At 43.3% G+C, this 72,089-nt stretch overlaps 1 non-coding gene and 1 pseudogene across 1 annotated transcript; one reads left to right on the top strand and one right to left on the bottom strand.

Annotated features, from left to right (window-relative positions):
* Nucleotides 1-12,467: 12,467 nt before the first annotated feature.
* On the bottom strand, nt 12,468-13,136 carry LOC124967041 (40S ribosomal protein S8-like; annotated as a pseudogene).
* A 27,835-nt stretch (nt 13,137-40,971) lies between these two features.
* On the top strand, nt 40,972-41,045 carry Trnav-cac (transfer RNA valine (anticodon CAC)). Its single transcript has one exon. It is a non-coding gene; the product is annotated as a tRNA-Val (tRNA).
* The last annotated feature ends 31,044 nt before the right edge of the window (nt 41,046-72,089 follow it).

Here is a 72,089-nt window from a genome sequence, read left to right as displayed (position 1 = left end):
AACACACCTCTAGGAGATTAGCCCGTCATTAAATATTTGTAGGATAACAGGAGAAGCCTAATTTAGTTTTTGTTTCTTTCTCTCTGTGGTTTAATCACAGATGAAAGAGACTAATAGCACTGCAGAGCTTTCTGGTGATCAAAGGCCAATCAATCCTCTTTGTGGAGTAATTAACTATTTGCTAAACTTGCAGAATTGATTTCCATTTAGGGCTAAGAGAGAGGGTTTTAAATGAAGACCGATTCGCCAGGCGAGAGGAGGGAATCTCCGGGCTGATGCCAGGAGATACTGAGGGTGATGAATTGGAATCTGCTAATTAGAGACTGAAAAATACAGCCGGAACCTGACCCTATTCAGGAGTACTTTAGGGGAAGGATGGGCAGGAGCAAAGGTGGATGTGGACTCTGTCTTTCTCTGCCAGGCAGCTGTGCACTCTTGAAGCAGGGGGACGTAATGGCATCCTGTTTGGGACAGAAAAGTCTTGATTGCAAGCAGGTGCTGTCCTGGGGACACGGTTGGATACTTGTCCAGAAGCCAGGGTGGAAGTCTGCAGATGACAAAGCTCTGGAAAAGGATAGATACCCCATGAAATAAGGGCCCCTGGGGAGAATATTCCCCCAGCACAGAGCGGGCACCCTGGCCATTGGGCACTCCTGAGATTCTACTCAGGCACTTGAAATTTGCACTAGAAATTCAGTCAAGAATTTGGATCCTATTGGCATCTCTACAGATGCCCTGAAAATTTGAACAGATAAATATACTTTCAGCTTTAAATGAAAAGTTCATGCCAGCTTAAAACTATGAAGACTAGAGGCAGCCTAAATAATGCTTCTGTTTAGGGTTGCCAGATAAAATACGCAACACCCAGATCAGTTTGAATTTCAGATGAACCAGTAATTTTCTTAGTATAAGAATGTCCAAAATTATTTGTTGGTTTAGCACAAGTATGTCCCCGATGATTTGGAGTTTCTTTGAAATTTAAATTGAACTGGGTGTCCTATGCTTTTATTTGCTAAATATCCCAGACCTATTCTAGTTAGATTTTGGCCCTGGACTTCCTCAGTTACAACCTCTCTGAGCCTCAGTGTCCTTCTCTAAGGAGATTCTTAGCAATATCAATTGTTTAGTTATGAATATTAAAAGAAATAACTGAATGCCAAGGTCTTCATATAGCATAGTGCCTGGCATATTTTATGTTATTCTTAAATGCTATACGGCATGATCAGGGATCACTATTTGATAAAAATAATAATATTAAATACTCTTTTTGAGGTTTCATCCTATCCTTTATCTCCAACTTCTTTTCTTCCTTTCTTTGTTCTTCTTTCTCTCCTTTTTCTTTTCTTTTTCCCCCCTTGCCACTTGGGTCTATACTAGCAGCTTTAATGTTATTTTGTAAAGTGCAGCTTCTCTGTTCATTGTTCCCAACTGCAGTGGGACAGGAAGGGTAAGCAGCCACAAACTGGCTCAAGGTCCTAATTGTCTGATCTCAGCCATGACCTATGACCTCTCTGCTCTTCCATTTCCTCAGCTGAAATGTCAGTGATATTACATGTCAGATTAAATGAACTAATATAAGGAGAGCACTTCCAATAGTGTCCGGCACATTAGCCTCATTATTACTGACAATATTTAGGTGTTAGCTTGGGCACCCCTGAAATGCCCCAGTGCAAGCTCACTGCAGCGCCGCCCTTGGAGCCAACCTGGACACTGGTGTGAGCCAAGGAAGTGAGTAAACGGATGCCGGTTGGAGCTTCGGTCCCCACAGTTCCTCTCTGATCAGAGGAGTTCAGTACAAACCAGAATGCCTTTGGGAGGATGAGCCCATGGGCGGTGGTAGGGTTTGAAGCAAACGAGAATATTTTCTTGTCTCCTGCAGACTAGTTCTGAGCAGAGCTTCCTGGCAGGTCAGTTGTGATTGAACAGCATTTCCTGAGAACTTAGAGGATCAATTTCCCTGACGGCCACTGCCACCTCGACCTCCTTGCCACAGCTCTGCAGATTCCCCCTGGAGTGGGTCAGCAGGCAGGCGTGGCTCCTCAGTGCCCTGCTCCAAGACTGCCCGGCTCCTGGGAAAGCAGCATAGCTCAGGCAGAGACTCGGGTGGGGTCCGCTGGCCCTGAACCAAGCCAGCTGAGGGATGACACACTGCGCAGCACTTCCAGTCGATTAGGGGGCTCTGGATTTCATAGCACATGAAGTCCCAGAGGATGAAAAGATTCAGGAAGGCTGAGTCTATTGGATGCCCCTCGTCCTGTCCTGTAAGTGGCTGATCACGACTCTTATTAACACTTCATGTGTGCCAAGCATGGCTCCAGAACTCAGCTTATCCTTCTAACAACCTGATGCTGCAGGTGCCATATTTAACCCTATGTCACAGATGGACAAATACAGGCACAGAGAGGTTAAGCTATTGCCCCGGTTCACACAGCTATCTGTGGTCCTTTTGTCATTACAAAGCACTTTAGCCCAGCTCCACAAATAGATGCTGACTTATGCTTTCAACAACACAAGATACCAAGTACTAGGAACACAAGGATGCCCTGGACCCCAGTCCTGCCCCCCCATGGGCTACAGGGGTAAAGTAAAAGGTTGTGTATGAGGCCTTCTCAGTCTTGTTCTGCAGCCTGGGAGAAGTGTGTATTTCTCAAGGGATGAGGAAAGGATGGGTGGAAAGGAAAATGGTGGTCTTTGGGTTCCTGCATCCAGATATCATTAGGATATCCTAGAAACTGTATCAAGGTTATCACATCCTCATAACAGGCCTCCCAGCGCAGGGGACCCACTGGGGTGTACACTTCGTAGTGATCAGGTGGAAGGTCAAATGTCGTGCTCTATTTGGCCAGCTACGACCTTGACCAAATGACGTGAGTCTTTGAAGGGAACGTGCTCTGCTGAGAGGTCACCTCCCCAGACCTGCTTCCGTTGGCTATTCCCACAGATGTAACTGGAACCAGGCTGCCAAAAAGCCTTCAGAGAAAGGAAGAGGTTAAACCATGAAGCATTTTTGAAGGATTCCATTTGATTCTTTGTTGTAGATTGAATTCACCTATCAAACCGCCAGGACTTGGTATTCATCTGCACGTGACCCGGGGCCTTCGCAGCGCCTCGTAAGCAGGGGCAAGGTGCCACTGAGGACGGAGCGGCACCAAGTCCCCACTGTGCTTTAAATTATTTAGGAAGGAGAAAGGGAAGTGGCCAGGGGTGGGAGGAGGGGAGGGTTCCCAAGTGGTGTTTGGAGAAGGCACCTCAGCGTGGCCCTACCCTCTCCTGGGCTGACCAGAGGCATATAAATGCAAGGGCTGCCGTGAACTGACTCACTGCTGGATAATTACGTTAGGGACCAATACGGCCTGTTGAAAATCAATTCTGTTGGACCAGTGTGTTTGTTCGGAAAGCCACTCAGCCAATTCAGGAGTATATTAGGCAGCAGGCCCAGTGCGGTGACCTCTTCCGGATTGGGGTTGACACTTGAACGAAGGCGTTTGTCCAGTTAAAGGACAGTACTAGCAGCAGGCTCTTATCTCCCCTAAATTGGATTACTCAGATCTGCTTGTTCTCTTTAAAGATAGCTACTCTTGGGTTTTTCCCCCTCTCTTTCTATCTGTCTGAGATGGTTACCTGGTGATTACTGTTTAACTTGCCATCCTTATGCATTCCCGGACAGTTAACACTGAATGCCACCAGTGTCACTTCCCTTTCCTGCATGGGGAAGGTCATCTGAGGCTGACACCTCTATTTTTCAGGTCACTGGTTGGACCAGCAAATGGGTTTGGATCCTGATGCGCTGGGCTGTGTGTTCTCTTGAGAGATCCATGGTTGGCCAGTGTGAAGTGCTTTCCAGGAAGCACAGCCGAGGCCTCAGGAGAGCACAAACTTCCTCCACACGCACCGGTTGCCTCCGAAGGATTATTCTCCAGGGACTTTCCTTGGCTTGAAAACTCAAAACTGCTCATCAGCCAACCACCCTTGAAAGGGAGCACCGGTGTCCACCAAGCCGTAGACCAGGGCTGTCTCCAGCTCTCCAGAGCCCTGCAGCCCTCCGGTGATGGTTTGGGGCACGGGAGAAATGAAGACCAAAGGGGAGCCTCTCTGAGAAGCCTGAGAAATCCCACCCAGGTCCACCCCTCTTGGTTAAGCCTTGGCTCCCTGGATTTGGAACAGCTGCCTTCTTCACGCCCAGAGTTGTGCGGGGTGTCAACAAGGTGTCAGAAAGTCCCGTGTACTCTTCTTGAGAGAACCCAGGAAAGACTTAAGGCTGCAATTATGGTTCTTTTAATGACATAAAATCAACCATTTGCTTTGACAGTGAGGATTTCGCTGTGATAAAAGGTGGGCCACGCACACCGTCAGCGATTCACCTGTCCGTATTCCAAACCCTGTCAAACAATTAGACTGCAAGAACGAGCGGCACCATTTCCTAATGAAGCTATAATCAGGCTGCTCCCTCACCCAGAGAGAGCAGATATTCGTGTCCAGAATGGAGAAGGTAATCATCAGGGAAAAGGGTTTGCATAAATCAGAGGTGGCTTCAGTGCAGCATGCTAGAGGTCCATTATAATTGGAGTGGAGGCTGATGGAGACTCAGCCTCCCCCTCTAACCATCCCACTTGAAAGAAATGAGAATTCACTGTGTGGGGAAAGACGACTTGGCTTCTGAAGTAAACAGGAAGGCAGAAGCCATGGATACCAGACCTGATTCTCAAGGATCCAGTGAAATGTGAGGACAGGAGAAGAAAGAAGAGAGGAGAGGGAAAGAAGCAAGAGGAAAGGCAATGGAATAAGAGGGAAAGGAGGGTAAAAGGCAGAGAAGGAGAGAGAGGGAGAGAGGAAGAAATGGAGGGAGAGATGGAAAGGAGGAGGAAGATAAACTAGCTTTCCACCCACACTTCCTTGATAACATCTGTAGTCTTTATCTCTCACAATGACTGTGAAAATTAAACCAGATCCTGTGGGTGAAAGATAGAGCATAATCACCTTTATTAACACGCTGCTAACAACCCCAGCTACGGGAAAGCCCTAAACAGGATCTCACCAACCCTGTTTGATGGGGTGATTGTCTGTTTGGCTAGAGGTCGTTCCTCCCATCAGTTAGATTCCCAGGAGGTATCAGGATTCCAGTAAGAGGACCCTGGCGGTTGGGGAGGGAGGACTGCAGTTAGGGACATTGGAGGTGACAGGGAGCCCCTGTCCTGCACCCTTTCCAGATTTGAAAGTTTTCTGTGCCTTTGCTGGAGAAGAACAAAGTCGTCGAAGCACTGATCCCTTGGGGGCCCTCCAGATGGAAAGGTCTGAAAAATGAGTCCTTGGGAATCCACCATACTTTGACTTGTTATAGACATCTCGAAAGGGAAGAGGAGTCGTGTAAGATCTTGTGTGCCCCCAGACAGGATAACAGAACTATCCCTGTTCTTGCTGTAGATTCTGTTAAAAGTTTATTTTCACACAGTATTTTAATAAAAGCATTGATCTCCCATCAAATCAATGCACTGAATTGCCACAAGAAGGAACCAGGTCCCCTACATAAACTCCTAAGCTTTGTCCCCAGTGAATGAGAATCTGCTGGACCTCCAGTAACTAAATTTTTCTGGGTCTCTGGCTTTGCCTCTCCACCTTCCTTGGTGAGGGCTGGTCATCCACGAGGGAAATTTCCCATCTATAACGGGGTCCCACCAGAGTCTCCCAAATGAGCACCAAGGTTTCACTGCGAAGAGGGTATGAGCATGTTGCTTGTGCCAATTTGGCTTGTGTGGCTAATTGCTGTGTGCAGAAAGCGACACCTGTGAAGATCAGTCCATCCTCTGAACGCCAGACTCTCAAAGTCAACGACAAAGCTCTCCGGGTGAAACCCATCAGTAGAAATGCCTGTGGAAACTTCAAACACAGCTTCAAGTGGAAAGTGACTGAGAGTGAAACTTTAAAGATCAATGAGAAAGCTAAATTGAACGAATTCTTTCAGGGTCTGAAGAGGATGGAGGCTGGGGGCAGGGAGGGCCAAACGATGCACCCCGAGGGTGAAGGACCCTTGCTAGAGAGGCGATTAACAACCCATTGCAGAAAGACTAAGCTTCTCCCCGTCCCACAGAAGACGGGGACAATGAGGCTTTTCCTTAGGACCTTGTTTCTAACCAACTTTAAGAAAGCTTGGAGCAGCGGAGTGCTGGGGATGTAATTACATGGGGTGTGACTTGGTGACCAGAAGTGGCTTTGGGAGGCTGGGGGCTGTTTTCTTTCAAGAGGTCGGCCTGCCCAAGTTCAAGGAGATGAGTAAACAGAGATGGAGAAGGCTTGTTTATGGTGAGAACGAAGCAGGTCACACTGGTCCTGTGGAAGGGGTTTGTGAAGTTGCTTTCCACCCCCCTTATCCAGTCGACTTCCTAAGGAACAAGCTTGATATTCTGCCAGCTTTTTAGAAAATACTTAAATATCAAAAGTTTTCACTCTTTCTGTGTGTGCAGAACATCAGCTTAAGGCCCAATGGGAGTCAAAGTTCTTGCTTAGCATACAAAGGCTTATGAGTTTTATAGTGTTCGGGACTTTAATCTACAAAGTATAATTTAATCCTTTTTGGGCTATCTGCACCACAGAGTCCTGGTTGTAAATAGACCGTATGGTTACAGCGGAGGCAGCCACAGCTGCCTGCCTCCATCACTCACCCTTAGTAAATATTTCTGCAAAACAGATGAAATTAACTACTGTAACAGATAAATAGAGAGCGTGGTTCTCAGAGCCCATGCGTTACCATGGCAGTCATGCTTAAACACAACTGATAGCTCCAAGGTGAGGCTCAGCCACTTGCCAATACCAATGACTTTTTCTCCCTCTGAGACCTGCTGCACCTGGTAGCTGGTGAGAGGAGGGGGCGTGCACAGAAACACTCATGGACCAGTGAGGTCACAAATCCCCAGTTCAACCAAAGACAGCAGACCCTGATACACTGATGTGCCTGGAGTGGCCCTGCAGCAGAGCTGTGGGCGCCATTTTGGATTACAGGAATCCCTAGTTCTGGTCATCCAGGCCTGGGAGGGCAAGGGAACAAAGTCAAGACGACCTAGTGGTTCCCTCGGGGCTGCAGTTGTACCAAGAGAAAGGAATTATTTCAGTTGTGAGTTCTGTGTCAGGAAGTTGAATCAGGTGGGAAAACTTGTCTGGGATGATGTGGATCGGGCACTTACCTGGTAAATTTGGATTTGGTAGTCGTTTCAAAAAGTAAACATTCATCCGACTGTCTCCTCCCTGTGGTGTGGTATCACAGGGATCTAGATTTGAATCCAGGTTCTTGCAGCCAGCAGCTATGGGCACCTGGCCTGGTTTTTCAACCACTCTGAGTTTCAGAAGGATGATCGTGATGATCTGTTGGAATGTTCAGTGTCATTTTTAAGTAAAATAACAAAAACAATTATGGCAGTGGTGAGTAGTTAACTCCATGGTTTGGGAGAAGAGGCTGCTATTTCTGCCCTGGCATTGCAAGGTCACAGTCTCTTTGGCAGGGACTGTGCCACCCTGTCCTCAGTGTCAAAGGGCATGATAGCTGAGGGTGATCCATTCCATAGCTCTTTCATCCGATCAGAAGTTTCTCTTCACCTCAGCTGTCACAGTGCTGACTGAGTAGGCAAAAGTTTGTCTGTCTTCTCCAGAGCTTCCTGGGCAAAGGGGGCCTATGCATCCAGTCATGTCAGGGAGACAGATGGCAGAAGAATCCAGAGCGTTACAGGAGTGTGAGGTTTTCAAAGACCTGTTGTCGGTGGCCTGGGAGAGACAGACGTTTCCCTGAGGGCTGGGAAAGTTCCGAAAGGCTGGCAGAAGGTGCCTCCATTGGCACATCACACCGGCTCTGAGCCTCTGACTGCAGTGCCGAGGCAGGGTGGGTTCAGCCAAGGGTCTCACAGCCCACCCAGCCGGGAGGGGCACTGATGGTGGGGCGCAGGTCCCTGAGCCGTCAGGAAAAGAACCTAAGGATGAGAGCGGTGTCGGGGAGAGGAATAGCTGCCTTAGCCTGACCTGGGAGCCACTCCCAACAAACGATTCGGAGCTGAGAAGAGACTCCAAGGAGAAGTCAGAGCCAGGATGTTCCAGATCCCGGCCGTGGTTGAGGCTGTGGCCCACCATGCCCCGAAGCAGCAGGCATCAGCTGGAGTCACCCTGGGATATGGCAGAACAGCTTTCAGCACTTCTCCCTCACAGGTTCACGTCATATTTGAGGCTGGGTCTAAACGGATAATATTTTTTAAAAAAAGACGAACACAGCAACTTAAATCCGGGACCATTAAAAAATGCTGTTAACTGAGAACAGAATTTTTTCCATATGGATCATATTCACACCCTTTAAGCTATAAGTGGGACTGAGTAGGTCCACAAACAGGATAGGGTATTGGTAAAATCTGATCCAGCTTGGAAAACAAAGGCCCAAGGGACCCAGCTTATCTCCATAGCCCCCAGGTCTCTGCATAAGTGTTAAAATAGAGGCGATCACCATCTTGTTCTCAGAGAACTGTGAACAGCATTTTTCTTTGTTTTTTATTTTCAAACTTATGATAAAAGCAAACAGTATGAAGAACTCTGCTACCGTCTTCAACCAGCCTCCCTTCTGTCTATACTTGGTCCATTTGCTTTATACACCTCCCTTCTCTCCTACCTCCACTCTCAGTCTCTTCCTCCCTCCCTCCTGTCTTACCTTTCCCACTCTCCTCTCTTCCTCTTCCTCTTTCTCCCTTTTTATCTGTTTCTCCTTCCATACTATATATACACGTGTGTATATATACATACATATGTATATATGTGCATATATATGTGTATGTGTATACATGTGTATATTTGTATATGTAGAATTTGTATCAATCATGTGAAAATAGCTGACATTGTACCCCTTGATCCCTAAATATAAGAACAAGGATATTGTTTTACATAATCACTGTACAATTATCTAAATCAGAAAATTGAACATTTTTATCGTACCATCAATTAATCCACAATCCAGATTCAAATTTTCTCTCTTCTTCCAGTCATATACTTTATCCAGAGACACATGCTGCCTTCGGTTGTCACATCTCTGTGGTTTCTTTTAAAGTAGAACAATTCTTCATTCTTTATCTTTACCTGTTCTTTTTCTTTCTTTAACCTTGACATTTTTGAAAGGTACAGACCATTTATTTTGTAGAAGGTTACTCAATTTGGGTTTGTCTGATGTTTCCTTGTGATTAGATCCAGGTGATGAATTTGGGGCTGAAACACCCCAGAAGTGATGTTGTGTCTTCCTCCGTGCATCGAGTTCCAGGGAAATGATGTTGGGTCGGTGCCATTATTAGCGATGTTATCTTTGATTACTTGGCTAAGGTGGTGTGTGCCAGGTTTCTCTGCTCGAAGGTTGCTGTTTTTCCCTTTGTGATTAATATGAACTTGGGAGGAGATGTTGGAGACTATGTAAAAATATCCTGCTTTTCATCCAACTTTTTCCCTCCCCTGGACAGACAGTTCTCGCTTGGATCTGTTATTACTGTGATATTTGCCAAATGATTTTCTGATTCCATCATCCTATACTTATTAGTTCAGTTCTACTGCAGGGAAGAGCTTTTGCTTTTCCCCATTTAATGAGGCACTTACTTGTTCATTTATATCGGTATGAATTCATGGATTCTTCTGGAATATTCAATGGGTTACAATCTTTAGTGTCATTATTTTTGACACTCGAATTGTCTCAGAATTGGATGGTGGGAGACCTTTTAGTCCTTTTCATACATTCTCTTATTTTTTTAAGCACTTTCTTATTTCTGGCGCAGGATGTTCCTGCTCATGTTGTCCCTTACCTGCCCTGGAGTCAGCCACTTCTCTAAGGAGTCCTGGACCTTTTCAGTAAAGAGGGGGATTTTAAAGCCCACCCGGCATCGGAACTATGAGAGTGTCATTATTTCAAGGTCCTCTCAATCAATAGGGGTTGGAGATAGTAGGTGGATGTTTAGATAGATATTTAAACCACAAATATGGGTACATTTAAACCTTCCATGCTTTTAATTCCAACCCTATTATATTGTAGGCTTCTCCTTTTTTGTATATTTGGGGAGAAAAAAAAAACTAATTCTCCATTAGTAAGACATCTAGTTCTCATTTTTATCAATATATTCATTCACTCGCTCAATCCTAGAAAACAGAATGTTATTTTTGATTGCTCATGCATACCACCATGAGAAACTAATAGTCTTCTCTATATCCTTACACATCATGCTGTCTTTAAGGATATGTAGTCGAAACCCTGAATTTACAAGTCACTTGGGATTGTGCCTCCCCACCCAACCCCAGGTAGCATCCTAGTTGTTCATTCGAAATACATTCTGGTTCATTCGTTTCTGTTAAGGGCTTTCTCCCATCCTTATAGATTTGGTTTTAGTATGTAAATCATTAATATAATTAAACAATTCAAAATGATTCAGAGAAGCGTCATTTCCCCTCCCAACCCTCCCACCCCATCCCCATCCATCTCTGACAAGTAACCAATCCCTAAGCCAGGCACAGTGGCATACGCCTGTAATCTCAGCAGCTCAGGAGGCTGAGATAGGAAGATCATGAGTTCAAAGCCAGCCTCAGCAAAATCAAGGTGCTAAGCAACTCAGTGAGACCCTGTCTCTAAATAAAATACAAAATGGGGCTGGCGATGTGACTCAGTGGTGGAGTGCTCCTGAGTTCAATCCCAGGTAGAAAAAAAATACTACACACACAAAAACAAGTAACCAACTCATCATTTCTGCTTTTCTTCCCAATGTTTCTTTTTGCTAAAATGAGTAGATACATGTATAATTCAGTTCTTCTTCAGAATAGCACTCTAATTTTTGTCCCCTTAACAATACATCCTGGAAAATACTCCACGTCAGCTCAGAGAGCTGGTCCTTATTCTATTTTGGACAAACCGTTGTACTTGTGTGATTGTCCCAATTTATCCAACCATTCTTCTCTTTGTGGACACTTAAGTCGTTGGCCTTTATTCTGCCATCATGAACAGTGTTTCCATGCGTCACTTTGTGTATATGCATTTTCACATATACAGTTGAGCAAGGATTTTCAGGGGAAATAACCGGGGGACAAATTCCTAAAAGTGGTATTGTTGGGTCACTGGTGTGTAAATAGGTAGTTTTGCTGGACATTGTGAAATCCCTTAACTGCTGTACCGATTTTCATTCCTTCTGATGAGGTCTGAGAACACTGGCTCCCTTTTGCCACACCAGCAGAATATATTAAGTCTGAGAGGTGACAAATAACACTTCAAGGTAGTTTTTAAAAATTCTTTATTTAGATAGAGTTTACCCATTTGAAGTGTAAAATTAAGTGGATTTCAGTATATCCACAGGTACCTGCAAACTTCAGCACAAGTGAGTTTAGAAACTCAGTATCTTTTACCTGCACTTCCTAACTCCCCAGGACCCTAAGCCCTAAGCCAGCATTAATTGACTCTTCCTGTCTATAGATTTACCTGCTTGGAACATTTCATGAATATAGAATCATATGATATGTGACCTCTAGGAACTGGTTTCTTTTACTTAGCATTTTGTTTGCAAGGCTATTCCATGTTATAACATGTATCAGAACTTAATTCCTTTTTATGAACAAGTAATATTCCATTGTATGGACATACCTACCACATGTTGTTTATCCATTCATCTATGAATGGAAATCTGGGTTGTTTCTGCCATTTGCCTATTATGGATAGTGAGACAATAAACATCTGCAGGTAAGATTTTATAAGAAAAGATGTTTTTATTTCTCTTGCAAACATACTCAGCATTACTAGGTCATATGATAACACTATGTATAATCATTTGAGGAGCTAGCAAACTGTTTCAGTGGAGTTTTTATTTGTATGTCACTTACTGTGGCTGAAATGGAACATTTTCCCTGTATTTAAATGTCATTTGTTATATCTTTTTAGAATCATTTGTCCATGTCCTCCTTTCAATTTAAGAAGCCCTATAAAGAAAATGAGGGAGGGAGAAAGAGAGAGAGAGAGAGAAAGAAAGAGAAAGAAAAGCTCTGAATATCATAGACGTTAGTCTTTTATCAGTGATACTATTCCCATTATTTTTCTCTCATTCCTCATGTGTCTCTGGATTTCACTTACGGTGTTTTTTTTTCTATGCAAACTTCTTCTTAATGTTCACATAATCAAATTGATAATCTTCTGTTACTTCTGAATATTGATTCAAGTTAGAGATCATGTCTCTGCACTCAAGAATTCGCCTGTGCTTTCCTGGGGGGCTGGTGGGTTCGTGCTTTGGGCTGGCCCTCTGTCCACTTTGGAGTACATTCTGATGTGTGGTCAGAGGGATCGCCCTACTTGGCACGGCCTCCGCAGTTGTCCAGCTCCACTTATGAAGAAGATCATCTGCACCCGTCATTTCCCCGCCCTCCCTCGTACATCCTGAGTGTTCATGCGTACGTGGCTGTACCCCCAGACTCTGCGTTTTCTTCAGACACCAACACCATCACGCTGTTGGAACTCTTTTTTTTTTTTCCAGAGCATTAAACACCTTTATCACATGAGCTAAGACAGAAGGGAGGAGGACTTGTCGGCCTCTCCGGGCTTTGCTTTTCCTCAGACAGGACTCCTACTCCTTGCCTCCTAGCACATAGCCCTCTGCTGGGCCACACTGTCCTGGTCTCCATGCAGTGCAGGCAAGGAACCTGCCTTCTGGAACGCTCCTCCAGGAGAGTGCTCTTAGCATTCTTCTTCCTTTCATCCTGTTTCTTTTGAATTTCCTTTGATTGCTTTTGGTTTAAGATTCCTTCCTCCTCAGGAGTCAGCGTGGCCCGCTTCTTCTGGCCCAGGGCAGTGGGTAGTGGGACTCGTACCACTGTGGGTACGGCGAGCTGCCCGTGAGCGCCATGCAGCTCTCCACCAGGGTCTTGGTGTGGACCAGCTCATTATTGGACGCACCATAAACAACATCAGTGATCCTTGTTTTGCAAGGTCAACACTCAGAACCTCAGGAGAAGTTCCCCACATCCAGCCTCAAAACCCTCAGACGGGGGGCAGGGGCCCACCTTAGTGTTGGCAGCAGGGCTTCCCAACTTCACTTCCACTTCTTGTGGTAGGGCTCTCTCTTGTCCCCAGTCTTGCAGAACTTGTGCCAATTGCCTCAAGAGATGCCCATCACTCAGTGCCAGCTAGAAATACATGCTGTTGGAATTCTTATGAGCAAATTTGTTGACCACTTGGGCACCTGGTCTCTTCCCAAGACTCTACTCTCAGAAAGTCCTTCTTTGCAGCTAAGCTTCATCTCCCTGCCCTGCTGCAAGTTATGCTTCCTTCTTCTCGTGAACCCACAGTTCTTTGTTTGCCTACCTCTGGGTCAGGTGCTCTGAGCTTCCTTTATGCAAATGAGGCTCTGCTTTTCAGCCTAGAGGTGACTCTCTGAAAGCCCTGACTGCTGACTTTACAAGTAATTCACCTACTTTGTCAAGCAGTGCTGAGTCATATAAATGCCATTATCGTTTTTGTCATTGTCCCCATCAGCTGAAGTAGACGTGGCTTCCTTTTTCACCTATTGTTTCCAGCAAGTGAAGAAACTGCTGAGGCTCCAGAGAGACTTTAGCTTTGGAATGTCCCAAGTCACAAGCCCAAGAGGTCAAGTCGTGTCTGCAAGATGTCACACGGGCCAGTGTCACGCACTTCCTCTTCCTGGTTGCCAAGTTGATTTATCTCACGAGAGTTGGATAAGCAGCCTGCCCACCCCAGTGAATTTTTCTCTCAAGCTCTTGGTGTGATGGCAGAACATCTAGTTGAAAAATGTAGATTTTGCTTAAGAAATCGTTCTAAAGAAGAACAAGAAATGAGCTTTCTAAAACCTATGTCTCCCACTGTTAGATAGTAGGATATAGAGTCATAGGCTTGGGACAATTAAGCTCTAGACAAGATCCCACCCTCCAGTTCATTCACTCACAACTGGAGGACATAAGTGGGGGAAGAGAGAGACAGGCACGCACAACGTCCTCGGAAGGCAGACGAGAATGGAGAAAAAAAAGAAAAAGAAAAAGTTGCAACAAGCCATGGAAATGTAGAAGACAAACGATTCATTCTGGGGCTCCTTTGGAAGAGGTAGGACTTAACAATGGTGTCTGAAGAATAAGTTGGATGGCCCAGAAAGACAATCAAGCATTAAAATGGCTTAGGCAAAATTATAGAGGCAGAAACATGCATTGGGTTGAGCCACATGAAATTGCTGATTTGAGATCAAACAGTCACATATTGGCAAGTTTATATGCTTGAATCTAATTTGATTTGGAATACTATAGCCTTGTTGTAGGCCTCGTAGACTGATAGACTAATTTGAGGGTTTAAGAGACCTTATGCTAAAGAGAAAATGAGTACCTGAAATGTGGATGTGGGAGTTGACAGAAAAGATGGAAGGAAAAGTCACTTCAGAAATACAGTTGGCATCCGCCACAGTGACCATATCCAATCAAGGTCAAGGGAGCCAAGTCCTACAAAAATCTCTAACAGGCCCTCTCAGGAGAACTGGGAGGATCCCAATGATATTCAACCACTCATTTTTTCATCCCAGAAGTATTCCTTGAGCACCAACCGCAGGATGTATTGTTCTGGGACCTGGGAACACAGGGACACACGTCCAACAGAGAGACAGGAATGAGTAGAACAAACTAACATATGACCTAATGACAGAGAGAGGTGAGCACCAGGAAGACAAGTTATCCAATGTAAGAGAAATATGGAGGTGGGAATTCCTAGGGTAATCAGGGAAGGACTGAGAGAGAAGGCAATGTCGAGACAGAGATCTGAATAACATCAACGAGGGGACCTTGGAAGGCCTGGGGAAAGGAAGTTCCAGGAGAAAGCAGGAAGTCTAGAGGCCTAAGGCCAGTACTAGACTAGAGCATTTGTGGGTCATCTGTAAGGCCCTGGACAACTGGACTGAATCAGGAAGCAGGGAAACCAGTAGATGGAAGGGGAAGGATGGGGCCAAAGTTTGGTTTTATGTTGGCCATGCTGCATTTTGAGTTTGGAGAGATGAACTTTTAAAGTTCATCTAGCTCCTCTGTGGAAAAATAACTGTCATGGGATTAAAATGGAAGAGAACAGATTTGGTGGGGGTGGTAGGAGGCAATTAGATCAGCTTCTGGGTGAACTGTGACATTAGAGCCACCAGAAGCTGCTAAGGAATTAAAGACCTGGATAGAGAGGAATAATGCATGACTTCCTTTTCCCAGGAGGAGGAAGGAGAGTGGTTTGCAAAGAGAATCCAGGTTTCTGGTTTGGACATGGCAAGTTTGACATCTAAGCAGAGAGACTGAGCAGGCACTGAGGGACATGAGCCTGGAGCTGAAGGGAGAAACTGAGACCGAAGGTCTGACTTGGGGAATGATCAGCATGTAGACATATTTAAAGCTCTGAGCTTGAATGAGACCCAGAGAGTGGTAGGCAGAGAATAGGATAAGCTTGATGACTGGTCTCTGTGATGGTCATTGTTTACAGATAATGAAGAGAAGGGAGAACTAACAAAGGAGACTTAGGAGGAACTCATGAAAAAGCTAGAAGACAAGGAAGGTGGGTGTTATGGTTTGGATGTGAGATGTCCCCTAAAAGCTCACATGTGAGACAATGCAGGAAGTTTCAGAGGAGAAGTGATTGGGTTGTAAAAGTCTTAACCCAATCAGTGATTCAATCCCTTATGGAATTAACTGAACGGTAACTGGAGGCAGGTGGAGTGTGGTTGGAGGGAGTGGTTCATTGGGGTGGTGGCTTTGGGGTATATATTTTGTATCTGGAGGGTGGAGTCTCTCTTTTTCTCTGCTTCCTGGTGATATGAGCTGCTTTCCTCTGCCACACTTTTCCGCCATGATGTTCTGCCTCACCTCAAGCCCTGAGCAATGAAGCCGGCCATCCGTGGAGTAAGACCTCTAAAACCGTGAGCCCTCTAATAAACTTCTCCTCCTCTACAGTTGTGATGGTCTGGTCCTTCAGTCACAGTAGCAAAAAAGTTGACTAAAACAGTGGGGCGTCCCAGAAGCCATGTATAAGCAGTGTTGCAAAGGAGACGATGTGGCCAGCCCTGCTGGTATTACTGAGACTATTTCATAAAAAGAGGATAGAGAATTGACAAGAAAATTGGCAAGAAGACTGTTGGTGGCATGTTAGGATATAAAATCTAAAGAGAATAGGAGGCGAGGAATGGAAACAAGAGAGCACTCTTTTTAGGATACTTGCAATAAAGAGAAAGAGTAAAGAGAAGTGGTATTTGTAGGGGCACATGGAGTCTAAGAGGAGTTCTTATTAAGGAAGGGATAACTTATCATATATTTATATGCCAAAAATGATCTAATGGGAGGGTGACGTGGTGAGTGGTAAGTGGAGGAGAAGGGCTTGGATTGAAAGCGCAAGCAGGAACACTGAGCTGAAACAGAGGCTTGAGTCTTGCCCGTCTAATGTTGGACTTAGTGCAAAGGACAGTGTATTAGTCAGATTTTTGTTATCATAAAAAACATCTGAGACAGGCTACCTTGTAAAGTAAAAAGGTTTACTCGGGTCATAGTTTTGAAGGCTGAAGTTTCAGGCAACATGGAGTAGGATCCAGCAAGGGCTCCTGGGGTACTTTACCTCATGGCAGATAGAAATGGAGGGAGCACATGTGAAGGCAGGTGGTCACATCTCCAACCAGAAAGCAGAGGGAAGGAGCGGGACCAGGACCAAGTTTTATAGCACCCTCTCAAGAAAACTAGTGTCCCATGAGAAATCTTTTCTGAGGGCCCACCCCTACTGGGAGGTCCACCTCCTGAAGGCCACCCCACATCAACATTACCACCCAGGGCACCAAGCCTCTGACTCTTGAATTTATAGGGACATATCCAATATCCAAACCATCATAGATGGAGATGTAAAATTCATAGGTTTGGTGTTAAAAAAATAAAAATGAGGAAGTTTATTCTTATTGTTTCTATTTTCTTGGTGGAATAAGCAAGTTGAGAATTGGGATGGAGAAGGAGGTATTGAAGGTTCAGGAGAAAGATTAGGGTAGAAAGCCACCATCTTGGAGAGTGGGTAGGTGAACTGCCCAGCAAAGTTCAGCTGAGATTACTGTGCAGGGCAGGGGATCCACAGGATATTTGTGGTCTTCCATTTAAAGTGAAGTCAGTCAGCTCAGCTCCATTGTTTCTTCATGTTCTGCTACTGCCCAGTTGCTGCTAAAGACCAGGCAGAGGGGAGATTATTTGGTTTTAAGAAGAACTAGGGTTTTGATAAATAAGAACACTGGAAGGAAAGAGGGTCACAAAGAGGTTGGGAGTATGCAGGAGGGGGGTTTTAGTTGGGCACCTGGGAATTTAAACTGGACAAGAAGGGAAGTAAAACATGAGGCAGGGATGGGCATACAAAGGAGGTTAGGAGCCCCAAAGGAGATAAAGGAGTTGGAATACTAGAAAAAGTGACCTGGAAAACAAGGTTAAAAATAATGGAAGGCTTTGAATAGAGAATTTTAGAAGTGATGAGACTGGTAACGATGGAGTCCAAGGTAGGACACGGCAGCAGTGATGTAGAAGTGTAGGGAAAAGATCCTTAGAAGCGAGGGGGTCAAGCAGCGGAGGCTGGTGTGTTAGATGGGTCATCTATGTGGATGTTAAAGTCATCAAGAATAATGATGGGCAATGAGGGGGACAATGACAATGGCATAAAGAGGTTCAGTGAATCAGCAGATGTACTATGCATGGTGTTCAATGACAGCAATGAGGAGGGGCATTGGGTGGCACCATGTGATGACATGTGTCTCAAAGGAGGCTTGGGAGGAGATAAGAAAAGTAGCCTGGAAACCGTGATGAGGACCCTTATCACCATCCTGACTACGGTATATGGGAGGTGAAAGGAAAGGTCACCACTTAAGGGAACTGCAGAGAGTGTTGGTAAAGCAGAGATTCACAGGAGAGGTATAGGTGACAGGGGACTTGAGTGCTAACTGATCATGAGTTCCAGAGCACATGGTATAAGGATTTAGGGAGCATAGGGATGGATGGAGAATTGGGTCAGATTAGGAACTCAGCCATGGAGGACAAGCATCTGGGAAAATGTGGGTGGTTTGGAGCCTTGGACTTGCAGGTAAACTGAGACAAATAGAGATGTAAACTGTGATGGTATTGAGTCTGGTGGACTTTTAGGGAAAATTGTAAACCATGGATCATCTTGAGAAGGTTCCTTTGATGGACAGTGGAGATTGGGATTTTTTTGTTTGGTTTGTTTTTGAGTGAGAGGGGATGATGAGAAAGGAATTTGAAATTGTGGGTGTTATAAATTTGATAAAGACTGATGATCTCTAAGAGTAAAGGGGGTCAGTTGCCAGGATGGTGGAGAATAGATTCTTCATTAGTAACAGGGAAATATGGACTCAGAATTGTTAAGACAGTGTAATATGCTGATTTTAAGCCTCAGCTATATACCTAGGAGTGGGATAGCTGGGTCAAATGGTGGCTCCATTCCAAGTGTTCTGAGGAATCTCCACACTGCTTTCCAGAGTGGTTGCACCAATTTGCAGTCCCACAAACAATGTGTAAGTGTACCTTTTTACCCACATCCTTGCCAACATTTATTGTTACTTGTATTCCTGGTTGTTACCATTCTGACTAGAGTAAGATGAAATATCAGAGTAGTTTTAATTTGCATTTCTCTAATTGCTAGAGATGATGAACATTTTTTCATATATTTGTTGACCATTCATATTTCTTCTCCTGTGAAGTGTCTGTTCAGTTCCTTTGTCCATTTATTGACTGGGGTATTTGGGGTTGTTTGTTTTATTTTGTTTGGTGCTAAGTTTTTGAGTTCTTTATATATTCTGGAGATTAATGCTCTATCTGAGGTGCAGGTGGCAAAGATTTTCTCCTATTCTCTAGGCGCTCTCTTTATGCTTTTGTTTCCTTTGCTGTGAAGAAGCTTTTTAGTTTGATACCATCCCATTTATTGATTCTTGATTTTATTTCTTGAGCTTTAGGAGTCTTATTGAGGAAGTCAGTTCCTAAGCCGACATGATAGAGAGATGGGCCTGCATTTTCTTCTAATAGATGTAGGGTCTCTGGTCTAATGCCTAGGTCTTTCATCCACTTTTGAGTTGAGTTTTGTGTAGGGTGAGAGACAGGGGTTTAATTTCATTCTGCTACATATGGATTTCCAGTTTTCCCAGTACCATTTGTTGTGGAGGCTATCTTTTCTCCAATATATGTTTTTGGCACCTTCATGTAGTATGAGATAACTATATTTATGTGGGTGTGTCATTGTGTCTTCTATTCTGTTCCATTGGTCTTAATGCCTCTTTTGGTACCAGTACCATGCTGTATTTTGTTATTATAGCTCTGTAGTGTACTTTAAGGTCTGGTATTGTGATGCCTCCTGCTTCACTTTGGAGAGATTAGAATCAAGGAGCCGCATGCTGAAGGATTGCTTTGACTATTCCGGGCTCATTTTTCCAAATGAATTTCAAGATTAATTTTTATTTCTATGAAGAATGTCATTGGAATTTTAATAGGAATTGCATTAAATCTGCATAGTACTTTTGATAATATGGCCATTTTGATAATATTAATTCTGCCTATCCAAGGACATGGGAGATCTTTCTATCTTCTATGGTCTTATTCTTTCTTTAGTGTTCTGTAGTTGTTTTAAAAATATTTTTAGCTGTGGATGGACACAATATCTTTTATTTATTTTTCTATGTGGTACTGAGGATCAAACTCAGTGCCTCACACATGTTAGGCGAGTGCTCTACCACTGAGCCACAAACCCAGCCCTGTCCTGTAATCTTATTGTAGAGATCAAAATATTATGGTGACACGGTCACATCAATATTTATAGCAGCTGAGTTCACAATAGCTAAGGTATAGATCCAACCTAGGTGTCCTTCAACAGATGAATGGATGAAGAAAATATGGTATATATACACAATGGACTATTACTAAGCCATAAAAAAGAATGACTTTATGATATTTGTTAGTGAATGGATGAATCTGAAGACCATTATGCTAAGCAAAATAAGCCAATCTCAAAAAACCAAAGGCAAAATGTTCTCTCTGATATTTGGATGCTAACACACAACAAGGGGGAGAGGGAAGAATAGAAATTCAGTTGATTAAACAAAGGGGAATGAAGGGAAGGGAGCGAGGACAGGAATAGGAAGGACAGTAGAATGAATCTGACTTAACTTTCCTACGTGCATCTATAAATACACCACAGTGAATCTCCATATCATGTACAACCCCAAAACTGGGAACCTAATTAGAATAAGATGTACTCCGTGTTTGTATAAATATGTCAAAATATACTCTACTGTCAAGTATAACTAAAAGAACAAATAAAAAAAAAAGAGTTGTTAAGACAGCAAAGAGAGAACATTACCACACAGTGCCTTCGCCTAGCCCCTCGCACCTTACAGGTGCTTAGAGTGAGTTCCCCGCTTTCCACCACCTTCCATGTGACCTCTGACTTCCCCTCTGAATGCACATGAGTGGGCTCCACAGTACCTATGGGAGGATGGATATGGATCCGTATAGAGCCATCTCCAGCTGTTAAAGCAACTTAGGACGCATGCATGGCTGCAGATGGCTAGAGGCAAAACAGCACTGAATTAGAAGAAAAGGAATCTGTGATGTGCAGTTGATAGACATGTGGCCCAGACATTTCAAGACAGTTGCAAAATCTCCATGATGGCCAGGCCAGCTGCTGGGTGAATCAAAAAGCTTTGGTATATTTAGGAACATTAGAGTGAATATATGAAATTAGGACAAATGTCATCAATACTCTCATCCCAAGTCTTCATTGGCAACTAACAATAAAAATAGCTGTCAGAATTTCATTTGAGTTTATTGATCACTTTACAGAGTGACAGGTGATTACATCAGTACCTTAAATACACCAATTAAGTGGAAAAAATAGTCTTCAGCCAAAACTTGGCTTCTGGTAACATTAGACAAATTCTGAAAAGTTACATAGAGTGAAAGATAGACAAGTCCTTTTACTGAATGTTGTTTTTCTTTTTTATCAGTTTATCTTTTAATCTCCAATCCACTCCAGTGTTTGTTGAATTCAGAACGGTAAAATTTCTGGAAAACTTGAAGTCATAGGAAAAAGAAATCTGTCATTTGTTTCTTTGATTTCTTTGTTATCTGGGGGGGAAAAAACACAAGATCTAGCAAATAACATTTGCTAAATATTAATATTACCACCGTTATCATTACAACAGATTGGCATCCCTTTCTGGCTAAAATTTACTTTGTTAACCTAAGGAAATGAAACTCATATTTCTTTTGTTTTGTTTTCCTGAAAATTACTCACCCTTGGGATGTTTAAAACTGGGTTTGTCACAGAATCATTAGTTCCTCATTCGCTAATTCAGTTTACCTTTAAATGTTTGGAACTTTGTTGGGAATAGAGCTGCTGAGTTGTTGAGTGTTTTTGGTGGATTTTCCCCCCTTGGTGAGAAGTGCAGCAAACTCAAGAACAAAACAAGTCATCCACATTAGGGTACAACAAAGAAAGTTCTTATGTCAAGCAGATTCAGAAAGCATTCATCTTCCAAAAGGGAAAGAGAAAAGAAAGGGAGGAAAAGAGATCCCCTTACCCAATTGAATGGGAGGTCACAGGACGGGAGGGGGTGGGGCTGGTTTCAAACCTGGCAGCCTGGAAGCCTTCCACTTGTCCCGTTTCTGTCCTGGAGCCTCTTCAGCCTGCGGCTCCTTGATTCTAATCTCTCCAAGCACAAAGGAGAGCAGCCGAGTGGCCACTCTGCAGGTCCTTCGAGGAGCAGGCTGAACAATGGCAGCTCTACCAACCTCAGGGGCTGCCGGGGACAGGAAGCTGACCACAGGGAAGGCACCGGGTCCCACTTCCTTAACTTTCCAGGACTGAAGTGCTCTCCTGCAGGCAAAACTGCATTTTATTCTTGCCTGTAAGTTTGTTATTCTTTTTGTCCTGGGCATTAGAGTAGTTAATGAGTTTCCTCCTCTTACTGCCCTTAAGCCCTTGCCATCCCTTCGACCCCCTGCAGGCCGTCCTCTGTCCCTGCCTCCATGAAAATAGCCCTCCCACCAGTCAACAAATTCAACAGCCTCTTCTCCCTACTTATCCTGTGCGGCTTATTCTCAGCAGAGACGCAGAGCTGGAGCCCACAACCTCCTTGGCCTCCTCTGCTTTCTTAAAACCCTCTCCTTCTCCGACTTTGGAGACTCTTCTCCTGGTTCTCCTGCCTTTGGGGCTGACTTCTCTGTCGCCCGTTTCTCCTTCCACCTTAACAAGGTAAGGTGTCCTCCTCTTCTCTCTCTGATCTCCCAGTTCTCCTCTGTATACATCCTCTGTTCTCAATCAGCACTTTCAGACTTGACCTCTTTGAGACTTCATCTGCTAAGAATTTCCACCTGCATGAGCAGCAGGAACTTCAGCTCACAAGATGGAGGGTGGAAGTCAGTCACCCTTCCTCTGGACTGGCTTTCCCTGTGCTCTGTTTTCCCCTTGGAAATCCGCAACACCCTTACCTCCGTCTTGTGGCATAATACATACCCTTCATTGAGAACCTCAGTGGCTTGGTCAGCTCTTCATGGGAAGAGAGTGCTAAGAATTTATTAATACTATTAGATCATCATTTTATTTGTGCTTTTGATGAGTTTTAGGATGAAATAAGCGTTTATATTCAGTGGCATTGACATTCTCAAGCACCAGCAAAAGGATTTAATTTCTCCTCCTAACCAGGTAGAAGTCTTGAGAGGACATCAAAAATGGCCTGTTTGGAGCCACACCAATGTTCATTGCTGCTCAGTTCACCATAGCCAGATTGTGGAACCAGCCTAGATGCCCTTCAATTGATGAATGGATAAAGAAACTGTGGCATATATATACAATGGAATATTACTCGGCCATAAAGAATGATAAAACTATGGCATTTGCAGGCAAATGGATGAAATTGGAGAATATCATGCTAAGTGAGATAAGCCAATCTCAAAAAACCAAAGGAAGAATGATCTTGCTGATAAGTGGATGATGACACATAATGGGGCGTGGGAAGGGTTAGTTTTAGGGTTAGAGTTAGGGTTAGGGAGGGGGGCAAGAATGGGGGAAGGAAGGACTGTATAGAGGAAAAAGAGGAGTGGGAGGGGTGGGGATAAGGGAAAAAATAACAGAATGAATCAACCAACATGACCCTATGTAAATTTATGATTACACACACACACAAAAAAGGCCTGTTTGGTAAATGATGTTGAAAGTGGCAAAAAGAAAATAAGTTTTACTTTTAAAGGTGGTTGTTCGGCCTGAAACTCGTGTTCCTGGGAAGATACACAATATTCCATGACAGTTGGTACTCTGGACCTTCTGCTGATGGGAAAGTCAAGCCACACTTCCTGGATCAGCCTCCCCATTCAGGAAGAAGGGCAGCTTGGGACTCTACATTGTTATCTAAGTGATTTAATTGCTCATAAACAGCTTGGGTTCTTTCCTCTTCCTCAGTCATAAACAAAGCATCAGTTTTATAATTTCCCTCTCCCTGTGTGTAATTCCCCATGTATAATCTCTATTCCCTGATGATTTATTTAATAGGTCCAGCTTCTCCAATTCCAGTTTTTTTCATCTCATCTTATTATGTAGTCAAGTTTCTCAGAATACTAGAAATACCTCCAGCCAGCCCTTCCTTGAGAATGATTCTCCAGCAAGAGAGAATCAATGTGTGTTGTGGTCAGCTCAGGCTCTTTGGAATGCACATCATCCTTAGCCACTTACACAAGGCACAAAGTCAAGCATGGGCAAGGGAACCTCAGAAGATGCGTTGCTTCCTTCTGCCTTATTTCTTCCCATATGTGATACAGTACTTATAAAGTTTGAGTCACCTTCTCTGTTCCCACGTGACTCTGGCTTCCTCTTTCAGATCAAGGGCACGCACTGCAGATCAAGAGTTTAGTTTTGGTCATCTTTCCCCAACTCTCAGATACAAATTATTGAACAGAGATGCCATGATATAAAATCCACCCTTCGTCTTCTTCTTAAATTTCAACATCCCTACACAGTGTTCAAGTTTTGGGTCACTGTAATAGAATTTGCCTAGGTGTTCTTGTAATATTGTATATCAAGAGACATGATCTCCTACAGAAAGTACCAAGGCTTCTGGGTATCCTCACCACTGATACAAAAGAGTTATATCTTAACCAAATTCTGTGGGTGGAATGATACTCATGAGAGCAAGGTTGTGAATGTACTCTTGGTACAGAACAGATAGTGAATCTTGTTCTAAGAGGACAGAAGAACAAAGAACTCCAGGCAAAAGGCCAGGAATGGCCCAACTCAAAGCACTGCTCCTGCCTCACTAGGGGAAGCCGAACACATTCTCTCCAATTATCTCTCAGACGTTCTCTGCTCTTGATGCCCAGGGCTCTTCCATTAAGGATACTGATGTTTTGTGACGTGCAAGAAAAACAAAAACACAGGGAGCCATCGGAACGAGACAGGGAAGTGGCAGGGAAGTGGAGGGGAGCACCAGCATGGACTTGAAGCCACTCTTCCTTTCAGAAGAGACAAAGCCAGACTATGGGGGAAACCACCATCGTAAGCCTGTCTTCTAGCTATTTCCTTCCCTTTCACCAAACCACAATCGTTAAGTACTGAATAATGACCCATTCTCCACTGGCTTTTAGCACAACAGGTCCTTGCCTCCCCCCTAGTCAGTGATCATCTCAGCTAAACCTGTCCACATCCAATCCATCAATGAGCATGCAAGCTGTTCCCTATCCAGGCCTATTTTCAAAATCCAGCCTGGTCATCTGGTCATCTGTGCCACCAAGGCAGTTCCTGACTACAGTACACTGGCATTTGTCCCTGTCACATTCCCCATGTGATGCTCAGTGCAGTGGACTATCTTCCAACACATACAGGAGTTGTTGCCTCAATTTTTCATTATCCACTAACGAACATGTACTACCCTTCCCCATACATTTGTATATTTATGTTAACCAGAGCTTGACAGATGTCACCCTAATAACTAGGTCAGTTGACTGGACCAGGTTAATTATGAAAGCCAGTTAACTCACTGCTTCTCCTTTTGCCCCTTCCTTCCTGGTCATCATGTTCTCCCTTGGCCACCCAGGGTATTTCCATTGCCCATCGGTAGATGGCTTAAGGGTCTCTCCTCACCCTCCCTTCATCTAACCCTAAGTTTGGGCTCCTTCTGCTCTTGGAGAGGCTGCTTAGGATGACCCTACTTGATCCCTGTTACATTCCTCTGGGCTTGTCAAAGGTTTGCATTGTGTCCCTGCGTAGCTGGGGCCACGAAGAGTGAGCATGGCCCAGTCCTAATCATGACAACCTCAGTCCCAGTGAAAGATGAATAATAACAACTGCTCCAGCCAGTCCCAGAAGAGCCCACTGAGGACGTTTGTTTTGGAATAATGAATATGGAAATTTGGAATCCATAATAAACTGCAAGCAGTCTTTCAACTCACTCGTGCCGAAAATTCACACTCGCCTTTCCCATAACTTGTCACTTGTGTTTTTTATTGTTCGATATGTAAACAAGGCCGGGAAAGCCTTTGTTCCTTGGTGCCTACTTAGATTTGCCCATTAATCCCAACCCCCCTCCCTTTCCCACCAATGCATGCAGGATTACACAAAGCAAAAGTCATTAATTTTTATCTCTGACTATCTGTAGGGTTTTTAATGTGGCCTGGCTTGCTTATGCACCACCAATTACATGTCATAAGTGCTTGTAGATGCTGGAGCAGTATCCTGGGCTGATGAATCACTACCTCCTCTCCTGATTAGTATGCAAGGGGCCGTGTTCCCCTTTGAGCAGCTGGCATGCCAATGAGGATCTGGCTCTGCCGGTCAAGGCATCTGGATGTGAATTCAATATGGATTGCTTTAATTAAATGGCTAAGCGCACAAGATGCTAAGAAACAACTCCATCACTGAGTAAAACTTGAAAATATAGTCCACACAAGCAAGAGGGTGGAAAGGGTAGGAAGATATTTCATCAACACCGCCCACTCTACCTAAAATCCTTGAAATCTCCCCATGTGAAGCACAACCCCTTACTAAAAGCTTGATGAATTGTGGAATCCACAATGAAACATCAGAGGTGAATCTAGTTCATCACGCTTAAATTTAGAAATCAAAACAGAGGAGCAAAATCCTACTCTTCTGCCCTTTGCAAAGGTTGGATTTTAGCTCCACACTTGCCTGTGTGCAAAGCAAAGTCAGAATGCACCTGTTACAAACATCCTGGAGGAGAACAAGGACCTAATGTAACTCCACAAATATCAGGAGGACAAAGAGGTCCATGGGTGTGCTAATTCACTGAGGAGGAGGAGAAGGGAAAAGCAGCGCGGATTTGTACCGTCCACTTGGGATGGGTTTTGCATAGATCAAAAAGATGAAGTATCTGCCAGTTCATGTTTGCTTTCAGCCGATCCCTTATTAGTCTGTTTCAATAAAGGAACAAATGGAATATTTTCATAAGGAATAGATATTGCAGCAATCACCCCAGTTTTATACTTCTGAGCACTTATTTTTAATTCCGTTGCAACTCTCCTCTTATTTCCACCTCACCCTGGATGCGGCTAACCTGGATCTTTCACTGGGAGGCAAGGTGGAATAGTGGAACTCTGGATCCAGACAGGTCTGGGTTCTTACCCCATCTTCAGACATTTCTAGCCACGTGGTCTTGGGCAAGTTATAGGATTTCTCAGAATCTCCTTTTCCCCACAGACATAAGAATAATTAAGTACCTTACCAAAATTTGTCAAGATTGAGGTAATCCATGCCACATCTGTAATACATATTGCAGACTCCTAAAAATGATAACTATTATTAATGTTTTGTGAAGCATGGTTTTAAGAGGTGATGTTTTACTGACCAAATACAGGAAATAGTGCTTCCTGTATTTGACCAGATCAACCTATTTTCACCAGTAGCTATGTAAGAGGGACCTTTAAAGTGGGTTGCCAAATGCATCTACTACCTCTCTCGTTCTGTTCTTCTGTACTCCCCATCAAAGATCTGGTACTTATTATCTCAGATGACAATAATATGCACTACAGACAGACCTGCAGCTCTATTTTCTTTTTTAAATAATTCATTAAGATACCATTGTTAAAAAAGACCCTAAGGCACTCTTCCTTTAAAAATTAAAAAAAAAAAAGCGAGAGAAAGAGCATATGAAAATGGTAAAACTGGCTCTGCATTCTGGCCAGTGTCCCTCTCTCATTCTGAGCTGAAGGGTTGATGACTAGTAAAAGAAGTTAAATGCTAGGTCTATGCTCACCCTGTCCCTGCACAGTCCATTTTCTAGGATTTTATAAATCTGCGGAGGATTGGGGCATTCCATGCTGGCAAGATCATTAGATCCTAAGAGTCCCCCAGGGGCAAATGACAGAAAGCAAACAGTCCACAGTGTGCAGAATTCAGTTAAACCACACATGGAAAGTATGTAAGATTGTACTAGTAATCAATCATGAAGATTCTATTCAGGACAACTCAACATCTGAAATATCTAAGCTTGACATAAAGTCCATGGCAAGACATTCTCTGAATCTTGCTGTTCTCTTTGGGGTCTTCAGAAAGGGGGAGTCCAGCCTAGGTTCTCCTCGGAGCATCATTCATTCCTCTTCCAGTTCCCGCCTTTGGAAGGAAGCATGGTAGTAAAAATGACTATCACTGGTGAAGGGATATGAAGCCTGGGTTGATCCAAAAATGGAATCATCAGTGTTTTCAAAATGGTGGGCCCAAGTCTCCTCCTGGGGAATTTGGTGTGGCAAAGGAAAGAAGGCTGACTCTTGGAGGGATGAGAATATCTAGAGAATATGTCACCAGACCTGGTTTCATGCAGCAATTCACACAGTGAACAGCAGGCACTGTAGTGGTAAGGGGAGATTGGCAGTAGAAACCAGTCTATGGGTCTTAAAACCAGCTACAAGTCATAAATTGCTTTTCCCTGTTCCAACTAATGAGAGGACCATAGGGAATACACAGAGCCGAAGAACAAGTGAGCCAAAGTCTTATTAAAACATGACTCTATCAACAATTGAAAACCAAGAATCTTTTGAACATTAAGACCCAAGTAAAGGAGTGAAGTCCTGATGCACACTACAGCTTGGAAGACCCTTGAAAACACTGTCAAGTGAAATAAGCCAATTGCAGAAGACCACATTTTGTCCAGGCTTCTTTCTTGCCAAATGTTCTGTTTTGCATTATTTAGACAAAGCCTTTTAACCCATCCCTAGTGAGATAAGATTTTTCTCAGGAGTAGGACTTCCCTTTTACCTATGAATATTTAAGAGCACTGGAGCTCTTTAGAACCTAAATATGTGTTGGAAATATTTAAGATGTCAAAATGTAATTTGATGTGTTGTACCAAAGAATCAGTTGCATTGTCTCCAAATCTGTTGGTGTTCGGTTTTTAATATGTTAATTAATGTGCAAAGACCCAGATGAGCTGTCATTTTAGTTTTTGTTAATACCTTTATTAAGATAAAATTCACATACCATAAAATTCACCCATCAAAAGTATGTGATTCACGAGTATTTAATATATTCATAGAGTTGTGCAACTATCTCCATGGTTTAAATTGAGAATATTTTTGTTACCCCAAAATGAAACCCCATACTTGTTAGTGGTCATCCCCTATTCTCCTCTCCCCCTAGTCCCTGATAATCTTAATAGACCTTCTGTTTCTATAGATTTGCCTAGTCTAGACATTTCATATAAATGGAATCAAGATATGGTCTCTTTCAACTGGCTTCTTTCACTCAGCATATTTTCCAGGTTCCTCATCTTGTAGCGTGTATCAGGAATTTGTTCCTTTATGACTTCAGTTTTAAAACTCACTATTTTTTGCACACCCCCACATTGCACTGAGAATGAGAATGTCACTTCAGAATGGATTTGTGAACTTGCTGACTATTGGACATTAGCCCATTTTTAGTCTTTAAGGATTTTCATATGTGATTCAGTGTCCACTGGTCTGCCTTTTAGATTCCTTCCAGATTTCCAAATTTTTGAATGGCCTTTCCATATGATATGAGATATTATCTCTGTGATTTGTTCACATTAGGAAATAAAAAAAGCGTCATTAAAGAAAAAGTCTTCTTATAAAGAATGATCACATTATACAGGCATAATATTTTGAATTTTGTCAACACTTCAGATCTTGAGGGTATCATGTCACTTGTCCCCTCAAACTCTGTCTCCCCATCTGTAAAACGATCATCCATCTCTTCACACCTCCTCTGGTTCCTCCATAGTCTTGAGAATCAAATGCCAGCTTAGCGTAATCACATGAGGCTTTCACAATGTGATCTGATGTCAACTCTTCAGCACCCTCTGCCCTGGGCATTTGTAGTATTGAAGAAAGTTCCCTAATTCTTGGACACATGGAGTCTGTCTTGCTGTTCCCTCTGCCTGGCATATCCTCCCTGACTTTTATTTCCAGGAAAATCCCTTCTTGTCTTCCCAGTCCCAGCTCAGATGTCCCTCCCCTATAGAAGGCTTCTCTAGATTCCCCAGGCAGAATTACCAGACTCACCCCCGGATCTAGTTTATATTTTAGTTAAAGCCATTATCTTATTGTGCCATAGTTATTTGTTTACCCATTTATCTCAGCATTGCTCACATCAAACTTTAAGTAATCCTAATAGACAACACTTCAGAGCACCCAGAACCTAATGCTGTTTCTGTACCACAGTTGATCCCGATAAATGTTTGCTAAACTTATAAATTAACTAGTTTAGAGGAATTGGTGTCAAATGAACCATCCACTTCTCCCTATTCTCCTGTTACTATCCTGAGCTACCGTATTGTATCTTGCTTGGCCTATTCTTGAGCCCCCTGGATTCTCTCTCCATTGCCCACCCAGCGGCCAGACAGGTGGACAAAGAATCATATGAGACCTTTTCAAATTCCAAAAATATTATACAAATATAAGGTTTTTAATGGTTCAACTTTGTACTTTTCTGATTTTAATATTTGGAATAAAAGAGATCAAAAAGAGGGTAAGCAAGGCAAGGTGGGGCACACCTCTAACCCCAGAGACTCAGAAGGCTGAGGATCACAAGTTCAAAGCCAGCCTCAGCAAGTTAGCAAGATCCTAAACAATTTAGCAAGACCCTGTCTCAAATTAAAAAATAAATAAATAAAACATTAATAGAAGATCTAGGGATGTGTCTTAGTGGTTAAGCCCCCTGGTTCAATCCCCAGTACTAAACAAGGAGTAGGAGAGAAAATATTGAGTCCTTTGAGATAACTGGAAGCACTCTGGGCTGACACAAAAGTGGTGCTGAGAACTACAGGGTTCAAGACTGTTTTCTCAAGCCAGGGTTCTACACCCAGAGCCTGCAAACTCTAACTTTACCCTTCTAGTCCTCACAGGTATCTGTGAATTCTGTAATTCCTGCCAAAGATCCAAAATCACAGAGGTCAGGTAAGGCCTCCCTGATTTATAGACCTCGAAGCCTCACACTCTCTACCAATGGCCTTCCCTCTGTACGTAAAATTGAGAGCAGGGGTTGATGTCATCCCCATCCTGAAACCAGTTGACAGTTTCCTTCCTCCCGCTTGCTTCATTGCATTCTCTCTTTCTCCGTATGCCACGAGAAAGCTCCTGAGCCCACTTTACTTGTTCACTTTCCTTTATGGAAACTACCATCAAATTTCCTCCACCCATGATATTCCTATAAAGCTGAGCTTATTCTTTCTTCTGCCCCAAATTCTGGCATCTTCTCACAGTCAACACTGTAAATAGAAGTATGAAATTGCCAATATGCTTGCAACTCGAACATTTATAGTTATCCAAGGAAGAAGCTGATGAAATCAAAATACCCCAATCCACCTGTGTTTCTGTAGCCTAATCTGAGGCACCATCAGCTCTTTTGGCTATACTACTGCCAAGTCTCCATAATTCTTTGCTCCCATAGCTCATTCTCCACACACAATTCGAGTGACTTTAAAAACATAACAAACTCAATTGGATCTTCTCACTTCCTTGTCTAAAAACATGTAATGTGTCCCCAAAACTTATAAAATTGAGTCTAGATGCCTTAACCTAACCTTTGACCCCTACACGATCTGACTTTAGTCTGCACTCCACCTCATCTTCCCCATCCCAACCTAACCTAGGACTTTATGCTAGCTATTTTATCTGCCTTGAATCTTCTTCTTCTAGACTCTCCAATAGCCAGAACTTGTTTGTCATTCAATTCTCAAATGTCATCACTTCAGACAACTTATTTCTACTACCCACCCTAAAGGATCCTACTGTATTGGTCAGGATGACTCAGGTTGTGCTCTGGTAACCAGTAACCTCAACATCTTGGTGGTTTAAAATTTAAAAAAAGGTTGTCTTCTGTATTATTTTACCGGGGTTGCCATAACAAAATATCACAGATCGGGTGACTTAAACAATAGAAATCTGTTTCCCTATGGTTCCAGAATCTAGGTACCCAAGATCGATGTGTCAGTAGGTTTAGTTTTCCTAAGGCAATGTCAGCATGGCTTGCACATGGCCACCTTGCATGTGTCCTCACATACTCTTTCTCCTGTATGTGCAAATCCATGGATGTCTCTTTGGGTGTCCCTGTTTCCTCTCTTTATGAGGATACCAGTCACATTGGACAGTTTTTTAATGTAATCAGGTCTTTAAAGACCCTATCTCCAAATCTAGTCATGTTCTGAGATGGCAGGTTTAGAGTTTCAATAAATGACTCTTCGTGCCTCTTCCTTTGTACCCCTTCCCGTGCTGCTTCCCCCACCAAGAATGCCCTTTCCCTTCCTCTCAGGGCATCCAGGTCTCTCTAGGTCCTACTGAGGGATCATCCTTTCCTTTCCATCATCCTCACGTGGTCAACCCCAGCCACGATGACCATTCTCCTTCTGAATCTAAAACTTCCAGACTAGGAGTCAGCAAAGCTCTTTGATAAAGAGCGAAATAGCAAATATTTTGAGCAGGCTCACATGATCTTTCTTTCCACTACTCAAGGTCCATTGTTGTAGGAAGAAGGCATCCACAGACTGTATGTGAGCAAAAGAGCATGGCAGTGTTCCAATAAAACTTTATTTGCAAAAACAAGTGGCAGTCCAGTTTTGACCCACAGGCTGTGGGCTGTGATTTGACAACCTGTAGACCATTTGGGGCTTTGATCTCTTAAATAGCTTACTTTTCACCTATGCATGTCTTATTTTCCAACAAAATTATAAATTCCTTAAAAGTAGAAATTCTTTTTCCTACTTCTTAGTGCTTCAAAATGCTCTTCATGAGGTGCTCTAAACAGGAGTTCAGTACATAGAGAATGAATGAGCGTGGAGACCTGTTTTCTGGTGGCCTGTGTTGCAGGTGCTGTGTGGCTGGATCCCCAGCACAGCTCTCAGCACATGTGTAGAGGACATTATTTTATGTTGTGATTTTTTTCTGAAAAAAAAAAAAAAAAATCCCAAATCAAGGGCTGGTGGAAAAGGTTGGAAGCAAGAGCAACTCTGTACACACAGAAAGAAATATTCCTGCCCTCACCACAAAGCAACAGCAGCCCAGCTTCCTTCTCTTAAAACTTCATATTTAGATTTCGATATGTCAAGGCAGTGTCTTCCTAATGCCATTCTACCTGATGGGACCATACGTCAAGATGTGCCACATAACCTTATTATTCTGTTATGGCACATTTAAATGGGAAAGTTTCTTTAAACCAAGCTGCCTGGCCATTAAATGTGTGAAAAGTATATCATACGCTGCAAAGAAAGAATAGTCGTGAGGATTCCAATGCCTTCTCTCTTTTCAGCGTTTTCTGGCTGATTTCCCCCACATCTGGGCTCCCACATGCCCATGTCTTTCTTCTGCAGACCAGGCTGGGCAGGAGCCCAGCCTTGCCCAGTCTCTCCGAGCTGTGTGGAGGGCTAATGCTGCCTGCTCACTGAGCAGAGTCGGATCGAGTGGAGGGAAGCAAATGAACTGTGAGGGCCGGGCTTTGATGCCTTTTGGTTGGGAAATCACGAGTTTTATTCTCAGCCTCTACCTCCGGGATTTTTATGTGCTTAACGATTTCGTACACTTTGTAGTTATTTCGGTCCTCGGGAGGGAACAAGAGTGCAGCTGTCATGGCAAGTTGATAGATACCAGAAGGTTTCCCTCTTTCTTTCTTTCCCTCTCTTTTTTCCCTCCACATACAGTTTACCAGGCTTAAGGAGGAGAGGCTTGCCCACCATTTGGGGGAGAGGGACAAAGCTGGTATTTGCTCAGTAGTCAAAATATAAAACAAAAGGAAACACATATAGCAGAAGAAGGCAAGGCGAGCTACATGCCAAGCCTGCCTCTCTGGTGGCATCCAGGATAGAAGGTTCTAGAATAAATATATCCAAGCTGTCTTGCCCTGGACTCTTACAAAACAGGTTTAAAAAAAAATTGACCTCTTATTCAAGAGCTTGTTGTCTGGAGATTATGCTTTTCTCTATTGCTGAAAGTGCAAGGGAAATAGCTTTCTTGCCACAGACTAGCTGGGTCCACAGGAAACAATGATAATTAATAAGATGTATATGCCCTGAATTGAGTATATGCATTGACAACTATTACCTCATTTAATTCTACCAACAATCCAAGGAGGTAAGGGGCTACCATGCCCCCACTTTTCAGATCAGAACACTGAGTCTCACCCAGTTAGCCAAGGACAAAACAAGTCTCCACTGCAAAGTTCAGGGCCTTAACCTCTGAACTATCCTGCCTCCCCCAAACTGGGTTTGATAATACAGACTCATAAGGAAGTCAGAGCTTATTATGGAACTCTAGAAATGATCAGAGAGCAATGCTCTATGTCCTCAGACCTGGGGGAAATGCGGGGTTGGGAGTGGATAGAAGGCAATTTACAATGGTATTTGGCTTTGCTCTCTGTCCTGGTCCTCAGCCCCTCCTGCTGGTCTCAGAGCTTCATGTCCCCTCTTCCGTGCCAGGACAGGAGTCCCAAGGGTGCAGGTCTGCCTGCTGGTTCCTGTGCTTCTAAAGCATGGGCGCAAGATAGATGTCCATCTGTGGTTGACACATGGAACTGATTTGGGGGCAACCATCGTCAATACCATGGCAATGTCCAGCTCATCTCCTGCCACACGTCCAAGCCAGGGGATGTCTGTGACTTGTAAAGGCTTCCCTTCACTTTATGGTAATGAGATTTTCAAATAAAGCACAGCCAGCCACAGAGGAGAAGAGGGCAGGAGGAGCGGGGGAGGGGACACGTCGGGGCTCAGGCATCCCACAGACGGTTTACGATATCACCCGGAGCCCGCAGTGGGATTATATAGCCCTGTAATTCCTGGCTGTCTCTTACGTGTGCCTCAGCAGAGCTTGCTGAATAGCAGAAAGAAACACAGCACGGATAGGTAGGGAGGGTTGTCGGGATAATATCTGCAGAATTATCACCACACTCTCGACGTCAGTAGGAGGAAAAATTGTCACTGTGTTAAAGGAAACGTGAAACCAGATTTCCAAAGGAAATGCTCCCACCAGCTCTAATGTGATATGATGTGGATCTGCGGCTGTCAATGGACTTTTATATTCAATAAATAAATGCTGTGTAATTTACCACCCTCGTCGTTATTAGAGTATTTTATTTAAGTGGCGGTCGCTCTGCTATTCATTACAGCGACAGCTCATGGGTTGGGTTTAGTTTACCATGGATGTTTTCTAGAGCCCAGCTATAGCAGGTTCATTTGGAATATGTTTTTAAATAAGGGGTCATTAGCCTGAGAGGCCGATTTGGATGGTGAATCCCATAGCAAACAAAACTCATTGTCCATGTTCTGAATCTCAGGCCCTCGATTGAGATACAGAGCTGAGGATCTTTCTTTTCACGCTTATTGTATCCCTGCGATTTTTCCCCAGACCTCCAACCTTTTCCTCCTCCTCCTTTACTCCCTCATTTGTACTGGACGCTAGTCTCTGTCCAGCGCTCTCTGGAGATAAAGACCCGCTTTAGCATACAGCACACTCTCCTTAATGCAACCCAGTTCACTCTCATCATTTTAATAGTGGACCTAAGGTATGTTGCCATGTGAACAAGCCATCACGTCACCATAGCAACCAGCCAGATTGCAGCACACCAGTCTGAGGACTGGACTTTTTTTCCCCCCACTCTCTCTCTCTCCTCTCTCTCTCTCTTCCTCGCCTGGGCTCTTTCTTTTGTTAAATTTGCTGAAGTGCTCACAATAGGAAGATTCAGTCTGCTTTTTCAAGCGGGGTTTCGTTTAAACCTGTAAATTGTTGTATAAACAGAAAGGCCAGCGTGGCACTAGACTTACTTTCAAAGACGACTTGATGAGGACTTTGAATGTGGACCCCACCCCCACTCTCTGCCATGCCTTACAGTTTGATCAAAAAAGAGACGATCACACGTATTGGTGGCATTTGGACTTAACCAACCCCCCGCCCCTGAGTTTCTTCTTAGCTTCCCCCAGCAGGACTCCGTGACTCTCCCATCTGGGCCTGGTGACCACAGCTAGCCCTCGACACCGCTCAGAAGCCCTTTACAGTTTCTGAGCTCTGTAGGACCCGAATTAGACCCAATTAAAGATGTGGATTCTCCTTCCCCATTCCCTATTGCCAAGTAACCTGTGCTGGTTCCAATTCCAGCCGCGTGGGGAGAGCAGGGATGTTGAAAGGAGGAGCGATAAAGGGACGTGGATCGTGTCCGCCTGCCCACATTCATCAGCCTTGCGTGGCTTTTGATGCTCTTAACCTTCTCATCTTTGTTCGGGGAAGCATAAAGATTCATTCTCCCGGGCCCTCACATCTTTTCCCATTTGATTCCCTGCTCTCTGGCACATAGTGCATCTATTGCCTGCCCCGTCCTCTGCGTCCCCTGCCCCCGCCCTCTGCAGCTCCTGTCCCCTTCAGCTCCTGCCCCTTCCCTGGCATTTACTGCTGAGCTGGTCCCATCGCAGGCTCAGCTGCGCGCAAGCCCTGGGTGGGGTGAACTGCCCTCCACGGGCAAGAAGGACCGGTTCAGCTTTGTGCATAAAATTACAGCAAACAAGCTTCAAATAACGCAGGACACTTTCATAATTGATTTATGCAAGGGCGCCTAAAGTTCTATTACCTTTTGTTTAGCTCAGGGGGCCTGACTCCATGCAATCCATTGCTGAAACTAATTACAAGATATAATTAAACTGTGACACAAAGATATTATACCGTTAGTTTACTAATGACACCGCGAAGCTGTACCACCAGCACAGGACAGTGATTACGCTTCATTTATTATTTATCCTTTTGCTAAATGAGACGCTGACATTTTCAAAAATTACTTTGAGGTTTCTTAATTGTCGGCAGCAGGATGGACCAGAAGGAGAGCTCCTTCCTCTTAGTTACTTATCCAAACCTCAGAAGCATTATTAGCCAAAAGAAAAAGGAATAAAGAAAAAAACAGCAAAAACAGTCACCCAACAGTAATAAGTAAAGCATAATTGCATCTTTGGACATTTTTGAATTTTTACAAACAGTGCTCCACAGTGGATAGGGCAGCTGGCCAGGGGTGTAGGTCCAGGGGAGAGAAGCTCTGTGGTGAGATTGAAGGTGATTCTTATTCCATAACCTGGACAAGTCTAGGTGGCCCTGGATGTGTGTGGGAAGAGGCCAGGCCCCGAACGCTAGAAGGAAACTGACCCCAAGATTCCAGCGCTTCCCAGGAGCCCGGTTCAGCAGGCAGAAAGCAGGTAGGGCTCTGCTATTATACTAATATTGGGTTTTCTGCAACTTTCCCCCTTCCCATTTCCCTAAGCAAGACACCTGGTTGGTCTTACTGATGTGGAAACTTTTGCATGTGAAACCAGTCAATTCTGCGTGGACTAACGCTTCTGCTTGGCCCGTTCCTTTACACTCTCCATAGATAGTAGGACTCCCTGTAAGGACTCCCAGACTCCCAATGGATGCTTTTGCTTCGCTGTAAAGATTTCCTTCCTCTCTTTCCTTAATTGTCAATATCAGTCAAGTTACTGGCAGAAAGTGCTCTCTGGAAAGGATGGGAAATGGGAATTCCCCCTATCAGCTTTTAGGACTGGAATTCTCTGGGCCCATTTATTTACCACCCCTGCATCTCCATGCATGAACCTTGCTTTATTACCCTCTCATTTATCACATTCTTAGAACAATAAAAGATTAATTTACTGGCTGCCGTTTGATGAGTTTTTGATGCGGCGAATGTGTGTGTGCATGAGGGGGTCTGCTTACGGCTCATCTGGGTCAGGCATCCTACAAGGTACCACTGGCCCCGAATGGCCACTAACCTCTCCATAAAGTGGTGATGCAATCGCAGCAACCGCTGGTTGGTTTGAGACGGGGTTTAATTTCTTCTGAGTGTAATGGCATCCGGCATCTATAATTATGCTATTTTCTCTCCTGTGCTGATTAAATACGATTTACCCAGAGAGCTAAATGATGAATATTTGAGTGGAGTGTGTTGAGCCAATAGCTGGTAAAATAGCCACAATAAATAAACTTGGGGAGGGGGGGCACTCAGCAATGCGTCAACTCTGCCAGGTAACATGAACAGGTGCCAGTGGAGAGGAAGCAAGATTCGTTCTGATACCAGAACAGCACCCTCCTCCCCCACTTCTGTTTAAAGCAAAAGCAACCCTGAAACCTGGAAATCTCACCTGGGGAGCTTACTGAACCTCCAGATTCCACCCCCATCAACACTGTGGTTAGGTGCAATTTCCAGAACTGCACCCCGCAACCATAATCGTCACTCTCCAGCACACAACTGAGGAGTGAAACTCAGCAGCACCTCCTCCCATCACCCTGGGCCTGTCCTCTCACATCTCCAGTTTATTAAGAAGAGACCCAGTTAGTCCCACTGTTCCTCTGCCTGTATCCAAGATTCTCACTTGAGCTAAATGTCCTCTCACGAAAGGGCCACAAGCCTGAGGCCAAAATTGGCCAGGTCACCCTTGCAAGCATTTCCATCTCTCAGTCCAAGATGCAAGCAAGAACCCTGAGCAATGACAATCCCTTTCTCCCCATATCATAATGTTGATGAGAAATGATAATTTAAGGGTTTGTGCTGACTGGTAAGGAATGCAGCCTGGATGTAGAGGCGTAAGCAGAGCCACTGTTCCCAAGTGACCTGGAGATGGTACAAAGTTAACAGTTTATCAGCAAGAACGTCTTGAAGTCACCAAAGTACCAGATGCAGTGCGGGTGAGGCAGGGTCCTTCTCTGAGGGCATGTGGAGTAATACTGGCAGCCCTACGCATGAGATACGGGGAAAGAATACCAAGTAGCATCTTCTGGAAAGTACTGGGTTGCGTGGTAGAGGTTACTGGAACCATGAAAGAACGGGTCATTGTAGGTTGGGGCAACAGGGAAGACCCAAAGCAAGTGATGACTTTCAAGGTGACCCGTCAGGGGTGTTGGGGCTGGGGGTTGGGAGTGAATGTAGAGAGGCAAAAATGGAGGTGCTCTGGAATGGCAAGAAAGGGAGGCAGCCTATGCCTATAAGCAAAGCCCGGTGTCCCCACACCTTCAGATTTTGTCACTTGAGACCCTGCCTTCTCTCTCCATTCACACTGGTTTTCCTCAGCTTCATACTGCAAGAAAGAGTCTTGCAATGGGCTTTTGCCCTGGGACCAGAGACCTGTTCTCTTTGATTCAACACCTCAGGTTTGGGTTGGACCAGAAGCTTCTGGATTCGTTTTCCTCTCGACATCCACAGTCTTTTGCGATAAAATGTTGAAAAAAGAGGAGGCTGTCCTCCTCCAAGAATCTCTCACAGTGGACCTGCCCTCGTGGGCCTCACTGGGAAGTCAGGGGAGGCTGGAGCAGGCAGGGCTGTGGATGCTGCATCCGGCTGTGTCTCCCGTGCCCTTGACTTTGAGGTTGAGCTTCTTCTTTAGCAGCAACACCTTCCTCCTTGCAACTCCCAAGGGGACTGCAAATGGATTTAAAAGCTACTCTTACATAGAACTGTAAACAGGAAGTGAGTGGGCAATGACACCCTCACAGGGAAATATCCTTTGAGCATATGCTGATGCGCACACAGAAAACCCCATTTCCTTAGGCGCTCTGCGTTCAGAAGGCATCTTGCTTTCCTTCCCTCTTTTGCTAACCTTGGTTTTTTTCTTGTTTTCTTTGCTGCTGAAGTCTCATATAATAAAACCATTGTGTTTCTGTTTGGGTCTGTTTCAATGCCTTCTCTCTCTCTCTTTTTTTTTTTTTTTTTTTTTTCAGTACCTGGTCCCATGGCATGTTTTTGTGCCGTTTTTTATCTGTGTTGACTTTCTGTTTGGAAATTCTGTGAAAGATGCACCACCAAAAGAGAACATACTTTCGATGTTCTGGTATTTGCAGAACTCTAGCAAAAGCGAAATTAAACTGCGAGTAGCCAGACGGTTTTCCTATCAGTGAAATGCTTCACAAACTGAAAGGTAGGAACTTTGCCAGCAGAATTTCTGAAATCAGCAGCGTGCAGTGCTGCATGTCTGGAGTCCCGGCGATTCGGGAGGCTGAGGCAGGAGGATTGCAAGTTCGAGGTCAGCCTTAGCAATTTAGCAAGGCCCTAAGCAACTTACTGAAAACTGTCTCAAAATATACATAAAAAGTGCTGAGGATGTGGCTCAGTGGTAAAGTGCCCCTGGGTTCAATTCCCAGCAACAACAACAAAAAAAAAATTGCTGAAATAGGGTAAGATGTCAGACCTTTAAATAAATTATAATGCATGTGCTTATGCATTTTTACCAGGTGGGAAAAGCAGGAAAGAAGATTCACAGTAGTTGAATTTCTTTGAAACAAATTATCTAATGAGGGTAGAGGGTAGGGGTGGCAAGAGGTTTGCCTCTAACTTGTGGAAAGTTCACGTGCTCAGTACATCCTTTATTAATCAAATTGAACAAATGCCAGGAGGAGGAAAGGTATGTCCCTGCTTGCCTTGGATCTGTCAAACATTGAGAAATGTCCCACAGTGGTGGGGAATGACTAGGGGAAGGAGCGATGTCCATTTGGTAGCAGGAGGACCCCAGAGAGATCATTCTTTGTCTCTAGCTGCTGACTTCTCCTACCTTGAGAGGTTACTTCTTTAAGTCCCCTGACTTCATGTCACCTAAACTATAAAATGTGCAGCAGCTGAGAAAGCAAAGAGTTCCAGAGGACGTCATGCGGACACATAGATGTTACACAGGAGTTGACCTCTCCATTAACTCTGCCGTTTATTGCCTGTATGATGGTGAGCAAGTCAATGAATATCTCTGGGTCTCAGTTTTCTCATGTTTAAAATGGGGATGAAAATCACACCTGCCTGTATTAGTCAGATTTCTCCAGAGAAACAGAGCCAACAGGATGTGTGGAGGGAAAGGAGATTTATTATAAAGAATCGGCTTATGTGATTATACAGGCTGACATGCCTAAATTCTACAGTGTGAGCTGGCAGGCTTGAGACCCAGGAAGGCCAATGGTGCAAATGAAAACCAAGGGCAGTCTAATGGAAAATTCCCTCTTGCTCAGTGAGGTGGGTCTTTTTTATTCTATCCAATCCTTCAACTGATTGGATGAGGCCCACCTACTTTATGGCAGACAATCTGCTTACCTGGACTTCACCAAATTAAATGTTAATTTTATCCAAAGTACTCTCCACACTGACACATCAGATTAACCACCACCATACCTCTTAGGGCTATTGTGTTTGCCTGACACAATATGGTATGGGTCACATAACTGTGCCATTATTATGGTGGTGGAAATCATAATAGACATTGGGGACTATTAGTTCCGCTGCTACTAATGCCATTACAGATTCTGAAGTACTGGTCTTCACAGCCCAGCTCGGTGGCTCAAGACTGCATGACCTTGCTCAAGATCAACCTTCCCATGTCCACGCTTCCCCCTGGGTGTATCAAAGAGTTGATGGTACAGCGTTTTGAACCGTGCTTTCCACAGGTAGTCAGTACCATATACATGTTCGCAGCTAAAGCTCTGACAATGATGATAATGATAAATGGGCTGTTGTTAGGCTGGGGATATAGCTCAGTTGGTAGAGCACTTGCCTCACAAGCAAAAGGCCCTGGGTTCAATCCCCAGTACCGCAAAAAATAAAAAATAAATAATATTTATATATAAATATATACATATACTGTTGTTCGCTACAGAATTTGACACAATTCTGGTTTGGGGCAAGGATCTCCAAATCTTACCTGTAAGATGGGGACAGAAGAGGAGTCACACTTTGCATTTCATCCGAGGCATAGCGAGTACTCTGTAAGCGTTGCTCCCACGGTCCTTGTGATGATGATGAATCTTACTGTGGTTAGCGTTCTAGAATCTGATATGCTAGCTCTCGACCTGGGGCACGCTCCTGAATGTTCCTGAGTCTGCATTTCCTCATCTGGAAAACGGGGTGAGCACAGGATGGGAGCTTCCTCCCAGAGTGACTGTGAGGGTCAAGTCGAGGCGCCGTTCCTGGCCTACACGGGAACATCGGCCAGCGATCAGCGGCCGCTCCACCTCAGTTCATGCACCAGGGACCGACGACAGTAGTAGCGACAGCCGGGACACTTGCTCTGTCCTCTCTACAACACCTGACACGCTGCATCAAGTCAGTGAGAGGGGCTGTTTGACTTTCAAAGTTAACCACCGAAGTTGGGACAACTTTGATGTAGAAAAATATTCCCTCTCTCTCTCTCTCTCTCTCTCTCTCTCTCTCTCTCTCTCTCTCTCTTTCTCTCTCTCTCTTTCTCTCTGGAAATGTTGTGAAAGAAGGAACATCATCAGCTATCATCCGTGACTGCTGCTAGCCCCGTGGTCTGGGCACATGCAGAGCATGTTGTCCCTCCCCATGTGACAGCCCCCCCCCCCCCATGAAGACAGCGCTCACGTCCCTCTTAAGCGTTTTTCTCATCACACTAAACATCTCTGGCTTCTTCGCCCTGTGCCACACAGCACAGTCCCCACACCCTCGCCATCCTGGTTGGTCCCATCTGGACCCACCGCAGGGCCTCATCATCTCCCGACACCATGTCATGCAGGACCATGTGCAGCAAAACGGCGCGGCAGAGGACCCTGGGGAAGCTTCTGCTGGCACGGCGTTTCGCAAAGGCGTCCTACGTTGGCAGTGTCTCTTTATCCCGTCAGGCCTCTTCTGTTTGATTTTGAGCTTCGATTAGCTCATGCCCTTTACTCATTAGTTGGTCAAAAGCAAAACCATCTTCCTCTTGCCTTTGACAATAAAGGCTTTGAACCCGTATCCAAGTCTCATCGTCCAATTGTATTTCATCTTAAGTTTGGCCTGTTTCAAACCACTGAAGTGTTTAAAAAAAAAAAAACACTTATTAAATATTATATAGATTATTTATTTGTTCTAATTAGTTACACATAACAGAATGCATTTGTACACTCTGATATATCATACATAAACGGGGTACAGTTTCTCCTTTTTCCGATTGTACGTGTTGTAGAATCACTTTGGTCATGTAGTCATGTCCGTTTCATTCTACTATCCTTCCTGTCCCCATATCCCCTCTCCTCCCTTCACGCCCCTCTACTTAAAGTAACTGTATTCTTCCCTAACACCCCTCCTGCCCTTATTGTGAATTAGCATCCACATATCAGAGAAAACATTCAGTCTTTGGTTTTGTGGGAATGGCTTATTTTGCTTAGCATGATATTCTCCAACTCCATCCATAATCCATAATTTCATTCTTCTTTAAGATTGAGTAATATTCCATTGTGTATATGTACAGCAATTTCTTTATCTATTCATTCATTGAAGGGCACCTAGATTGGTTCCATATGTTTACATTAGAACATTAATTCATAAATATTGACAGCCTACCATCCAGAGGTAACCAGTGTTGGCATTTTGGCGACTTCTTCCACTCGGGTGACTTTCTTGGGTTGATGGTGTATGTGGTATATGTATACACTTTTGTTGTTACAAAACTGGGATCCCATGGTATATATAGTGTTGATTTTTTTTTCCGCTTAATATATTATCCTGGGCAAAATTACCTGTATCATTAAATCACATTGGAAAACATGACTGCAAAGCACATCCCATGGACATATAAATATTCTATAATTTATTTAATCATTCTTCTTGGAAATGAAGATGATTTCTAAAATTTTGCTGTTAGGAAGTAATGCCTCCATAAGCGTCTTTGCCTGCATCAGAGTTTCTCTGCAGTACTCTTGACATTCTGGGCTGGTTGATTCTTTGTCGTGAGAGCTGTCCTGTACATTGTAGGATACTTAGCAGTGTCCCTGACCTCTACCCCCTGGACGCCAGCAGCATCACCTCCTTCCCAGCTATGACAAACAAAAATGTCTCAAGATGCTGCCGGTCTTTGTCTCTTTGGTTCCCTATGTGGGGAGACAGTGGGAGCAGTCACCCCAAGTGCAGAGAGTAAAGAAATGCATATCAGAGGACTTGTAAAAAATAAGGAAAACCAACCAAAAATGGTTGCTCTTTATTATCATCATGTGTCAATAATCGCATTAATAAAATCTTCCCCCCACCAGAGTAGATAGTTCCCATTCCACCATCCCACTACCGGCTCAAGTGGTTTTGCTGTTGCCTCTATAGTTAGAATCCCAAAGTAGGCTGTTCATGTGCTCCAAATTTCATAGAATTTTAACAAAACGGCCCTCGATGAGTTTTGTCCACCCTCCACACCCTCATAGCTTCTCGATCCATGCAGGTCTCAGACCCACTGGGGACAGGGACAGAAGGATGTTGCTATACTCAATTATCTTGTCCCTCTGTTCAGTCCTACTGAATTAAGTTCGAAGAGCCTGACTCCTTCTTTTAGGGTGCATTATCTACCAGGTTCCCAGGACCACATGCTCGAAGTTCCCATGGTAATACTCCTCCACTCAGAACTGACTTGCAGTGTCTTGGTTTGCTGCTGATGAGGTGTAGACCCCATTCTAACTCACCCCTTCCCAGACCCTCAGACTTGACTCCCTCCTGTTCCCAGGTGGGTGCTGCTTTGGACCAGTCTCCTTGCAGCCCTGAGAAAACACAGATGGCTCCGCTTCCTCAGAAGCCCCTTCCTTCTTTCCTGCACAAACCCTTCTGGTGAGAAGACTTCCTTGGGTTTTAAATCACTTAGCAATGCTCTGCATCTCTGAACTCTTGATTATGTGGTCTGTGTCTTGTCATGTCCCATGATTGGATACTTCGGTTGTTTTAGTAACTTAGTCGCATCTTGGCAATTAAAATACAACCTTCCTGAAGGTCAAGGTATCTCATACTTAAATATCATCTTTAAAAAAAAATGAGTCTGTAATACTCAATAAATAGTTGGTGATAAATGTATGTATTATTTTCTGTCCCATTACTTCCTCAAGTAAAGGCAAAATTCATTATAAGAACTGAATATAAATGTGTGTACAGTTTGGATAGCTTAATTTAGCTTTAAAATTAACTAAACATCTCAGCCTAAATTTCAAAAAATATACCGGATTTTTCCATTACTCATCTACCTGACACACTTTTTCCACAGGAATCAAATGATCAGTATCTCTCTCCAACAGTTCTGGGTACATTTTCCCCCATTTAGTTGTTTATTCCTTCAGTATACAAAGCCACATCACCTAGGTTTCAAGCTGGCAAATTTGGAGATGAGTGCTGCTTCTATAAAATCCAAGGGTTTCCTGAACTTTCTATTCTGTATTTCCGTAAAGGTAATTGCTAATCTTCAAGGTACCTGGTGCCCATTTCCAAATGTCACCCCACAATTCATTTGAACTGAAAATAATACCTAATGCTCTTTGTGCTGTCCTCCCAATTTTTCAAACTCTGAACTTTTAGGAAATTATCCTAATCACACTGTGGGTAAAAAAGAAAGAAAGAAAGAAAAAAAAAATTTAAAGAAAAATTTAAAGTATGAATTTTAACAAGTCAGAATACAAAGAAATCAAAAAGCTGTCTTAAGAAGAAAGATGGCCAAGGGTGAGAACAGAAGACCTTGCTGCTGTTTCTCTTGAGAATCAGCATATGGCTCATTTCTCCATCTGTGGTACCCATGGTTATTGGATGTCACGGAGAGCCCAAGAGAGAACACCAAAACAAAACAGAGTTAACCTTGACCTGGCTACTGGCAGGAGAGATTCAAAGGGCTGTCCTAAAACAGACCAGATTCTCTTCTGAGAATATGTTTTTGCAGAAAGAAGTTGTTTTTCCAGTTTCAGGGAAACTGGAGAGTTCTTTTAAGTCCAGCCTCCAAAAGCTCCTTGACCAACAACCTTCGGTGCTCACTGTCCTCATGGGGTCAGCCTGAATTGATTTAGTGATTAACTCCAACATTTTTCTGGCTCCTCCACTACACCAGCACATTTCAGGTTTCTAAATATAGGTCAGCCCAGGCAATTAGGAGAGAGCTTCTGTTTTTGAAAGGTATTCAGCAGGCAGAAAGCCCAGTTTACAAATGAGTGATCATGTGTGCGATGTTTGTCCTCAGACAACTTGACTGACAGGGACTGCTATATTCTTTGCTACTTTATTTCAACATGTCGGGATATGTGAGAAGCTTCTGCGCTTCTTACTCCAAAAACTATCTGAATCACAAGGAACTCGAATGTGTCACTAAAAAGTGCATTTATCTGTGATCTTGGTCACTTCCACTTTAGGTTGCCAATGTTGTGGTCTTGCTGTTCTTGTTGTGTTGGAGACAAACTGATAGGAGTCAGATGAACCTATGGTCCTGCTTATGAAGGACCCATAGCTGACCACTGGTAGTTTCTTCAGGGAAGGCCTCCATTTAGTCTTCATCTAACTTCACACCCTTGTCTCAGGAATGTGCAAGCTCAGAAATAGGCTCCACTGCCCCAGGAGGCTATAAATGACAATTGATTTGAGTAGGACATTCTTTAGGAGACCAACACTCAAGGATGATGTTCTGCATAAACAATCTAATTCCCTTTGGGCAGGGCCTGCAGCCTGTCCCTCCCAAACCAGAGGGTCAGTTAGTCCAGATGGTCCACTCCCAAGGAATCCCAAGTATAGACTCTAATCATGACCTTCTAATAACATTATATATTTGGGAACATTTAAAGTTTTAATGTGCTATATGCAAATGTTGAAACTACCAATTTTTGCAGTAGTTTTGCTATTTTTATTCATATTTTATATATATATATATATATATATATATATATATATATATATGTGGGGGCGGTGTATAGAGAGGGGGAGAGAGAGTCAGAGAGAGGAAACGGAGGACACAATATGTAGGACCAGAGGAACAGACTGGGTTTCTCTTGGGCTTGGAGTTCACATATGTACTTTAGAAGAGAACAGTACTAAACATGGTAGAATCTAAAAACCTAGTTCCTTAACATTCGGTTCAGTAGCCCCAGCAGCATCAGGACTACCTGGGAACTCGTGAGAAACACAGCATCCGAGGCCACACCCTAGGCCAGCATCTGCACGGTGAGATCCCCAGGTGATTGCTTTGCTGGTCACAGACTCTGATTTAGAAGTCTGCTGAAGTTGCAGGTTCAGTTATCAACCTGGGATTGTGTGGATCTCAGTGCACACAGAAGCTGGGCCCAGGCATTGTTCCTGCCAGGATGCTGAATTTTATTCTCTCCAAAGAGGAAGCAGCATATAAAATGAAATCATCTACCATCGCGTGTGGTGTTAACATATCAAAGCCACCTTTCCTTTCTTCCTTTCCGGCACTCTCTCCCACCGTAATGGATATGGCTGGCAAGTTATTAATGCAGAAACTTCCTGGGACTTGGGGCATTTCAAAGAAGCGGAAATTCTTGGGCATCGCAGTGGTAGATGTTGGCTTAGCACTGCCGGGTGGATCTCAAGTTGCAGAGATGATAACTAGGAAAACACACGACTCCACGGGCTTTCATTTCTTGCTCAGCGGAGACATGCAAGCCAGTGAAATTTGGGAAGAAACCGATTACTATTCCTAAACTACAGTAGTCTCTTTCTTCCCCATCTTTAGCTTCCAGAACACAACGCCTCAACCTTGGATGTCATCTCTGGGCTATTTCCAAATCCATTGTCGTCTATTCATGGACCAATTGCCTAGAATCTGCCCAGGGCAATGACCACCTAACTGATGTTTGAAAACAGATTTCTGCTGCTCTCCTTTGTAATGGATTATTGACCCAAACTTGGCCTTTCCTCTTATTCAACAACTTTACCTGGTAGAAAATCCCTTTCTCCAGCCACCCCTGGCCAATTGCTTCCTTTTGAGGACTGCAGAATTGCCCTGCTTACGGATCGCCTCCTCCCTCCTCACCACCACCATCAAATTGGCAGCTGGCTCACTGTTATGAGGCGTGCGTGGCTCTTTCGCTCTGGTCTCGGGCCATTTTTCCTAGGCTGCTTTTTCTTTAATTTTTTTTTTTTAATTTTATTTGTGGTCTCTGTCATTCTGCCGGGGCAAGGGGGTAAAGAGATCTGACACTAAGTGCGGGGAAATGCCGAATCTGGAATCTATCTTCCCGACGGCACAAGAATAAAAATTCATGGCAGGACAGCCGCTGCTGACACACTACCAAAGACATATTGCAGGTAGCATTATTTATTGTGGCAAGGAGTTCATAGAAGTGCTACCTCAAAGCACCCTGAGAGATCCTAAAAAGCCCATCTCCCATCAGGTGAGGCAGATTTATGGAGGCTGCTCTGGAGAGGTCAGGCGGTACGGCTCAGGAAGCAGGCTCCTTGCAGAAAGCCTGGATTCCCTTAACATATTCAGTGCAGTGCGATTGGTTCAAAGGAGGGCTTGAGTCTGTAATGTTGACCATAAAATTGCAGTGACACGCTGCTTTAGATAAGAGGCTGGAGGAAGGGGGCAGGGAGGCTGCGGCGGCCGAGCAGCCAGCGCAGGCAGGACTGGAGCATGCGCTCATATTTTAGGTTAATATGCGGGGAGAGGTGGGGGAGGGGGCCGGGCAGATGAATGTTCGCACAAAGGAAAGCCGAACCCACCAGCAGCCTGCTCAGCATCCGGGCGCCCTGCACCTGTGCACATAAGCCAGGTGAGCGCCAGTACCCGGGGATGGGCAGGGACCACGTGATGCACAGTAGCCATGCTAATAGAAAAGCATAGGAAAGCCGGGCCGCCGGTGTGAGCCCACCATTGTCCTGGAGTCGCCCGGAGAAAGCACTGCTGTCCCCATAACCCCTGCCAATTCGGTCAGGTGTCTCACAGGCTGTTCATCAGCCCGGTTCAGCCGGCCAACAGCTCACCAGCCTCAGATGCACAGATTCTGAGTCTTCTTCCGCCGCCCAGACACAGCCAGAAGTGAGGAGCTTCTGCAGAGGCTCATTGAGATGGAGACTCAGAGGAGGCTGCTCTGTCCTGGTATCAGTGGCATCCACCCTGGGCTCAGGGCAGAACAGGCACCCTGGGGATGCGTGCCTTGAGGAGATGACCTGGACACCTGGGTGGAGGGTTTTTGACCTCGGCAGGTGGGGGTACACCAGGGACAGAGGCAGGTCGGTGTCTGGCGTGTGAGTTGCTCATTGTGGTCAGTTTCCACTAACACTGTTTTGGAGACACCACATTTGTCCTCCAAATTGGTGGCCCTCTGAGGGCGGCTTGGTTAAGAGACTTAATTGCAGTGACTTTCCACATCTGAGTTAGAGATGGAATGTGCGAGGGGAGGAGATGGCCATCTGAATAATTGAGGTGATTATCTTTTTCTGAATTATTCAGCTAGGACCTAAACTGTCCTATAAATTCAGAGAAAGGTAGGTTTTTGGTTTGAATTATACAGATAATAGCTTTAATTCTTCACTTCACTCAAACCTGTGGGTCCAGTTCTAAAGTGACACTTTCTCCTTTTATTGAAACTGATGTCATTTAGACCTTTGGCTCCACCTGGTTTTAATGTCCCTCCTGACCAGGTATTTGGGATGTCCATCTCAGTTCAGAGGGTCGGCCCCTAGAATGGGAACTGAAGGAGGCAGGAACTTGAGGTGGAAAAGCTACTAAACTGTCTCCAATTGCCTTTTGTGCCTTCAGAATTCTGTCCATTTGGAGGATTCCCTTTAATCTGTTGGCAAGCTCTGTTGACCTCTTCCATCCATGATTTTTAAAGTATAAACACCCCGTCAAGTTCCAGGTAAAGGGCACTCAGCACTGTTGTTTTCTACATTGCTTCCAGACCTACCCTCCCTACTGGCTTTGTCCTGTGGGATGTGGACACTGACTCCACCAAGTCCAGGAGGTCCTCTGAGCCTCTGAGTGCTCCATGGTCATCCCTGCCTGCTGGCCTCCACAGTCGATCCTCCGAGTACCACTGCTGACCCCCTGAGGTCCAGCGCTTGACCTCATTAATACAGAAGGGGAAAAAGCTAAGTGAATGTTTTCGCAGCCTCCTTTTTCTCCAAGCCAACTGGAGGTTATCAGGGCCAGAGGCTGCTCTCTAGTTCATAAACCTGTTAGGGTATTCGGAGTCATGATTCTCTCATTCAACTGTCTGTGCTTTTCCTTGGGACAGCTAATCCCTCAGCGTGACTGGTGGAAGCCGCAGTATTGATTTCTGTGTCTCTCTAAACCTCAGTTGTGTTCAACGCTTGTTAGACATCTGAAGGAATATCCAGTGGGCTCTGGGGGCAATTTGAGAGCGTGGCTCAATAGGCTGCTCTTGAGAGAAGTTTCTGTAAGGTTCCCAGGCAAGCCAATCGAATAGATTTAAAAACGAGAACCAGAGAGGAGAAAGAAAGGGAAAGGGGAGGATGAGAGAGAGGAGAGGAAGAGAAAGAGGAGAGGGAAAAGATAAAGAGGAATGAGAAAGAAAAAGGAGAGAAACAGGAGAGAGGGAAGAAATGAAAGACAAAGAAAGGAGAGGGGAAAGAAAAGAGCTTTCTCCTGCTAATAGAAATCTTGCAGATTTTCATCTTTCTGTCCCTTTAGTCTCAATTCTCCCTTTGTTGATAAAGGAGAATTTTAAATTTTCTCATCAACACCAACTGGACCGGAAGAAGATGCCCCATGTGTGACTGGTGTGTACACTGCAGAGGACCCAGGGAAGTCCATGGAGTGTATGGACTCTTTTGAGCCTGATGGTATATGCAGTGTCCTTATCTGGTGTCCTGGGTCCATCTCTGCCTCTGCCCAAAGCTGAGAGTTGGGGATGATTTTTCTCTGTCTCTCTGAACCACTTTAAGATACCCACACTAAGACCTCAAAGTCTATCTAAACTAATCTCAACTGGAGGAAAATTTGCATAGCATCCACAGGACATGTGGCGACAACCTCTGGAGACATGTTTGATTGTCAGGACTAGCGGGTAGAGGCCAGGGATGCTGTTGTACATTCTATGATGCACAGGACAAACCCTACCGCAAAAATGGATCAGATTGGAAATGTTAGGTTTAGTAACCTCCTCTAAGCTGTGAGAAAGTATGACTTCTTCTTCTTCTTTTTTTTTTTAATCTTATTTGCTTCCCATTTTTTTACCTAAAACCTCTTTTCTTTGGTCACAAGTATATGAGAGTCACCATTAGGGAATTTTTTTTTTTAAATAAAAAGGAAAGACAAAGATGAGTCTATGTCCAAGCAATCCCACCAAAGTTACCGTACACAGCCTCTCTCGAGAAGGGTTCTAGAATCTGTTTTGAAATTTTCCAGGTGTCTCCTACACAACCAGCATGTGACCCCTTCAACAGGCTGACAAGTATACATGTCCAGGGTTTTTTCTATCAGAAATCTATTTCTTGATTAGAGGTAGGCCTGCCAGCCTGCCACAGCCCAGGGCAGGGCAGGCCCACCTTATCAGATGCTGACACCTCACCTAACAGCCATCTTCTGCTCCAGCACAAGTGTGTTGGACTCTTCCCAATGTCACACCTTCCTGAGCTGGTAAAGCCTCGACCATTGGTCTGCAAACTCAAAGGGAACCCTTGGTTGTTAGAACCCGTGCATTATGTCACCTGCTGCACCGTGGCCATGACCATGGCAACACATCTTCCAGATAAAGTCCAGAGGGGACAGCCCATAGGCCATGTGCTATTTGGAATGCATCAAACCTGGTTCCCATAGTGGCCTCCAGGAGTCTGTTTTTCCTGGGAGCATTTCAAGGAGAACTTTGTCTTACCATGTAACCATTGAGACATACTTGAGAAGGGACAACAGCGAATGAATGGCACCAAATTCAAATGAAGAAAGGCAGAACCTCTCGTGATAGAACAAATGACAGTCAAAATAAGGCCAGGACTTTGGATGATGCCATGGATAATTAATATTTGCTCAATCTGTTGTCTTCCTGCTGAGAGAGACAGACAGACAGAAAGAGATTAATAGAGAAGCAGGATGTTGAGATGACCCCAGTTGGTTTTTGGCAGTTGTCACAGTCCGACTCGGGGAGAGCTGACTAGGAAGCACAGCCTGCTTTTCCTCCCCTTCCTTGACTTCCTTCAGACATAGTGGGCCCTATAACGGGCGTGCCAGAGTATAGGACATCCTGTGCGAATAGGGCCAATGGCCGGCCCTTTCCGAGCCCAGGTCTCAGCCCGCTCCTCCTGAGCTGGGCCATCTTCTTGGTTTTCTTCTTCATCTGCAGCATGGGCTCTTGCCCCTCCTCATTATCATTACCTTTCCTGAGACTCCAGCCTGCCCCTCATCAAGATTTATAGTGCCACATTCATTAGGTGATACAATACTGTCAACAGAATCAGCGGTGGCAGCGGTGGCCTCATTATCTCCGTGGTTAACCCCTGCTTCCCCAGTGTTGGTCCCTGTCAGGGATTTTAAATTCAAATTAAATTTTAATGCAGCAGCTTTGATGTTCGAGGTAGAACTGCCTAGTCAGGAGGCGGCTGGGGATGGGGATTCTTTTGTTAGTTTACTTCACCCTCTTATGAAGTCCAAACAGAATGTCCCCAGAAAACACTTTTCCTCTTCCAGGGACTGAACAGCAGTGCTCTGATACTGTAACTTATTTCATTTTCTGGTTGTAATAACAAATTAAGGAACATATATTTCAAATGCATAGATCACACCAGATTGTCTAAGGACAATAGTATATGGGTCCAGATGCTGTATGTGACCCTCGAAGCTAGCTAAGGGATACTGAACTGTAAAATAATAATAATCATAATTTATATTTGGAGAGAAAATGAGTCACTTTAAGAGATTTTTTTTACATTATAAAAAGCCTCCTTTTCTTTATCTCTTTGTCACTCTCCCTATGTGCACAGACATTGAGATTTCAAAAATACATAATTTTCATTTCTATACATGTATTTAAAAAGTGGGATTTTGTTTTATTTAAAAAAATGAAAATTTCCCAGCCATATTAGAAGTTGGAAAGTAGAGACCTTGTCTTATTTCAGGCATCATTATAAAATAACAAAATTAATCTCTGCTACATAACTGACATATGATAGGTACTTAGTGAAAGTTAGTCTCTCTTCCACTTACTGTCTCTCCTTTGCCTGCCCCATCCTATCTGTGATTCTCAGTAGAAACTTGTCCACTGATATTGCTTAGCCCAGCCTCTATCCATTGGCCTTGGCCGCTAAGAGCATCACAGTGGCCATTTCAATTACTTGTTAAGACCCAGGAATCTAAAATATACTCTGTGAGCTTTCTACCTAATTACCCTCTAACAATCAACAGCAGGCTCTCTTAAAATTGTTGATCAAAGTAGAAAACAACATAAATAAAACCCAGTCCAATATTAACTACGTTTTTACCACGTGCCAGGCTTTGTGCTAAGTGCTAGCTCATTTCTGCTGTCAACAAGATAAGGTCATTTTCACACAGATGCTTTTCAGAGGGAAGGAGGGAAGCTCAGAGAGGTTCTGTAACTTGCCCAAGGTCACATGATAAAAGAACAAGATTTGAAGCTGACTGGCCCAACTCCAAAGACCATGGACATTCTCCCTATAGTGCATCTTGTTTCTCTCTGAAAATTAAAAATCCACTAGGTCTGAGAGCTGCATCTGTCCTGTTTGACTCCTCCATGCTGAAGCAAGCAGGTTCCAGATGGAAGGAGCTGGCTTGCTTCCACTTTTAATAGTTTATCATATCCTACTTATTCAAGACACATTCTAAATAAGGCAAAAGTAGAGTTTATATATTTGTTGTGGGCGTACATACTTTGAGCATACCACTTACTGTGTCCATGTAAGAAGAGGAGGTCACCATTGCCTGGGGAATTACGGTGTCTCCTGACACAGGTGTGCCTTATGTTGATACCTATACCTCCAGGAATACCGGTAGGCTCTTCATCAAACCTGTGGGCTTTGAGACCTAGATTTGCATCCTGACTGTACCCCTTACTCTCTCAGTGACCTTGAGCAATTACTAAATCTTTCTTAACCTCTATTTGCATGTCTTAAAAAATGTATAATACTTATTCCTGTTTCATGTGCCTATTATAAAACTAAACGAGATCATACATACAAAGTGCTCTGGATAGTAAATGCCCATGATAGGTGCTGAGTAAGTGTTTATTATCATGATTACCCTCAATATCGTTGTTGGTAGTATTTTTTCCGGGAATATCAACACAAAGAATCTGCCCATAACCAAGATCCACTGTAGATACTCCTTGACTTACAATGGGTTATGTCCCAATGAACATATCAGAAGAAGAAAATGTGTTTAATACATGTAGCCTACTGAACATCATGGCCTCACCTTTCTTAAATGTGCTCAGAACACTAACATTAGCCTATAGTTGGACAAAGTCATCTCATACAAAGCCTATTTTATAATAACGTCTCCTGTAATTTAGTGGCTCAGTGGCAGTGACCGGGTACTCTTCTATACCCTGGTGAGGTCAAAAAAGAATTCCAAGTCAGATCATTATTTAGCGGGAACCATTCATATGAAATTATCATGGGTAACTGATAAATGATCATGGGATGAATTGTATTTCCGTATCTCTCTGAATAAGGGACTGGGAGATAGAGGAGTGGAAAGCAATAAGGAAACAATTAACAGAATTGTTGTCTGGTAAATTTATTAGGCTTCCTAATGTACAAGTCCATCTTGAACATGCTAAGAGAGAGTCATTTTCTAATTGTGCTCATATTATTATGCCCACATTAGGACAGTACTGCCCGTGCTTGGGTGTATTTTCCGAGCGAGACCTAGAAACACCACAGCTTAGTATTAATTTCCCACGCGAGAGTATGGAAGGCCCATTAAAGTTCTCTCATCCCTTCTTCCCAGACTTTATTTCCGCAATCTTCATAATTCAGTTGTAACATAGCACTTACACATTATCATACAAGGTCTCGGCTTGTAGTGATGTTTTTAAATGGGAGAGTTTGGACGTTTTTATGCTTTTTCAGTTATGTCTCTTAAAGTGAAATTTCATAAGCATTTAGCCAGTAATACGAACCAATTGCCTGAGTTATTTCCAAACAGAATGCCCAAAGGTCAGGGTACTATGACTTGAGACACACACATACACCGGAGGATCGTCACGAAAGGGCTGGAACCATGAACCTCTCTGAGGAGGATGTATGAACTGTGGCTGAACCATATGACCCTGTTCAGGGTGGCTGGGGTGCCGTTCCTGCTGCCAGCCCAAGTGGAGGTGGGGAAAGGGCCGCAGGCAGCTATCCCATGCCATGGCTGGAAAAAGTTACTTCTGGCTGTAAGTCCCTGTTGGGCAGAGTCCAGCTGGGCTCCTGCCTCCTTCTCCCTACCCACCTCTTGTTGGTGCGTGTCCTCCATCCCGACAACCCCTTGCCTTCCAGGCTGGGCAAGGGGTGAAAAGCAGCTGCTGCCTTGTCATTCAGGGCCCTGTCTAATCCAGACCAGCTCCTCACTGGCTCTCGGTAACCCCTGGTCAGTTCCTTCACAGCACTCCTGTCCCCACCATTAACCAAAGAGCAACAGGATTTGCTAATATCCAGAATGTTGTGACCTCCTTCTGGAAATGGAAACTGGGCATCCCTAAGAATGTTGCAGATTCCTCAGAGAGAATTTCAAACGCTATGCAGAAAAGGCTACAGAAGTTTGGCAAATGAAACCCAATGGTAGAGCCAGACCTCATGAGGCCAGTGAGAAAGGCTTCGTAAGTACACAGATTAAACCTACAAAAAAATCCACACTTTTCTTGAGCTACTTCCTCTAAGCCAACAAATACCCAGACATATGGAGTGTGTCACTTCCTCAACCACTAATTAGCTAACGTGCTAAATAGCCAGAAAGCAACACAGGAAGGGGGAGAAGGAAAGATTGTGAGCTTTCCCTGAGCTACCTTAATCTCTGGACGACTAAGAGTTAGACATTCCAGAATAGGATGGCCATGGGTGCTGAGATGAGTATCCATCCACAAGGAATCTCACTGGAGCTTGTGTCTGCCTTTCATGGTGGCTGGAGGGCGGGGTTCTGTGTTGGTCCCTGGGTCCACACCTCCTGCAATATGACATACTGAGGCCCTTCTCCTTGTACGGTCTCCACTAAAAGCATATTGCCCAGCCCCCACTATCTAGTTTTAAGCATCCTCGATGTTGCCGGTAGAAAACATAAGTATGTATTTGTGAAGATGTAAACACAAGTGTGGGTCCTGGGAAAGAGGGTCTGTCTACCTGGGGAGAGGCCTCGAGGCTCGTGGTACAGCATCTGCCACCTGACTGGTTTTATGACTTTCCACGATGTGATTCTCTACCTTCTAGGCTAGGAAAACCTGAGGACACCCACATTCCAAGAATGGGTCCTCCTCCTCTCAGGTTAAGAACTCCCATAGCCAAACTTGTGAAATAAAATAAGGGTGATGTACACATTGACATTAAAAAAAAATCCCATTGTAATAAATACCCCAATACAACTCCTGCCATTAAAATAAAGGTAGACGGGAGCCCAAATCATAATGAAACTGTAAACATATTAATTGACTGTGAGAAATAACTGTTCCAGAAGCTGAATTTTACAGTTTTAATACTGAGCTTTATTCTTATAGGTATATGTACTTAGAAAGCCAGAAAATAATACAAAGGTTTTCTAGTGCGCATTGAATCAGTTCAAAGGAAAACAGTTGAAATAAATTATAACAGATTGTCTTGCCAATGGCCACAAATCCTGGAAGTCTGTTGGCCAATGCTTACTGAATCTATATTGCATCGACTTTGCCAATAAAACTCCCATACTGTCCAACTCCCATGAATGGCTCTAACTAGGCATTTTCACATTGGTCTCCATGAGCCACCTTGCTCTCTGCTGCTGTGGCTGACCAACCCTGTTTTTGATGGACACATTCTTTCATTACACGAAAGTCACAGTCGTGCTGGCCCGGACATTAGTCTGTTCTTTGGGGGTGACTCTCCCCGCAGAGTTGAAACTTTAAAATCAAGGCTCATTTAATTTATTTCCTTCACTCCAAAGTCCTTGGGGAATCTTCTCACTATCACCTTCATGCACCAATAGCAAAAAATAGAGTAGAATAGAATATAGTTAATCAAACTGTAGGGACATTACAGGCACTAAGAAAACAGAACTTTTTTAATAGTCATTCCTGACTTTCATTTAAATTCATGATCCCCTTCCTCAGAAATTCCAGTATAAACCCCTAGTTCTCCTGAAAAATCAGTCCATCTTGACCTTATTGGTGTTGGATACTTAAAAAAGGGTTTGATGAGGTCGTTTCCAGGTGTTGAGGGATCCAGTCTCTTTCATGGCCTGTTTCCCGAATCCATCAGATGTGCCTCCTGCCATTGCCCAAGTATATCTGTAAAGAGTCTAGCCTGCAATGGTTTTTCAAACCTACCTGTGATCCTGGTCCTCACCTCAAAGTTGTGTTCTTCCTCTCTGTAGGTTTGTCTACAACACACGCACACTAGCTGGGGTTTAAGGCTGTTTCTATCTTTAGGCACAAAATGATGCCTCTCCCCATGTTTTCCAAAACTGGTTGGACCATCTTTCTCTGGGGGTCTTGTGTCAGTGGTGGACTTCTTTTCTGAATCCCAGCTGTGTCGAATTTGGCTTCTTTCCAAACTCAGAACACTGTCTTCCTTTTCTAAAACTCAGGTCCCCTATTGAAAAATCCCAAAGTCCCTGCTTCTAGCGCAAGGAATATCTTCGACCTTCCACCCATGCACAAAACAATGATGATCCATATGCCTTGGAATGAAACCAATGTTGGCTTAAGTGGCCAGCCCCACCCATGACCTCAGGCTCTGGGAACCCAGCAGGCACCCCATCCCTTTTTTATGTGTGGCCCATACGGACACACACAAGCACTCAGTGGAAGCATTTTCACCAAAACAAGAGCCAGGTAACTCCTCCTACACCCTGCAGGAAAGTCTTAGCTTAAGACATGAAGGAAAATAAGTTATAAAAGAAGATTTAAATGATTGCTCTGTTCTCTCCAGAATCTAAATATTCTGAGTTTTTATTTTAACCTCCTAGAAGTATTCTATTAAACAGAAGCCCAGCAGATCTGTAACTTACAAAGGTTAAAGTTTCTAGATTTGGGCTAGAAATTAAAACCACAGACACGGCAGTGACCCATCCCCCTGGAGAAGTGGGGCTGGAACTTCTTTGCAGGCTCCGAATCTCATAAGAGGTCTGAGACATCTTTTCCATCTCCCTCAAGAAATGTCTGTACCCAAAATTCACACCCTGTTCTATACTCAGTAATGTCTAGTAATCACATCTATAGTAAACACCCTGCCATGTTCTGCTTTCTCTTATTCAGAATAAATTGTCTTCCCCTTCCAGCTTTTATAAATGGCCATGGGCAATGTTTGCACTGGTTTTATTTTTGTTTTTAAGCTTTCTTCCCAATCTGTACCACTGTCTGTAAGGTGAGTTAACATGATTAATTTAAACATGGGACTTCAACAGCATCTCAGGACTCCCCTTATGTCAGTACTTAATTCCTTTGGTGCTAGGCATGTCCTTGGCTTACCTAGAGAGGAGGTGCAGAGCATCTATCAATACCTTTTTTACAAATGTAGATAAAACATTATCAAATATAAAAGCAAGAAGCTTGACAAACAACCAGCACCCAAAACTTTGTCTCAGAATATGTGGCATGCTCAGAACCAGCTCCAGAGCCAGGCCCAGAGATGCTCAGCAGGGTCCTATAGATCTCTCACATAGAGTGATCAAACGCATTTTTACAAAATCCTATCAAGCTTTCTTGAAATGACCATGATGGATCATGAAGGTTGTGGTTCCAGAACTCTAATAGTTAAAGGCACCTGGCTATTTCGTCAGGTCAATACACCTGCTCACCAGGTATCCAAAACTCTTCTCATTACTGTCCATTAGAGAGGTGAGATGAACAGATGCCACCCGCATTCAGGCTTCCTAATCAGTGGTGAGCAGATGTTGTCCTGAACAGCTCCATGTTGAAATGACACTAATGTAAAAATTAGTGTTTTTCTCTTTCTGCCAGAATGCAGGATTTACATGATCCCTCACACGTATCTCTGGAGGACTGGGGCAATAATCTCATGGCCAGCAAGGAGCCAATAAACCTTCACTCAGGAGGAAGCACAACTTCCAGAAAATTCTTGGAGCTTTCTTTCACTGGCAGCTTCCCAAACTCTTCCACCCTGTATCAGGGAACCTGACCCCCTTTTGTGGTATGTCTCAAGCTCCAGCCTGCAGGGTCTTGTCTGCCTTTTGATGGGAGTCTTGAGCCAAGCTGTGCTCTAGATCTTCTATAGCATCAGATGAGGTAAAGGCAGATCTAGGTAGATATGCACAGAGCTGGTGTTGGCTTTGAGGGTTGGGGAGCATAAGCCTTGGTCACCATCAGAAGAATGGGATGAGCCATTTTCTTGTGGAGTTTGATTGAGCTGAGTGAGTAGTGGTGGGCAAGGTCAACTTGATTGCCGGGATCATCTTTCTACAGGTTTTACATCTTCTAAACTCTGTGAGGCTGCTATACACGTCAGAAGGTTCTTCAGGTGCTCTTCCCACATGCCACGTTTTTTCCCCTCTTTTCTCCCACATTCTGGGTTTCCTATTTACTCACCCACACTCCACCCAGGTTTGCTTTGAAGAGGAATTTATTCCACTAACCCAGGTTCCTTAACTCTGCTCAACTCCCAAGCAGAAAGCTAAGTCTCAGGGTTAGCTGGGAATTTGAGAAGAAAGATCAAGAGACTAGTGGGTCTGGGAGGCCCCAGGCTGGTTCCTCCACCTTCATGGTGATGGGTAACATCAGTCCCATGCTCCAAACCCAGGACTAGCTGAACTCCTTTCCTAAGGCTGTGAGTTAGGTTTCAAACTTGGAATATGTGTAGGTGCTATGAAGTCCCACAGTGTCCTTCTCTTGCCTCCAAGGACACCACTGCAGGGCCTTTGTGCAAGACCTTCCCTCTGCCTGGAGTGCGCTCTCACCTGCTTCGTGCCATCTCATCTGCCCTTTCTTAGCATCACCCCATTTCCTAGCTGCTCAGAGGAGCTCCAGTCTCCTACCAGGTCACCATGGTGCTAAGCACTATGCACTCCATTGTCTAGTTAGGGGCCTCCCCAAACTGTAATCTCCATGAGGGCAGACTCAGAGTCTGTTTGGGCTCATAGGGTGGGCATGCAGTAAATGCAGGTCAAACCCTTGTGCTTTACAGAAATGAGCTTATTCTTAGTTATATAGTGTCAACCCTTGATCTCTGCAGGGGGTTGGTTCCAGGATCCTCCACAGACTCAAAAATCTGTGCACACTCAAGTCCCTTATGGAAAAATGATGTCCTAGGCCCATCCTTCTGTATACTTTATATTAGCCTACTTATAGTCCATAACACAATGTAAATGCTATGGAAATAGTTGTTCTTCTGTATTTTTAATTGGTATTATTTTTATTGTTGGATTTAATTTTTTTTTTTGGTTATTTTATATTTTAAATATCTTTGATCCATGATTGGTGGAATTCACAAAGGCAGAACCTGCAGATACGGAGAGCTGATTCTATCCACGTGTGGATGCGCGTGTGTTTATTTATACTGTAATTAATACCTATGGCTTCGACTTTATAATCGTCGTCCTATAATCAATGCTCAGAAACCACCTTCCACAGCAGTCCTGAACCACAGGAAGGGGCATAGCAGAGCATCCTGGGTAATGTGACCCAGGGAGCCTGGCCAGTCTTTCTGCAAAGTCCCTCCTCATCAGGCTCTCTCCTTTACGCCCGGTGAGTGTCACATCTGAATGCATTCAGCAAGATCTTTGTTCCCTCTGATGCTCCAGTCGCTGGTTGTCTCTTTCGCCTCCAACAACCATCAGGACTGAGTCTGGTACCCCGGCTTTGAGAGGAGATGCAGGAAAGGGTGACCGTGACTCCTGCCTGGGGACCTAGCTACCCATCCTGAAACCTCACTGTCCCTTAGAGAGCAACACCTCTGGGCCATTAAGAAGTGCTTTACCTGGCCCAACCCTGCCCCACTGGAGACAAATATCTGGGGCATGTCACACAAGATGTGAAATTGGGTGGGTTTTCCTCTGCATTGAAAACAAACAGCTGGGTTTCCCTGAAGATGTTGCTTTGAGTCACCCACTTACATTCCCACCAAAAGAATGGAGTGCTCGCTGATGGGGAACCATAGGCCTCCTTCTCCCCCTTTACTCTGAAGAGCCGGAATGAGAACACACCTGTGTAACAGGGTCTGGGGAGCTTTAAATCACCAACTCAAACCACACGCAGATCCACGCCCCTCTGGAGGAGAGTTCCGCCAGACACTGGTATCTCTTCCTCCCCACCACGCAGCCCTTTAAATATTCCGCTTCAAGGAAGCTGGCCAGCGACCAGGCACCTCTCTCCCATCTTCGCAGAGGAGCCCTATTCAGCCCTTGCCTTGAGTTCATTCACTGTGTGCTTCCTTTTTGAAGGGGTAGGCTTGATTCAGTACTTTTGGGACTTAGTGACATTAATGTATCTGTTTTATGTAACACAAAGTCGTTATTAACAGCATCCTAGATCATAAAAAAGGTATAACAAGAGACAAGGAGGATTTTTTTCCCCCTTGAAGATAATAGCAGTCGGGCTGAAGAAGAGAGGGGTCGCGGAGCTGCTCTCTGATTGGTGACTTACACCCCGCACTGACATTTCTGCAGTTTCATCAGAAATTCTAAATAATCCATGTGAAAACGGCCGGTTATTTACTGAAGATATACGCACTGCATGTGCCCGTAATACACTGAAGACATAATCTTGGCTCTTGGCTCTGCCTTTTGTGTACAGTGGAGGCAGCAGCTGCTACAGAGGCTCAGATGAGGCCGTCCAAGACATCTGCAAGGGAAACTGAGTTAGTGGGTGACAAAGTACAAGGGTTTGATAACATGAATGCTGAAGAAATCCATCTCGCTGCAGACAGCCAGCGGAGTAGCTAAGTAGGCACATCTGGTCAGCAGCTTAAACACAACCAAGCCGCGCAGCCTGGACTCGGTGCCTTTTTGTTTTCCAAGCTGGTTCCCATTTTCTGTGAGGAAAAGCACCTTCAGCTCTCAGTGCAGAAGCAGGTCCAGGCATTTGTTCCCATGTTTCGTCATTGTGCATCAGCAAGGTCTCAGTACCTGGGCTCATGTTTCCTTTTTATGCTAACAGGACAGGGATTGAACCTAGAAGTGCTTAATCACTGAGCCACATCCCCAGCTCTATGTATGTACGTATTTATGTATGTGTGTGTGTGTGTGTGTGTGTATTTATTATTTTGAAACAGGGTCTCGCTAAGTTGCTGAGGCTGGCCTTGAACTTGCAATGCTCCTGCCTTAGCCTCCCAAGACACTGGGATTACAGGTGCGCACCACCACACGTGGCCCAAGATACTCTCCTTCCTGCCTCTCCAACCCAGCCTCCGGGGCTGCCTTTTCTCCCCCGCTCTCTCTCCCTGGGGCGGCAGGCAGGAGATGGTGACGGCCACAGTGATAAACCAGATCCCTCCTCCTTCTCCTTGGCTCCCCACTGAGATTGAAAGTCTGAGAGCAAATGTGCAGGGTCAGAGCCTTAATGGGGGCACTGGGCAGTCCATCTCTGCCAGCCCAGATGCTCCGCGGAATGTTCGGGGACGCGTTGAAAGGGAGCAGACAAGGAGAACAGCAAATCTGCTTGAAATAGGGCTCATGGTGAATGTGAACATCCGCTTTCCCGGGTTGGTGTGAGCCCGGTAGGCACACATGCCTGCACACCAACCTGTGTAGCCGCACCAAAGCTTGGGGTTTGGGCCCCCCCGATACTGAGAGCTCAGTGTGATTTTATGTCCGCTTCATGGACTCAGGGTCACAACCTGGGGAATTTGAAGAGCGTTCTGTGCAGAGGTTCATGGAGCTCTTCCCTCACTTTTGGTAGCCCATTCTATAGAGTTCTGAATTGCTGCTTTTCAGGAAGTTGCTTTGCCTGATAATTTTGTGTGTGTGTGTGTGTGTGTGTGTGTGTGTGTGTGTGTGTAGCTTTAAAAATCAGATTTATTCCTAACAGAGCATTCTTCTGGGGCTGTTGTTCCATTACTGCTTTTATTGTCTATTTGTATGGGTATGAGACACAGAAGGAGGGAGAAAGGGTGTGTGTGTGTGTGTGTGTGTGTGTGTGTGTGTGTGAGAGAGAAAGCCAGAGACAGAGAACAAGAGTGTGATCATGGGAGCTACAAAGAGAACAGTCATTTGGCTCCTTCTAAAGCATTTGTCCCTCCCAGAAATGTGTTTTCATGACACATGGCCTCAGATCCAGGCAGGCGAAGGCAGCGTTTCCGGCACATATTATGAATTCCAAAATGTATAATAAATACACATTTTTACAAAAGCAATATGTGTTTTAAAATATAATATATGCAAACAATCCTATAAATCACTGGGCTTGACACAAGTCAGCCGAAGAGGCTTCTGGGAGAATGGGACTCTGCATGAGCATGTGTTTTTAATAATGTAAAAATATGTGCAATATGTTTGAAAAACAACAGCCAAAAACCCCTTCTACCTGCCAACTTTACCATACTTATTTCCCAAGAGTCCGCTGCATCCTAGATTCTCAGGGAAATAACAGGGGGCTTACACAAGAAACGTGAATAGGAATAAGATGTGAAAGCTTCATCCATCTCCATATGGATTTCCCTGATGGACTTGATCAGCCCAGGCGTCATATGTCAAAAAATATGCATTTTCTGGTCATCATGCAAAGGTTTCTCTAATATTATTGCATAAGGCAGAGCCACAGACGGCAAGAGGAGCATTCCGTCACATCCGCTGTTCTGACACGCCCCACGGAGCACGATGCTGTCATGGTGTGTTAAGGGCTAAATGTCAACCCACACTATGAATTTTGTGCCCTTTGTCAGCTGGCGACACCCTTTGGGTTTTTTTTTTCAGGCAAATTTTTAGCATTTAATGGTCTATTGGAGCTCTCCTGGTGTTAGGTAGTAATGGTCACAAAGGGATTTCTGCTTTCACAATTGCCCTCTACCGGGTTCCTTAATCTCCTCAAGTAGCTTTGTGGGTCTCATCTCCTTGTGGGTACTGTATCAGAGAGCATCAATATCCCGCTCCTAATCCAAGGTTGAGGCCTCTATCGCCTCCCACCCAACCCAAACTAGCAAAAGGAACCAGAATTTCTCATGTAGCAACCACATCTTCAACACAAAAATCAAACAAATGGCCAGACAAGGTACAGTCTATTTATAAGGAATTATGATACAAAGGGTATACTTGGGGGGGAAAAAGAATATATGCCTATATTTAGGGCAAAGGATATTCATTTCAGTGGTGTTTATACTCCTGAAAAAAAATAGTAGCAAAGTAAATTCCCAAGTATGAGAGATTTCTTTCAATAAATATGGCACATTCACACAGTGGAATACTATGCAACAAATGCAGACTGTTTAGAGACTTGAAAAATGTTTCATAATATATTAGGAAATACAAAAAGCAGCCTACAAAACAGAGCAATTTAAAAGCATTCCATTTCTCTTACATGTTATTCATGTCATGTATACTTATTGATGACTGCAGTATGCTATACATTCAGTATGAGTCCATTTTAATATTTTCTTATATAATAACATTTAATAATTGACATCAATTTTTATTTACATAAAACTATTGGAGGAATATCCCTCACAATGTTAACATTGGTTATCTCAAGAGGAGGGATTCAGAATCTTTTTTTATTTTCTTCTCTTTTTTCTACAATTAATAAAAACTATTTTTTAATAAGAATTTTAAAATGCATTTTAAAAGAATTTTAGTGGTCCAGGAAAATAAACTGACAGATGCTTTAAGTTTACTTTGTGCCTAAAAGAAACAGGCCATAGAGGAAATACTAAGTCAGCAGGTGTTGTTATAATGTGCCTCTGAACTCTTTCTCTTAGGGAGCTCTCTTGATGGCTACCCATATTCTCTCATTCTCTGGGCCTCCATTAATTGGTAAGTCATCCCAGGAGTGGGCCTAGAGAGTTGCAAGAAGAAACCTGTATGGGAGTCCCATCTGTAAGCCCCTTGCCCACCGACATTCAGAAAAGAATCAGGGCCAGAAGTGACCAAAAGGCCTCCTTCCCCCTGGTCTTGAGATACCTATGAGTGAGGGGCGGGGGCTCAGCACCTGTTGGCCACCCATGGGTCTTTCTCATTGCAGGCTCCTCATCAGCCTCCTGTCTTTACCCTCATGGAATGACCTCAGCAAGCAATGCCAAAGAGAGGGTGGAAATCACATCTGAAAATACTTGCCCCAGACCAGGTGCTAGCAAAGTTTTACTGGAGCACAGCAACACTTAGGAATTCACCCTGTCTGTGGCCACTTTTGCATGACAATGGCAAAGTAGCTGAGTAGTTGAGACAGAAACCATACGGTCCACGATCCCATAACATTCACTATCTGGGCCTTGTTTACAAGAAGAGCTTGACCTTTTACTGTTTATCATCTGGGATGTAGATCTCTGAGGGCAGGAACTTGGTTTCCCTGACAGGTCTTTCATTAGCATAAAGGATAGTTCCTGGCACATGGTAAATTAATTAAATCAATATCAAATTAAATCATTAAATCAATATTGAATGAGTAAAGCTGAACATGACAAGAAGAAATGAAGGACTTAATCTAGAGGAAAACCTATGTAACAATATCACACAGTCAGAGGACATGATGCTGTGTTTTTAATGGAGATAAGTGATCAAAAAAAAAAAAAAACAGTGAAACGAGGGAGACCACAAAGTTGAAATAAGAAATTGAAGACTAGATCAACACCATGCTGGAACTCACAGAATAAAAGACTAAAATGTGATTCGCTAAAATGAAACTCCAATGTAAAGAAAAGGCTTCAATTAATAGTGGTGAGCACAGAGAGGGAAAAAAAAGACAAAAAAATTAAGAGAAAATGTCATTGATATGGAGCACAGTCCAAAGGAACCCAACAGACAGAGAGCAGAGAACCCACAAATAAAATGTTTTTCTAAGATAGAGTTACCAACAGGATTCCCTAAAATAAATAAGAGTATTAGAGAAAAAAATTAATGGCTGACTTGTAGAGAAATACTAACCTTAAGCTATATTCTGGTTACCAAATTTAACCTAGAAGGCAAAAGAAATTGCGTTTAGATTTTTAGCAGAATTTGCAAGTCATGAGACATAGGGTGGAAATCAGTGCTCTGGTTTTACCAAAGCAGTAGGTACTGCTAGACCTGGGAGATGTCACCGTGGTGCTGGGGTAAAGTGCAACTGAAATAGAGAAAAAGTACGAGGAAGAAGTTTCTCAAATTTCCAAGCAAGTAACTAGACAAATGAACTGGGCGTGGTGGTGCCTGCCTGCAATCACAACGGCTTGGGAGGCTGAGGCAGGAGGATCTCAAGTTCAAGCCAGTCTCAGCAACGTAGCAATGCACTCAGCACCTTTTCACGTGCCCATTGGCCATTTGTGTATCTTGTTTGGAAAACTATCTATTCAAGTCCTTTGCCAATTTTTTATTGTGTAATTGGGGGTTTCTTTGCTATTCAGTTGCATGAGCTCCTTATGTGTGTTAGATATTTACCCTTTATCAGGAAGATGGTCACAAATATTTCCTCTCCTTACACAGGCTGCCTTTCCATTTCATTGGTTGTTTCTTTTGCCATTAATTTTGTTATAGTCCTGCTTGTTTATTTTTTTGCTTTAAAAAGTTTTCTTCTTTGGTCTGTGTGCTGTGTGTAGATGTGTGGCATATTTTTTAAAAAAATCATTGCCTATGGTTTCTTCTAGAACTTTTGTGATTTCGGGTCTTAAGTTGAAGTCTTTAATCCCTTTGGGAATGATCGTGGTGGATGGTATAACACAAGGGTGCCATTTCATTCTTTGGTGTATGGATATCTGATTTTCCCCACACCATTTATGGAGGAGACAATTTGTTCCCTGTCTGTATTCTTGGCACCCTTGTTGAAATTTAGTTGACCATATAAATGGGTTTATTTATGGGTTTCCTCTTCTGTTCCACTGGGCTGTGTCTGTTTCCCATGAAGCTTTCTAATATGCAGAGTTACTATCAGTAGATTTCAGGTGCATCTTAGGTACTTTTTAATTTATTGCAGTCTCTGATGTGTGGAACTGGAGATTGCACCTTTGGCTCAGATGAAGAACTCTGTTCTTAGAGGACCAGGGTTAATATTTCATGCAGCCTCCTGCAAGCTGCAGCCTCTCTGTCCGAATATCTGGAACCCGTTCTGCTTGAGAGAGAGTTTCCAGTGCCTGCCAAGCTTCTAAGTATAGGAATCATACCATTGTTGAGAAAATCTAAAAGTACATGCATGAAAAGACGTGGTTGCCTTTCCTACGCCACACAAGACCATGACAAGTGTAGCAAAAAGTATACTAGCAACTTTGTGTAGTGCTGACCCCCAGGAGAGTAAAACACTCAGCAGACTTGTTTATGGCAGATATATGCATCATTTGGGTGTCCAGTGACCAAAACCTAATCACTATATGGTTCTCAGTTTTCTGAAAACTCCTTAGAGGGAGAAACCAATACCATTGGCTGGTTCATTGGAATCTTCTACATTAAAATTCATATAAAAATGAATTGACTCTAAGGTGAAAAAAAAGTCTGTAAGATAAGATGACTCGCATCTTAATTTGTGGAGATTTCCATTGGAATGCATAAACAGGGAGGTTAAGACAGCAAAGGAAGTTGTATTAACTGAGAACTGTGGATCATCTCCCACTAAGGAAGATGGTAAGAGAGAAGGGAAGTGGAAATTCCTTGACGTTATCTTCAGAGGACAACTCTCCTCCTTGGTCATGAACACTGCCCAAGACAAGCAAGCTGGGATTGGCTGGCTATTTTGACTGTCTCCAACTATAATCATAACATGCTAATGATAAAGTGGCTTAACAGGAGATTCCCAGCGCCACCACCCACAAAAACCTCATTTTAACTGAGAAGAATATAAAGATCACATTTTCATAATTATTCAGTTTGAGAAACTTCTTCCTTGGGTCCAAATGATCATTCACCAAATTAATGAAATAGATTAACGTGCCCACGAATGTCTCCCTTGGCAACACAAAATTGAAAATGTATCTTTCTTTCCACAGTAAATAAGGCAGATGAATTTGAAAAGAGTAAATCAGGAAATTATCAGCGACTGCTCCCCCAGCTTTTATTAAGTGTTTTGGTGACCTATGGACAGAAATGCTCTCACTACAAAGTCATAAAAATTTAATTCATCCTACAATTTGGGGAGTTATTCTCCTCTTTAAACAGCGGACCCCAAGGAAAACACTTTGGTACTTCCAGATTTTAATAAAAATTTCCTGTCCCCAGTAAGAAAAACAAATAGAAGCTAAAAGCTAGAGCACTGGCCTTGGTATGGGACTCCAGAGTCACGGTACTGCCCTTGAGAATGATTTGTCATCCTGGGCAAGGTTGGTATTAAGTAAAGCTGGGGTGACTTTCAGTTCATTCTGAAAATTAAATATTTTCATTAGATAGAAAACAAGGACATCAACATGCAGTTTGTCAGCCTTGAAATTTGTCACGATTAAAATGCTGAGATTGTGCCAACCGCCTTTTATAAATCAACTTAGCAAGTGTTTGTCAAGACCTTAGCAAGTCCTTTCGAGAAAAATCAAAAAGGTGTGAGGCATAAGCATTCATCTGAGGGAACGAAGCAATGTGTTTAACAAAAGCAACTCAGAATACCAAAAACACACTCTGTAATTTACCTGATTTCTCAGCTTCTGTAGAATCCCTCCATTGAGAAGCTTATGGGTACATTTTTGACCCGTTCTAATCAACAGAAATTGGTCCTAAACTTTATATATAAAGTAGGAAGGAAAATGGCAGAAGATGATCCTAAGGACTTCTGGACTTCTGAGTAGCCTTGATTAATTCCATCTGATAGAGCATTTGAGCCATCCCCCAAAACATCCTTTCCCCTCAAGTGAACAAAGATTTCCTACATTCATGGAAAATTTGACACTTGCCTTACGTGATTCCCTTGTGAGTGTATGAAAGGGTTTTCTACTTTTGAAAATCTATGGGAATGACCACAGCAGAGATATTAAGATGACTTCACATTTGAGAACCAAAGAAACCATTTTACTCTGAACAAGTATATCAAAACCTCATGTTACACACCTTAAATATATGCCAAAAAAAAAAAGAAGAGAAAATGTGCAATAAAAAAAGAACCAAAGAAATGCAGAAGGTATAATTTCCTTGCATTTTATTGATTTCCATATTAGGCAGACCTGCACCGTGTAAGTAATAATACTGTAAGAAATGCAATATGGGAAATCAATTACCCTCTCCAAAGTCTGGCTTCCTAAATCAAACAGCACAAACAACTGGATTAGAGAATATATATTACACAATCTTTTATGTAAAAAAAAAAAAAAAGAGGTAAAAAATATGGCCTGGAAGCTTTATCATCTAAGAAGTACCCAACATCATTCTTGCCCTGTCCCCACCCTTACTGTTGTCAGTAACTCCAGAATTAGGTGTGGGCAATGTTGCCTATAGATAAAAGACCCCAAAGTCTCACTATAGTGCTGGGCAAAAGCGTAGAGGGAAAGTTTCGCTCATGAATGGGAAGTTTAACAAATTGGAGTTTGTTTTAGTCAGCTTTTTCGCTGCTGTGATTGAATGATCTGACCAGCACAATTATAGAGAAGGAGGGTTTTTTTTGAGGCCTCACAGTTTCAGAGGACTTAGTCCATAGAAGGCCTGCTCCATTCCTTGGGGCTCAAGGTGAGGCAGAATATCATGGTGGGAGAAAGTGGCAGAGGGGAGCAGCTCACATTACCAGGAAGCAGAGAGAGAGTCTTCACTCTCCAGATACAAAATATATACCCCAAAGCCACGCCCCAATTCCAATCTCCTCCAGCCACACCCTACCATTTCAATTAATTCCCTCAGGGATTAATTCCCTGATTGGGTTAAGACTCTCACAACCAATCATTGGTCCTCTGAACCTTCCTGCATTGTCTCACATGTGAGCTTTTGGAGAACACCTCACTTCCAAACCATAACAGAGTTTCTAACTCTAGAAACAAACACACAAATTCCCAGTGAGAGATGACCATGCGAACTTGCTCCTGAGCGCCACCAACCATTGTCACCTGAATCTTTCAGATATAAGTACAGATTCCTACTAAGGCGCCAGAGCATAGTAAATTTGCACATTCACTCACCCCTTTTGCTCTGATATGTAATAAACTATCAGCAGAGGTAGTTTAATACGCAGCTGAACTTGGACTTGAAACAGGTAAGTAATGACTGAGACTAAAGCCATGGACCGCCAGACTCTCCATCCAGAGACAGAGAGAAAAAAAAAACAAAAAAAAAAAACAAAAAAAACTTATGTTTAAAATAAGTCTGTGGGGCTGGGGTTGTGGCTCAGTTGCAGAGCACTTGCCTGGCATGTGTGAGGCACTGGACTCAATTCTCGGCATCACATATAAATAAATAAAATAAAGATCCATCGACAACTAAAAATAAATAAATACTTAAAAAAATAAAATCAAGTAAAACAAAATAAAATGAACCTGTGGACCAAAATTCTAAACCACATGAAGAAATCCAAAGTCAACAAAGAGAGTGAATGAAATCTACAGTTAGAACATGGATGTTCTATAGATGAAGTTCTATTGATATTCTGAAAGAGTCTGACAAGCAATTTGAGTTAGTGTGTTTAAGATGTTCAAAATTACTAGCAGTGACATCCATTAAAACTAAACAAGAATACTTTTTAAAACTGAATTCAAACTATTATCTGGAAGTAGATACAAATAAAGCAAAAAAGTTTTGAGTATGAGAAAAACAATTACCAATCTTGAAAAACAAAAAATTAAAAAGTCATTGTCAAAATAACCTCTGAATTCGATACACACAATGCCTATAGCTAATGATCTCTAAAAATAGATTTTGAGACTCCACATATGCTTAATAAGTTTGGAAAAAGAATGGAACAATGGGAAATTTTATAGAATTAAATTTTTAATTTCTTATATTAAAGCACTCTATAGAGATTAAATAAAAATAATTCCACAACAGACACATAATAAAAAAAACCACCAAAAAATGTAAAGCTAGTAGACAGAAAAGTTATTTTTAGAAGAGAGAAAAATTAGATGAACTTGAAACGTCTCAGCAGCAGTAGTTTCTGGAGACAGGTGATCAGAGTTCTGAAAAAAATTAACTGTCAACATACACTTTAATACCCAGTTAAACTACTTTTTAAGACCAAGAGGAAACTAAAATTCTTTATAGTTAAGTATAGATTGGGTGTTTAACATCCTCAGAGTTTTAAGAGAACTATTAATAGAACCCAGAGAGGATTCAAAAAGCAGTAAGAAAAAAAGATAAAGTAAAATGTCAATAAATTGAACTGACTGCTAACTTTTTAAAACAATTTTGTGTTTTAAAATTAAAATGGTAGGCAACAATGTCAAGCTGGAGAAGGGAAGATTTCAAAGGTAAAGTATTCTACAGTGCTCAGGATGATGATAGAAATGCTATATATCTTTTAGTTTTGTTATAAAAATATACAGTTAATATATGTTTTTAAAAGTAAGGTTCATGTCTAAAATAATAGCTCTACAATAAAAACCAGTGGTGATCAATATGACAAAAAATTGGTCGTTAAAAACACTAGGAAAATATAAAAATCTTTATATAGAAATATTGATAACAAAAAATGAAGAGGAAGAGGAAGAAGAAAGGAAGGAAGGAAGGAAGGAAGAATTTAAGAAAACAAAGATTAGGGATGAATAAAGGATTTAAGTACAGAAAAATTAAAATTTGTGGTAGTCATAATTTCATGCCAACAAATTTGAGACATAGAAGAAATTCATAGAAAACCTAGAAAAATGTAAAGTACATTGTTCTCCAGAAGAACTGAAAATATTAGCAGTTTAAAAATATATAATCAAATCTTCCACTACAGAAGATAATAAATTTGGAAGGGTTTACAAATTTTTACTAAAATATAAGGAACAGAAAAATTCCTAATGATCTATTTCAGAGAATAGAAAAATATTGCCCAGTTCATCTTGTGAGGCTAATCGGATCCCCAAATCTGGCAGGAACAAAATAAGAAAATATAGTGAAGAAACAACCTCATTTTTGAACCCAGCTGCAAGAGTGTAAATGAACAAATGAAACGAGCAAATTGAAATCAGCAGTAGATGAAATATAGAAATGCATATTAATGAAGACGAGTTAATTTCAGGAGTGCAAAAATGATTTAAATTCAGAAGATGGGTAATATGATCTAGCATGTTCTCAGATGAAAGGAACACACCATATGATATAGAGAAAAATGATTCAGTTAAATAAATTCTTGTTCAGAATAAAAATTCTTAGCATCCTAAACGTCAGGAAGTTCTTTAAACCAATAAAGAGCCTCAAATAAAAATACACAACAAACATCCCATTAGAGCCATTCTCTTTTGGTGAAGAAAATTAAGAAAGTCATACTGGTAATTCTTGTGATATAAATATATCGTCCCTAGGAAATTTCAGGGAGGGGGTAGGAAGAGTAGATTGTCCCTATCAGCTTATCAAAACAGATCAAGCAACAGCAATAATTGAAGCAATTTGGTACTGCTAAAGAAATATAATCAAAATAGAATCCAGAAATAAACCTAAGCATGAAATAAAGATCAAGTTAGTAAAGAAGAGATGGATTACTTAATGAACAGTATGAAACACCTGGCTGAACATCTGGAAAGAAAATCAAGTGGCATCGGTAAACCCAAATAAATTCCAGATGGATCCAAGACTTTAAAGGAGCAAAAG

Source organism: Sciurus carolinensis, chromosome 16 (genome assembly GCF_902686445.1).
Source record: "Sciurus carolinensis chromosome 16, mSciCar1.2, whole genome shotgun sequence".
Classification (NCBI taxonomy): domain Eukaryota; kingdom Metazoa; phylum Chordata; class Mammalia; order Rodentia; family Sciuridae; genus Sciurus; species Sciurus carolinensis.
This window is presented reverse-complemented; position numbering and strand designations above follow the sequence as displayed.